Here is a 65,220-nt window from a genome sequence, read left to right on the forward strand (position 1 = left end):
TTATTCTCAAGGATCCTTAGAACAGGATACTACTGGCCAACCATGAAAAGGGATGCTGTAGAATATGCTAGGAAATGTGATCCTTGTCAAAGACACAGCAATATCCTTCATCAACCAGCTGAATTGCTACACCCCATACCATCCTCTTGGCCATTCATGAGATGGGGGATGGATATAGTTGGCAAGCTCCCTAAAGCACCTGGTGGAAAAGTATTTATGCTTGCCAGGACTGACTACTTCTCTAAGTGGATAGAAGCTGAAGCTTTTGTTCAAGTCAGAGAAAAAGAAGTTACATCCTTTATCAAAAGAAACATTATAACTAGATTTGGCATTCCCTCTGAAATTGTATGTGATAATGGTTCCCAATTCATTGGAAGCAGAACTACTAACTTTTGTGACAGTTGGGGAATCAAGATGATAACATCAACACCAGTTCATCCACAAGCCAATGGCCAAGCAGAATCATCCAACAAGATCATCATCAACAATCTAAAGAAGAAGCTAGGATCCAAGAAGGGAAAATGGGCAGAGGAGTTACCTTATGTGCTATGGGCTGATAGAACAACTCCCAAGAATGCCACTGGTCAAACACCTTTTTCTTTAGTATTTGGGGCAGAAGCAGTGATCCCAACAGAGATGGTGATCCCAACCGCTAGAACAAGTGCTCGTGATCCTGAAGAGAATGCTACAATCCTGGCTCAGGATTTGGATACTATTGAGGAAATCAGGGATCTGGCTAGGATAAGGATGGCAAGCTATCAACAAAGAATGGCTGGTGCTTACAACAAAAATGTTAGGATAAGGAAGTTTCAAGTCGGAGATATGGTGTTGAGAAAAGCATTCCAAAACACTATTAATCCTGCCGACGGGAAGTTAGCACCAAAGTGGGAAGGCCCTTACTTGATTGAAGCTGAAGCAGGAAAGGGGGCATACAGATTGCTAACCATGGAAGGAAACTTGTTACCAAGAGCCTGGAATGCTGTTCACTTAAAGAGATATTTTATGTGAACATGATCCTTCAAGCATGTGATCCTTACATTGAAGTATCCTAGAAGGATCCCAGTGATGTCAGTGATCCTTACTCTGGTAATGTCCTTATCTTAAAACCATTACATTTCCTTACTTTTTACCTAAGGATAAGGATCATGTATCCTTCATCCTCTTCTCACGAACCATTTGAGTTATGATAGTTCAGGTATCTACGGCATATCGTCAAGAATCTTCAAAAGCAATGCAGATCCTTGGGCTTGTCCCCAGTTATCCTTGGGATTATCCCCAGTTTCCGCCAGCAGCGCACGATGATCCTGATATAGTTCACGTCTTTGGGACCAGTACCCACTTCCGGGGCTGACAACCTCATCGTACTGGCTATACCCAGGATCCTCCGTATAATGGTAGACGTACCATACATCCGTTCCTAAGGTTTCTAACGTTTTCACGTTAGCTAAGGTTTTGACATTTTCATGTCACTAAGTTTGGATAGTCGCCAGTAAGGGCCATACTCCAGTTTACATACGATCCTTTGGGCTTGTCCCCAGTTATCCTTTGGGCTTGTCCCCAGTTATCCTTTGGGCTTGTCCCCAGTGATCCTCCGGGATCATCCTCAGTTATCCTTTGGGCATGTCCCCAGCTACTAATTTATCTTTTACAATGGCTTAGTCCCAAGATATGTTACATTTTTCAGGTTTTCGAAGATTAAACAATTAAGGATCCTTAATCCTTATTATCCATTAAAGTCTTACTTATGGTTATCCCGATTAAAGGTTAGGATCCTAACTTGGATCCTCAGGTATAATCCTTAACTATTTTTTAATTTCATTATTCATATGAATAACCTTTAGACCTTGACAACTGAACCTATGATCCTTAAAATAAACTACCTTGAAAATTTTCGATTATAGGATATTTGATCCAGGATCATATCCTAAATTTCTTGAACATGGTTTGCTCAACTCTCGTTACTACAACAAATATGTTTCTAAAACAAACTGGAAAATAAAAAGATAAATAAAGGATAATAACACAAGATAAGCGACAAAAGTTTGAGATTTTATTTATTAACGAAAGGATTAACCCTTCAAAAGTTGTCAAAATTGCCAACCCACGTTTCTACCAGCAAAACGTGGCCCGTCCACATGGGTTGGCAAAGGGTGTCCATTGTCTATGCGGTCTTAGCAGGTACAGGAAAGTAAAAGCGGCAGGATCACAAAGGCTTCATCCCCCAAACAGAGGATCCCTCCACCTTTTGTAATCCTACCTATTGTTCGAAGGATCCAGGATCCTTTACCCTAAAAACTATTGTTCAAAGATTACAGACCATAAATTGTTCACAAACCATCAACAACCACAAAAAACCACTACCAATCCTAAAAAATTGGGCTCCGGCCTAGTCTCGAAATATCCATCATCGCCCAATCCAGCAGCTCACACCTTTGCTGCTCCATCACCACCAGCTTCTCCACCCTGATCCTTCTCAGCATCACCACCTTCCAGCATGGGGATCTCCTCAGCCTCATCCTCATCCTCCAGCTCCGCCAATCTTGCCTTCCAACCCTCCACGTCCCATTAGCTCTTGTCAAAGGCAGGATCCTGAGCCTCCGCAGCCATTTGTAGTTGTATCTTGTACATAGCAGTTGCGGCAGAGACCTTGGCATCCTGGATGATCTCCTGCTTCTCGCCATCCATGTCAATTAGCCTTTGAGCAGCCTCATCCTTTGTAGCCCGGAGCTCCTTCTCAAGATCGGCTATCTTGAGATCCTTTAACACGCCCATTTGTTGGAGGTCGGCGATTTGGCTCTCCTGATCCTCGACGTGGCCAAGGTAGGTCTCAATCTCAGCAAGTTTCTGCAAAAGAGAAAAAAGGTAAGTTCAGGATCAGGTGATCCTCAAAAAAGCATGATATACAAGCAGGATATTCGAGAAGGATAACCAACAGGGGCAATGATCCTTACCTCATTGACATAGTCAAGGAACTGTTGGCGGATCAGGGGAAATCCTTGAAGATCCTCAGGAGCCTTCCTCTTCTTCCCCTTACTTCTAACAGGTGCTTTAGGAGCTGAAGCAGAGGGACTGGCAACAGAAGCCTTCTTTCGTGAAGACTTGACGTTGGCAAGTTCATCAATCCCGAACTTGGAGGCAGACTTGGCAGATTTGGCAGACTTCCCAACACCTACACAATCAAAACAAGATAAGTTCCCTTACTAATTAAACAATCTAGCATATAACTTACTTTTTACAAGGATACTTACTTGACATAGTGGCAGATGTGGAGGATACTTCCTGTGAATCTTGGACGGAGACTTGGAAACTTCTGACCTCAGGATTGAGCTTTTTAAAAGCTAAGACTCTTTCTCTTGCAGCAGGGGTTAACTTAAGATAAGCAATGGATATAGCTGCACAAAAAATAAAAAAGATGTTAGTGATCCTCATCGTATGAGACAAGTCTGATAGTGATCCTTCCAGGATCCTCTACCCTACCATGAGTGGCCCATTCCTTGGGCAGATCCTTCCCATCTGGGATGGTATCCCTTCTAACAAAGAAAAAGCGACGCTTCCAGTTTGTGTCATTCTTAGTAACCTTGAAGACAGGGTGATCCTCCCCAGCTTTCCGTTTTAGCAGATATCGGCAAGAACCGAACGTGGTAAGATCATAAAGTGCGGCCAACTCTGCCATCCCCAAATCAATTCCCTTCTGCTCGATGATCCTCTCGAAGGTATACAGGACCCTCCAGATCATCGGCATAGCTTGGATATAAGATATGCCGGTTAAAGAAAAGAAGGATTGGGTGAAGGCTGGAAAAGGATACGAATACCCTATGGTGAACGGAGTAGCAGGAAAGGCCACCCAAACGTCTGAAACAAAGTCGCTCAAAGCAGTAGGTGTGAAGGATTTGAAAACAGCATTCGCCGGAAAGCAATGACGAATCCTGTCTACATGAGCATCAGTAAAGCAACATCTCTCCGTAGGAGAGTCCTTGATGATCCCTTGGCTTTTTAGGGGACTGCTCTTCTTGGAATCCTTATGTGGAGAATTTCGAAGCAACATACTCGTGGTGGAACAGAAACAGAGTAAAAGCAGAAAAAACAGAGCAAGAGAAGGAAGAAAAGAAAGAGAGAAGAAGAGAGTACCTGGTCAATCTTCGGTAGCGATTATAAAGGGAAGATGTCTCGAATTTAAATGCAGAGTGATCCTAACCCTATCTCCTATTTATAATCATGATTTGCAGGGATTGTCACATCTATGACGTAAGGGTTGCAACGGCTAGTTCGATATTAACGGCTAGTTATCCGAGTCATTCGTTGCAGATCAGATCAAAGCAAAATATAACTCATTTATTTACAATAAACTCCTTATATTTTGGGGGCAATTGTTAGGGCTGGATTTTTATCATACGTGATCCTTATACGTGATCCTAACCAGTGATCCTTGTTTCTTTGGCAGACAGTGATCCTCAGCAGGACTTCAGGATCAGGATCATGGACCATTGAAAGGATCCTCATGCTAATAGTTACCTTCGTGTAATACAACATTATTTTGTAGGAACATCTAGCAGGATACGCTCTTAGCATCATAATCAAGGGACGCGTCTTCACAATTATAGCACGAGCTTAATCAAAGATAGACGTTGCAAAGGATATGGAAACTTAGCTTGATTTAAGGGCGGCAATTTAGGCTAGATTGTCTTTTATTTCTAAAGGGGTAATGAGCTGATTATTAGTCTTTTTACCTAAAATAGGTCACCTACACTTGTATAAATACCACTCTTCCTCATTTGGAAGAACACACGACAACACACGACACAACTCTCACACGCTTAGACACTCGAAACTATAGTGATCCTTGTACTCAGCTCATTATCATCCAAAGTTGTAACTATTTTTCTTATATTGGAGTTTGGTGATCGGTAGTTGCCATCACCCGAGGTTTTTTATGCCGGAGATCATACATTGATCAAGGGCTTTTTCCTCGTATAAATCATTGTGTCTTTGCATATTTCTCATAAAAGTGATCCTTTACTTTTTCTACAAACCAAGCATCATACCCCATTTACATAAAGTTTGGTTGCATTATCCTTGTGTGATTTTTGACCAAAACAGTAGGGATATGGAATCTTTTGGGTATCTCAGCATCACAAATTGGTGGTGCAAAACGTGATACCTTATGGCTTCCATCTGCAATCTCCGGGATAGGTTTGACTATCCCTGGAACACTTGATATCATATCCTTCAGTTTTTGCAGTTCTCTGGCCATAGCATGGTTGATACATGTATCCTGCATGAATCCATGGTTAGTGGTAAGAGAATTATTAAAAGTGTTACCTCCCATCGGGTTCAAGTTAGGAACATTGGATGTGAATCCATATTGCTGGGATTCTGGGATGATGGAGGGACCAGTGGAAGCAATGGTCTGCATTGGAATAAAATCTCCTTGATGGACATCTGGACTTCCTGTTTGCAAATTCTTCAAGGATCCTGGTATCTGAAGGGATCCCTGAATATGGGATGATCCTGGAACTAAGGAGGATCCTTGAACCTGGGATAATCCTGGAACGAAGGAGGATCCTCGAACCTGGGATAATCCTGGAACGAAGGAGGATCCTTGAACCTTGTATAATCCTGGAACGAAGGAGGATCCTTGAACCTGGGATGATCCTGGAACGAAGGAGGATCCTGAGTTCATGAAGGATCCCATATGCTGAGTATAGGATCCTGCCGGTTGGAAATATGATCCTGATGCCTGAGTCACTACTGCTGGGCCGAAATGCACTCCTCTTGATCCACCCATATGTTGAATGTCTGGGACCTCTGATGGCTGAGAAGTAATCATTGGAGTATCAAAATTCAAAGATTTGGGCATCAGTGGGGAATGATCCTCTGCCGTTTTCTTTTGCTTTTTGAGATCTCCGATTTCTCTGAGGATCCTGTCATTAGTTTCATCCTGCTGCTGCATACGATCCCTCATCTGCAAAATCAAAGTAAATATGTCACTAGTACTGGGAGCAGAAGAAGTTAGAGCAGAAGATGAAGGTTTAGAGAAGATAGGAGTTGGTCTCTTTTCAGCATTTTTCTGAGATCCAGCCGGTGGTGGAGGTAAAGGTGGAATGCCATTAGATGAATTGACTGTAGACATCGCTGTGGAGGTATTCTTCAACGATGAAGCCATGTAACACTCCGGAATGATCACCAACAGAAAAATTTTCTTATGAATGAAGCACCAATTGCCCCACAGTGGGCGCCAAACTGTTTTGGTCAAAAATCACTTAAAGATAATGCAACCAAACTTTATGTAAACGGGGAATGATGCTTGGTATGATGAACAAAGTGAAGGATCACTCAAATGTAAAATGCACAAGTGACACAAGGATTTATACGAGGAAAAAGCCCTTGATCAATGAATGATCTCCGGCATAAAAAACCTCGGGTGATGGAAACTACCGATCACCAAACTTCAATATAACAAATAATGGTTACAACTTCGGATGGTAACGAGCTAGGTACAAGGATCACTATAGTATCGTATGCTAAAGCGTGTGAGAAATGTGTTGTGTCTTCCGAATGTTCAAGAGTGCCCTTTATACAAGAGTGTGTGGTTCTATTTTAGGCAAATCACCTAACTACTAGCTCGTTACCCCTTTAGAAATAGAAGTAAATTTAGCCTAAATAATCGCCCTTGAATTGTGCTGAGTTTCCATATTTGTCATAACGTCCATCTTTGATTATGCATGTGCGAGATTAGCGTGATAGATTCCTTGTTTACGTTGCTAAGACCGGATCCAACTCATAATTCCTGCAAGATAATATTAAGTCCAAAGAGAACAGTCGTTAGTATGAGGATCCTTGGAATGATCCGTGATCCTGATCCTGGAGCTCCTCTGAGGATCACTATCTGCCAAAGAAACAAGGATCACTTGTTAGGATCACATGTTAGGATCACATGTAAGGATCATAGGTCATAAAAATCCAGCCCTAACACTTCCCATGTTGTATATCCACTAGACTATTCGTAACCATAAGTGTTCTACATATCCCGAGAACAGTAATACGTACAAGTTTACGTAGGTTTTACGTAAGTATCCTTCACAACCGAGGATGGGGTACGCGGGGGTTTACGTAGGTTTTACGTAAGTGCCTGACACAACCGAGGCAGTAGTGAGTATCAGTTCACGTAGGTTTTACGTGAGTGTCCTTCGCAACCTGAGGACAGTGAGCAATACAAGTATACGTAGGTTTTACGTATGTATCCTGCACGACCGAGGACGATGGTATGGTAGTCTAGTAATAGTGTCCGTATGAATCTATTCAACCTTATCCTTTCAATCCCATTCCCAAGCCCTGGGAATCCCATGCCTTAGTAAGAGTGTGAACTCACCTTGGTTTGCTCGGTATGCTAAATAAGTGCTCACAGTTAATTAATCACGTCCTAAATACGCACGTATACATAATCAGTTTATATCCAAGTTGTTCACGTATAGGTATAATCACAGAAGTACTAGCATGTATCCACTATCATAAAAGTCATGCACAACACTTAACAGCAGTTAAATATCTCAGTTAACATTTAACAGGATTAGACTGAGTTACTGGACAGGTTATACATTTGGCGAAACACATTTTGGCGAAACACTTATTGGCGAGACACATTCTGTTTCGCCAACTACCCTTGGCGAAACACCCCCTCTATTTCGTCAACCACCCTTGGCGAAATCAAAGTCCAGTTTCGTCAACCGGTGATTCGTCGGTGTAAATTTTTGTTTCGTGAAAATCATCACAGCAACAAGACAAATTCCTAAATAATTCTTTGGGCCGCCCATTACTACCAATTAGAATGCTTGGCCGACCATTCTACCCAATCCATCACTGTTGCCTTTTATCATGTTTTTCAAGTCAAAGGTTATACAACCACCTACACATATTTCGATTACATAAACAATATAAATCACCTATGTTCCTACTGACCATTTCTTAAATGTCCGCATGATTATGCTTGTTTGCACAAGGCCGCCATTAATATGCACTATACCACAATCCCAAGTAATTCAAAGTATAATGGCCGACATGTGGAGATCACCTCACGAGATCATTGGACCATTTAGTTTAGGGGGTTTGAAAATTTACAACATATACATAATATCAAACTTGTCTATGCACATGCTTGAAACAAACATAGCCGCCCTAAAAAAAACTATTGGACCGATTCTAACATGTTAGCCGACAACTCCATATTCAACCCTCATCCATTCGTTTATATTCACAAAGTCTTCATGATGATGACAATCTTTATTACATGAAATAATATGATTGGAGCTTATAAGGGTTGCAATGAAATGATTGGACCAAACAAGGATGTGATTACATGCCCACCAATTTAATAACATGAGTTTTCTAAAAGGAAAATCGATGCATCCTATATGATAATGACTGATGACAACAAGAATAAAGACAAACAATGAATAATAACACCAACCTAGATGGATATCGATTTAAGCCAGAAATCGAAGGAATTCAGTGATGACAATGATGCCTGCCGTTGCCCACTTAATGAAAGTTTAGGGTTTCGATGATTGGTTATGTGAACACGTATAATATTAAACTGATGTAACTTTGGGCCTAACTGGGCTTTAGCGGATTACTGGGCCGGCGAGATGGCTGTTTCGTCGAGCAACATATGGCGAAACAAGAGCCAATTTCGTCGAGTTCGGAAGGTGACGAAACAGATTCCTGTTTCGTCGAGTAAGGTCATGGTTGATTCGTCGGAGTCCTAGCACATGCCACACAGTTTAAGCTTTTCTAACAGATTCATTTCATAACATCAATCACATTCATGCAACAACCACAATACGTTTATTATATAGCACATAACATATCCAACAATCATAATACGTTTCATTATAACGCAACGTGTAGTGTTACAAATCAACAAGTCAACAGTCAACAGTCAAAGTCGACGTGCAATAAATGCGAAAATGAAAGTCGGAAACTCGAGTTGTCACACCTGAAGCCAAAGAAGTACTTCAGGATATACATGAAGGGGATTGTGGTAACCATACTGGGGGCAGGTCGTTATTCTCAAAAGTATTAAGGACAGGATATAATTGGCCAACAATGAGAAAAGATGCCGCAGAATATGCTCGAAGATGTGACGCGTTGCAGAGACATAGTAACATACTACATCAACCAGCTGAACCACTATATCCTGTAGCGTCCCCTTGGCCGTTCATGAAATGGGGGATGGATATAGTAGGGAAGTTACCAAAAGCTCCGGGAGGAAAAGTCTTTATGCTGGCAATGACGGATTATTTCTCTAAGTGGGTTGAAGCTGAAGCATTTGTTCAAGTTAGAGACCAAGAAGTAGTATCCTTCATAGAGAGGAATATCCTGACCAGGTTTAGAGTACCAGCTGAAATTATTTGTGACAATGGATCTCAGTTTATAAGCAAGAGGACTACTGACTTTTGCAAGAGTTGGGGAATCAAAATGATCAAGTCTACTCCGGTACATCCTCAAGCAAATGGACAAGCAGAATCCTCAAACAAGATAATTGTCAATAACTTAAAGAAGAGACTTGGAGCCAAAAAAGGAAGATGGGCAGAAGAATTGCCCTTTGTTTTGTGGGCCGATAGAACAACAATAAAGAGTGTAACTGGCCAAACCCCTTTCTCCTTAGTATTTGGAGCAGAAGCGGTGATCCCAACAGAAATGGTGATACCTACAGCAAGATCCAATCTTCAGGATCCTGGGCAGAATCCTGAAGCAATGTGTGAAGAATTAGATACTGTGGATGAAACAAGGGATGCAGCAAAGCTAAGGATGGCAGCATATCAACAGTGGATATCCAGGGCATATAACAAGAATCTAAGGACTAGAAGGTTCCAAGTCGGAGATTGGGTGTTAAGGAAAGCTTTTCAGAATACTACGAATCCTGCTGATGGAAAGTTGGCTCCAAAGTGGGAAGGACCCTATGAGATTGAATCAGAATCCGGAAAAGGAGCATACCAGCTTAAGAATATGGAGGGGGGATATACTACAAAGATCCTGGAATGTTATACATCTCAAAGCCTATTTCAAGTGAGTTTAGAATTTAATTTCTAACTCGGGATGGTATGAATTCTATCTCTTTTAGATATAATTCTATTGTATTTGAACCCAACACTGACTTAAGCATCGGAGAGGTGCTAGCCAGGCTAACACCCACTTTAGTTTAAAGTTGTTTTGCAGTACATGCCTCGGGATATAGCTCCAGGATACACACTCAGGATACTTCGGAAGATTAGAGGATTGGCTCCCTCTCTCACGTTTAAGGGATCCTGATCCCTTCAAAGGTTTAAAGGTATTCGCCTTTCTCACGAATTGGGTTTAAACACCCCGCCTGGAGCGCAAGTTATCCAGGGATAGTTCAAGGTGGCGGGACCAGTTCATGTAAAAGTGGCTGACAATTTCGTTACTGTTGGCTATACCCTGGATCCTCAAGGTATATGAGGATTGATCACCCTCTCTCACGAAAGGGTATTTTCATACTCTCTAAGGTTTAAAGGTTTTCACCTTTCCAAGTCTTGGAGTTTATACACTCCCGCCTGTGGCGCACGAAAACAAGAGTGTTTTCACACTCTTCCAAGGTTTAAAGGTTTTCACCTTTCTAAGTTTTGGGGTTTCCACACCCTCGCCTGTAGCGCACGAAACGTGGGTAAAATCCCCAGTAAAACTCAAAGACTTAAAGGTTTTCACCTTTTCAAGTCTTGAGGTTCTTATACTCCGGCTTAAATGCGTGGAAAATGGGTTTAGTCCCAATAAAATACAAAGTTTTTGGATAATCCCAAAGTATATTTTCAAAAAAAAAAACATAATCATTTACGAGTCTACATAAATTTTTGAAATAAGATTACTAAGTTTAAACAACTGGTTGAAGAATTGCTAAAGGATCATATCCCGGTACAACATACTAGTCTTGCACAGACAGGGGACATCCGTGATGGAACATGACGTATGCTGATACTATATCCTACTGGGGACATTTATGCTGGAGCGAGAAGGAAACCTATGCCAACATTATATCCCACTGGGGACATTGCGAATGATTCAAAGGTTTAAGAATGAAGATTATTGCCTAGGTGTTTCTGTATATGTGTACGGGATACAGGATCTGGATACTTACCTTATTAGGGAAGGAGATCATGGGCTCGATGGATTCCATGAAGCCAAGGTCACCATTAGAGAAACCTTCGGCAGCAGCAGCAGAGGGCTTAGAGCTGATGGCAACATATGGCTCCTTTTTCACCAAGGCAGGCTTAGAAAAGCTGCCAAGCTCCTCTGGATCAAAAGTAGCAGGGTCCTTGATGGAATCTGCGTAAAAGGGAGTCATTCTAATTTCATTACATGATAGTATTCTGAAGTAACCAAACCTATGCAGGAATATTTAAAACAGATATCCTTACCAGACATGTTGGAATGACTAAAAAATATACCCGTTGGAATCAGGATATCCAACAGTTATATTTTTGGGGACAATTGTTATGGGTGAAATTCTGAGCCCATATCCTGACTTTGTATCTTGATTTTTTATTAGTTGTATATGATCAGGATACCGGATCAGGATACCGGATCAGGATACCGTATCAGGATACCGGGCCAGGATATTGGTAATATCCTGAGGCAGTATCCTGACTATTACTAACGATTGGCTTGTAAAACGTTGGTTGCAAGGTACCAACGTTAAAAGACTTGATCTACCTGAAGATTCGCTCAAGGTGGTTGAAAAATGGACGTTGATGGTGGAAGAATGGGTCTTGTAACGGTCAGAAAGGCATATTCCGCGAGAATATCGGATGTTGGTCAATGTTATTGACATTGTAACGGTTATATGAGCTAAAGACCCGGTTTTGTAGTCAATAAGCACGTGGAAAACGAGTAGAAGCAGCCCCCAACGTTCAGAATGGAATATTCCAAAGTATCCCGGAATAATAGGATAGTTTGTTGGTTTCTTTTACTATAAATATGGATGGCCAGATCTCGTAGGACACTTCACTTCAACTCACTCCACTTCTAACTCTCGAATTCATACACAATTCACTTGTAATCGCACACTAACACTCATCACGTGCAATCATTGTAACACTTAGTAGAGATCTGAGCTTATCCTGCACTGTATCCTGGTTATTCAAGCAATAAGAAGAACAAGGCAGCTGCGATTGTCAGCTCCCGAGGTTTTATGCCGGCGATCTAGATTGATCAAGGGCTTTCCTCGTACATCTCGTGTCATTTACTTTACTTTTTTGCTCATTGTTTGATCGTAGATACAGCTCAATATCCTGAGCCGTATCCTGAAACTGTTTTAGCAAATAACTTAACTTGAATATTTTTCACACATATTTCTAGCACACTACCTCACTTAACTAATTTGATCACTTAATTACTTCGGTAATTTTTGACCAAAACAAATACTATAACCCGGCTATTTAGGACTGTATCCCTGCTGACTCAGACTACTTAGCCGAGGGTAACGTCACCGCCAAAAGCGGGGCCTACCATAATTTGCATTAATAACTTAATTCATTATCTTCCAATAATCCGACCCTTTAGGATTGTATCCTTGCTGACTCAAACTACTGGGTTGAGGGTAACATCGCCTTCAAAAGAGGGGCCTACTACAATAACTAAGATAATCTCTTAAACAAGTGCAAAAGTGCGAAAATAATCAAAGATTATACTAATACACGAGTCGGATCCAAGTGATTCATCTTGTCTATCTGTTTTTATTTTTATTTTATTTTTCAGCATTTAGTTAGATTTTATTTTCTTAGTTTAAAAACATTTTTTTCTCACTATTTGATTTGATTAGACGTTGAGGATAAACCGGTATTAAAAGCTCTTGTGTCCTTGGACGACCTCGGTATCTTACCAACACTATACTACGTCCACGATGGGTGCACTTGCCCATATGTGTGTTTAGTGTTAGTGAATATCGTGTTTTATAAATTTAAAACTTGGCTAAAGGTGTAAAAAAGGGCTTAATTATATATCTAAATTATATACACACTACACACGCTCGGTTCAATATAATACTTCATATCAACCATCCAATTCATACAACTATTATGAGGAACCCAGGTACGAGCCATCAACTTCATATACATCCTATGAAGACCAAAGGTATGAACCTCCTCCCTCATACTCATATTTTGATGAACCAAGGTATGAGCCTTCATACTCATACTTTGAAGATTCAAGATATGAGCCACCACCTTCATACTCTCATTATGAGGAACCATGGCGTGAACAACCCACCTCATATGAGTACTATGAAGAACAAAGTTTCGACCCTTATCCATCATATACTTACAATGAAGAACAATGGTGTGAACCATCTACTTCATATGAGTACTATGAGGAGCCAAGGATCGAACAACCGGATTCAAGCTTTGAGGATCCAAATTCTTTTTCTCTCACCGAAGTGACCAATAGGATATTAGAACACATTAAAACTATCGAACGTTACATGAAAGAATCTCGCGCAAGAGAAGAGGAGTCCCGCGCAAGAGAAGAGTTAAACAGTAATAATAACGTAGAGATAGTTGAAAATGTAAAAATGGAAGAACAAGAAAGTGAAAAACCGACACATGAGTTAAACGATGAAAAAGGTGAGTCCGATAATGTTAAAATTCATGAAGAATCTAATTTTGAAGAAATTAACCTCTTGTCACCTACTTTTGAAAATCATTGTTTAGTAACCCCTCATGCAAAGTTTTTAAAAGAGTTAAACACTAGTGCTAAAATCAAAGAATTAGTAAGTGTTAAGTTAACCCATGATCAAACTTCGCTAATAAAAGAAGGCCCTTTTGAAATTAGCATTACACCGGTTCCATGTTTCTTTCAAAATTCATTTATTAGTAATATCACCATTGATAAAGATCTTTGTGTTAACATAATGACTAACTACATTTTTGAAAAATTAAGTATTAGTGATTTTACTCCACTTCAAATACCCATTTTTCTATCCGATCGAAAAGTGATAAGATCAATCGGTGTAGTTGAAGATGTTTTGGTTCACACAAATCAATTGGTAATCCCAACCGACTTCGTCATCCTTGATGACGCCCCTCTAGTCTTAGGAAAACCTTTTGTACAAACTCATAAAGCATTGAAAAACCGGAAATTCAACAATCTACCTCTTCAATTAGGGGCATTCAAAAGGAGCATAGATCTTGAGCGTTCAATGAAATATCCTTTTGGCAATAATGACCCCCTAATTGAAGATGAAGCTGAATCACCCGATACAACTAAAGAAGATGACCACTTTGTCGAGGAAGAGATTGCCATAGAACAAACCTTTAAGGTTCTTAATCTAGATGAGCCACAAAATAAGGTGTCTTCTAAAGACCCGCCCATTGAGCTCAAAGAACTTCCTAAAGGTTTGGAATATGCTTTCCTAGGCAAAGATGGTAGTTTACCTGTAATTATTTCATCTAAATTAAGTAACATAGAAAAAGAGAAATTAGTTAATCTGCTTAAAAAACACAAAAACGCGATCGCCTGGAAGCTTGTAGATATTAAAGGAATAAGCCCTTCCATGTGCACGCACAAAATTTTAATGAATGATGACTACAAAACAGTAATTCAACCACAACGAAGAGTGAATCCCAATGTTCAAGAAGTGGTTAAAAATGAAGTCATCAAGCTGCTTGACGTCGGACTAATCTACCCTATCTCCGATAGTCCGTGGGTAAGTCCCGTCCAAGTAGTCCCAAAGAAAGGAGGTATGACGGTAATAACTAATGAGAAAAATGAATTAATACCAACGAGAACCGTCACAGGATGGAGAGTTTGTATAGATTATAGGCGATTAAATGAAGCGACAAGGAAAGACCACTTTCCTTTACCCTTCATTGATCAAATGTTAGAACGACTATCCGGTCATAAATTTTATTGTTTCTTAGATGGTTTTTCAGGTTACTTTCACATATCGATAGCACCAGAAGACCAAGAGAAAACAACTTTCACATGTCCCTACGGAACTTTCGCATATCGACGCATGCCATTCGGTCTATGTAATGCGCCCGCAACATTCCAACGTTGTATGGTGGCCATTTTCCATGATATGATAGAAAAGACAATGGAAGTCTTCATGGACGACTTTTCCATCTTTGGAGATTCATATGACCAATGCCTCGATAATCTTGAACGAATGCTATCCCGATGTGAGGAAACTAACCTCGCTCTTAACTAGGAAAAATGCCATTTCATGGTAACAGAGGGAATAGTACTCGGTCACAAAATCTCAAGCGAAGGAATGGAAGTTGATCGAGCAAAAATAGAAACTATTTCTCGATTACCTCCACCATCCTCCGTAAGAGCAATCAGAAGTTTCTTAGGACATGCCGGATTTTATAGAAGGTTTATCAAGGACTTTTCAAAAATTTCAAGACCTCTAACAAAATTACTTGAAAAAGATGCACCCTTCATCTTTGACAAGGAATGCAATCAAGCATTTCTAACCCTCAAAGAAATGCTAGTCAATGCACCCATCATAATAGCACCCGATTGGAAATTTCCTTTCGAAATCATGTGTGATGCAAGTGACTTTGTTGTTTGAGCAGTCTTGGGACAAAGAAAAGAAAAGCATTTTCACCCAATCTATTATGCTAGTAAAACGCTTAATGATGCACAAGAAAATTATACAACTACAGAAAAAGAATTACTAGCAGTGGTGTTTGCTTTTGATAAATTCCGTTCTTACCTTGTTCTTTCTAAAACTGTAGTCTATACAGACCATGCAGCCATCAGGTACCTCTTCAAGAAACAAGACGCAAAACCCCGTTTGATCAGATGGATTCTACTCCTCCAAGAATTCGACATCGAAATCAAGGACAAAAGAGGAGCAGAAAACACTGCTGCAGATCGTCTCTCACGCCTAGAAGACCCAGCTTTGGAAACGACCAGGGACAAGCAAATCAATGAGAAATTTCCAACAGAATCCTTGGAAATGATGGAGTGTAGACAAGAGCCATGGTATGCCGACTATGCTAATTACCTAGCTAGCGGTATAGTCACCAAAGGATGGCCACATCATCAAAGAAAGAAATTCTTTGCTGATGTAAAGCATTACTTTTCAGAAGACCCCTATCTTTTCAAAATGTGAGCCGACCAGCTCATCCGAAGGTGTGTCCATGGTAATGAAGCACGAAGAATTCTTCGTCATTGTCATGAAGGTCCATACGGAGGACATCATGGTGCCGCAAGTACCGCACGAAAGGTATTTGATTCAGGGTTTTATTGGCCAACCATTTACAAGGATGCACAAAACCTTGTAAAGACATGTGATGCTTGCCAAAGATCAGGTAATATTTCTTCCAAAAACGAAATGCCTCAAAATGGCATTCGTGTTTGTGAAATCTTTGATGTGTGGGGACTCGATTTCATGGGACCTTTCCCGCCGTCAAAAGGAAACAAATATATACTTGTGGCAGTCGATTACTTGTCTAAATGGGCGGAGGCCGAGGCTCTCCCAACAAATGATGGAAGAGTAGTGGTAAAATTTCAGAAAAAATTGTTTTCTCGCTTCGGGACACCAAAAGCTTTGATAAGTGATAGAGGTACCCATTTTTGCAATCATCAACTCGAAAAAATATTAACAAGGTATGGGGTCTATCACCGGGTCTCAACAGCATATCACCCTCAGACAAATGGGCAAGCCGAAGTGACTAATCGAGGTTTAAAACGAATACTTGAAAAAACCGTAGGACTAAATAAAAAGGAATGGGCCGACAAATTAGACGATGCTTTATGGGCCTTTCGAACCGCCTATAAAACCACTATAGGCACAACCCCATATAAGCTCATCTATGGAAAAAGTTGTCACTTGCCAGTAGAAATAGCTCACAAGACCTACTGGGCAATAAAAAATGTGAACTTAGATTTAGAAACTGCCGGTAAGAATCGATTTTGTCAAATAAATGAATTAGACGAACTAAGGAATTATGCATATTCTAACTCCGAAATTTATAAGGAAAGAATGAAAAATCTACATGATAAATATATTAAATTTAATGAATTTCGGGTAGGAGATCAGGTTCTATTGTTTAATTCACGACTTCGATTATTTCCTGGTAAGCTAAAATCTAGATGGTCAGGACCTTTTTCCGTTACCCATGTTTTTCCGCACGGTGCAGTAGAAATTAAAACTCGAAATGGGATACCATTTAAAGTCAATGGCCAACGGCTAAAACTCTACCGAGGATCCATTGAGGATGAGGAAGAGGAGATCTCACTTCAAACGGTTAACGAATAAACTCGTACCCGACATGTTACGAACAGGCAAGTGTACGTCAAAAACCGGTAAGTCTTCTAACCATTTTCGGAAAAAAAAGGGGCATGCACACGAGCACGAAAAAAAAATTTCAAAAAAACTTTGCTCGGCACGAGGCCGTGTCCGCTGGACACGGGGCCGTGTCGAGGCGACTGTCGGGATAAAACCCTCTTTTCACAACAGTTACCTCATTCCACACGCCCCGTTTCGCCGAAAACGCTCTGGTTCCAGGCGATTTTCCGCAGATTTCCGACGTCACTACCACGTTTAACAACATCAAGGTATGATTCTATCATCTTTAGTAGTTAGATTAGTTACTTGCATGTAGTTAAAACATCAAAAATTAGGGAAAAATCTAGGGTTCTTCGTGTTCATCCGGATCGAACTTCAAATTTTTGATACAATCTGTTAGTAGTAGTTTAGATTAGTGTAGTAGAAAGTAAATAAACATGTATTGTTGATAGATTCGTTCGATTTCCCACAAAAACCCCAAACCCTTGTTTTTGAACCGAAAAAGATAAAATTGGAAGGGTAAAAGGTTTGTTTTGGGAAAAACGACGCTTAGGGTTTCATTTTCGGGGGAAACCGCTGCTATTGGGCTAAAAATTTTCAGGTTTTCAAAACCGGGGCGAAAAATGAACTTTTTGGGTTACAGACGCCTGGACACGGGGCCGTGTCCGCTGAACACGGGGCCGTGTCCAGCCCACTGTTTGCAGTTTCGCTCCAAATATCCTTGTTTCGTACTAACTTTTGGTGTATTCTTTCAGATGTCAAAGTTCACAAGGTTCAACGCAAGCGAACTCGACGCTAGGGCGCGATATGAGACACTCCAAACAAGACCCGAGGAGTATCCTAGGCGAGCATGCACGGACCTGTTAACCATGGTGAACCAGCTAGACCGATTCAACAACATCGTGACAGGGCCACTAGCGGTTGCATTGAACACTCGGCTTCGGTCGGTGCACCAATGCACCATGGAGTTCTACAGTACTTTCAATTTCACCTCAAGGTGTGACCCGTTTGACAATGAAGGGGTTGCATTTCGGTGTGGAGGGACAAGGTACTCGATCTCCATGGCACAGTTTGGATCTATAATAGGGCTATACGGTGAAGAGGAATCGGGAAATGAGGAGAATACCGGGGGATTACGAGACTTGGATGCAAATGAACGTCAAGTCGCATGGGCTCAGATCGGTGAAGGAATCTACAACCCTAGTAGCACCAAGAGTACCAAACTGAGGGATCCGCTTTACCGCTACATCCACAGGCTCCTCACCTACTCGCTAAACCAGCGCCACGACAGTAGTGGCGTAGTAGGGTTGAAAGATTTGGTTGTCCTTCACTGCATCCACAACCAGAAGCCTCTCGATGTTCATATCTCTTGTTACGAAACATGCACCTCAATCGCCTTGCTCACGCTCCAACACCTATCTTCGTCGGGGGATGGGTGTACCGTCTTTTCAAGCATTTCACGAGAATTCCAAGGTCCTTTGAAAGGAGTCCATGGTCGGGACGAGTTGACTACCACATTTGCCGAGCCATGAACTTACTTTATGAGGCGGAAGACGGGACGGTGAGCTTTATAAGGACACAAGGCTATGCATGGAACCCACAAGAGGCCCTAGTTCTCCACGCACCACCTCCCCACTACCAATACCAACCCCATGGTGATCCGGGTCAATCCTCCTCACAAGGAGGCGGTTTTCCTAACTTTCAAAGCTTACATGATCTTTTGCAGGAAAACCTCATGTGTACCAGGAACACCTACAACCTCGCCAACAACACATACCACCGGGTTGGAGCCATTGAGTGCAACATCAACGATATACAAGATGATATCGGTAGCATTCGGGAGTACATGGCGGGGCATGGGGATGGAAGTGATGATAGCGGTGAAGACATGGACGTTTGAAGAGATAAGGGGCGGGTTGATGATGAGCCCACAGGTTTAAGTACCCTTTTCTACCGAACAATTTATGGCCTGCGTGCCACTTGTTGAACAATTTACTTTCCTTGACTACTTTTTATTTCCGTTTTATTTTTCTATTTTATGTTTGGAGACAATTAACTGTGGTAATGTAGGATGTTTTATGTTTGCTTGGTGTGGTATTAAGTGATGAAACAGGTACAATGCAGGGGTTAGAGTGCTAAACCTTAGCACTTACAGGCCCAAAATGGAGAAACCGGGAGACGAAACCTGTTTTTCAGGCTCACAGACTTTCCACACGGGGACGTGTCCAGCCGACACGCCCCCGTGTTCATCTCCCAGACCTGCTGTTTGGTTACTGACCTGCAATTATTTGCCAGACACGGGGCCGTGTCTAACCCACACGCCCCCGTGTTCATCTTCTGTAAGTTTTCAATACTGGCAGTTCGCCACGGGGTCGTGTCCAGTGGACACGGGGCCGTGTCCAGACTGCCAGTAACATAAATCTTTGCTTTTTTACACTGCACCACACATCCAATCAACCTTAAAATTTATTTTTGGGACACATTGAGGACAATGTGTAATTTAAGTGTGGGGGGGAAGCTAACACTTTGAAATTTTGCAAGTCCTAACAACAAGCCTTACACAAAACTCTACTGGAACCGCTAAACACCCAAATTTTTTTCAAAAATCCTTTCATTTTTACTTGTCTAAAGTTTAAGTTGGGAATCACAAGATTAATAAGGTTATATTTTTATAAAATTTACAACCGAAAGCGTCGTGATACAAGAACCAACATAAGAAAATTACGAAACGGCATAACAAGTCTAGTTAAAATTTAATTATATACACTTGATCACATTAAAAACCCATTCCCATAAAAGTGAGTTTTGAGCCTTTATTGAGCATACAAATTTACATCTTTAGACTAAATGCTCATTTTTCGTTTCTTGTGTGAATAGCCGCTTGGTTCTTACAACTCTAGAACTTGCCACGTCGATTCATTCCCGGTCCTTACCAACTTAAACCCAAGTAAGTAAATGATGGATGCATTAGGACTAACCATTTTTTTCTACACCATTATTTTTCAATTTTGTTTACCACCTACCCAAAATCCCCCTAGTTAACCCCTTTGAGCCTAAACCTTTCATTTCATTACCCTAAAAAACCCTTTTTACCCACCAAAAACCTTTTTATTTTTCACCCCTTATTTTAGTAACAAAGCTCGGTTTTTCGCAAGCTCGTTCTTTTATGTGACTAAAAAAAATTTATATATATATATATATATATATATATATATATATATGATGATGATGATGAAGTTAAACAAACAAAGCTATACAAACAAAAGCTTGTTTGGAGGAATACTTCAAAATAAAAAGTCACTAAAAAAATATTTTTGAAAACCGACGCTTTTTACGCTTTTCGCCCTTTTACTAACCACTAACCCAACCACCCACCTTTAACCCAAGCCTAACCCTTCACCCAAAAAAGTCCTCTTGATATTTACAAAGGTAAAAAGTTAAAAAGAAGGAGGATTGATTGCTTGGCAAGCCTATGGAAGGTGTGAGTTCCATGCCGCTCTCGAGTGATTCACTAAAAATACACCTACGGCCGAGTGTTGAGTGATTTATCCCGTGAGGTATGTGAACTTGTATATAAATAGAATTTTAAAAAAGGCATGTTATGCCCAAATAAGTAATTTATCCTATGAGACGTTCTCAATAAATCATAACGAATAGGATTGTAAATAAATAAAAATAAAACCTAAAAAGATCTTTGGATTCCCGACACTCTATGACAAACCAAAAACATTCTCTTCTACCTATTCCATTTGGGGAATGTAAGCCACATTTAAAAAGTTTTGCTTGAGGACAAGCAAAAGTTCAAGTGTGGGGGTATTTGATGTGTGTAAAATGCAACATATAAATCACATCAATTAAGGCATAAAACTAACCCTTTTTTAGTACTAATGTTGGAAAAATAGTGTTTTTGTCTTCCTTTTGTATTTTCAGGATGAAATGAGCTCAAATTCACAAAAGAAGCAAAAAAGACAACTAATTCTAGCATAAATACAAGGAAAGGGATAAAAGGAGACTGCCCGGACCCTCAACGGCATCCTCCAAAGCAAAGAAGAGAAAACAGAAGCCTGAACACGCCCCATGCTCAGCCAGCACGGGGCCGTGCCCAAGAAGCAGCATAAAAGACAAACTTGTAGAAGCTTCCATTGCCCACCACGGGGCCGTGTCCAGTGAGCACGGGGGCGTGGTGAAAGTACAGGAGGCGCATTAATTGTAATTGCGAATTACAATTAATGAGGAGAGAGACTGTCAGACGGGCACGGGGGCGTGTCCAGCGGACACGGGGCCGTGCCCAGCCTTCTGTTTAGCCTATAAATAGGGGTGCTTGGTTTCATTCCATCTCATCCCTTGGCACACCACCTCTCTCACACCTCATCCACCACCCACCACCACCATAACACCATCATCCACCACCATCATCCATTGTCCATCGTAGAGTGTGTGTGAGTCGTCTCGGGATCCAAGATTGATCGTAAGAGTTCTTGACAATCAAGGCCATGTTTGCCTAAGTCTCTTACATCACTTGGTGAAGACAAGTGTTTAGTATAATACTTTTTATTTTTAATCTTTTGCACTTTTTATTTGGTTTTGTATTAATGACTTTAATAACTAGTTGCTTATGTTGAAGGTGATCTTTCCTTATCGTTTGTCCGTGGTGTCTTGGCATTATTTTACTGTCTATATAAAATAAAAGATTTTCACCATTCATATCTCCACGGTCTATATGGAGGTATGTTGGCTACCTGGTCGGGGGTTAAGGGAACGGTTTGGTAAGGGTCTTGCCCTTGTTCAGCGTTTAGAGGTCCTGCAAGGGACCTGGGTCAAATTTAGTAGGATCTCCTTCAATGCCCATAGGTATTGGATGGCGGGGATCCAAACTCTTTGACCCCCTCATAAGTTAACTACTATTAATACTATAACCCGGCTATTTAGGACTGTATCCCTGCTGACTCAGACTACTTAGCCGAGGGTAACGTCACCGCCAAAAGCGGGGCCTACCATAATTTGCATTAATAACTTAATTCATTATCTTCCAATAATCCGACCCTTTAGGATTGTATCCTTGCTTACTCAAACTACTGGGTTGAGGGTAACGTCGCCTTCAAAAGAGGGGCCTACTACAATAACTAAGATAATCTCTTAAACAAGTGCAAAAGTGCGAAAATAATCAAAGATTATACTAATACACGAGTCGGATCCAAGTGATTCATCTTGTCTATCTGTTTTTATTTTTATTTTATTTTTCAGCATTTAGTTAGATTTTATTTTCTTAGTTTAAAAACATTTTTTTCTCACTTTTTGATTTGATTAGACGTTGAGGATAAACCGGTATTAAAAGCTCTTGTGTCCTTGGACGACCTCGGTATCTTACCAACACTATACTACGTCCACGATGGGTGCACTTGCCCATATGTGTGTTTAGTGTTAGTGAATATCGTGTTTTATAAATTTAAAACTTGGCTAAAGGTGTAAAAAAAGGGCTTAATTATATATCTAAATTATATACACACTACACACGCATCACAAATATAATATCTTTTCACTAAGCTATATAAATTCGAGTCACCTTACACTTCGACGCAGCCGCAACGCCCGATACCAAATTTTAACTTTAAAAAAACACTATTTTCTTACGTGCTTATTTTTAAGTATGTTTCGGTATAAATTCAAGTTGGTCTACTCGTCAACATAAGTTTTCCAAGTAATGAATTAGGTCAATTTTATATGCGTTTTCAGTTGATCTGCGTTTTGACGTAAATTTTGTTCGGAAACGGGTCAAGACAAATATTTGACGATATAAATTCGAGTTGCTTTAAGTTTCGATGACGCCGCAACGCACGAGGGATCAAATACTTATATATTAAATCACATCTTCTTAACTAATTTAAAGTTTTGATGTTTTTAACTTTTACTACAAAGTTTTGATGTTTTTATTTTTTACCACAACTTTTTGTAAGTTTTGATATTTTTATTTTTTACTATAACTTTTTGTGAGTTTTGATTCTGGTAAAAGTCCCTTAATGTTTTCTAAACTTAAACCTAAAATTTAATATATAATACTATATTATATTAACAAGTTAAACGATATCAATATTTAATATTATATTATTATTATTATTATTAATTTTGAGCATATTTTATTTTTTCTTATAACTTTTTTAAAGTACAATATTTTCTTAATATTTGACTATGGAGTTAAAGTGTCCTTAATTTTATCTATGTTGACTATGCAGTTAAAGCATTCTTTTATATATATATATATATATATATATATATATATATATATATATATATATATCTACATTTCAATATAAATTTTACTTAAAATCAAGTTGTGAATAGTAAAATACAAGTGATTAAAACACAAATATACATGTCCCCTAAGTTGTATCATGGTTTAGTTTTTTTATATATATAAATAGACGCAGTTCACTTCTTTTCTTTATTATACATTATAAAGAAGCAACTTCTTTCTACATCATGAGTTGTACTTTTGGCTTTAGGGGTTTTCCAAAGGAAGAATAGTTATGCATATTGTTGTTGTACCATTGGCTTAGGGTGTTTTCCAAAAAAAAAAAAAAAAAAAAAAAAAACTTTTGTGGTTCTGGTTGTACCCTCTTTCTCGCACCATTCTCTCCATCTCCATACCCTGTTTCTCTCAACATTCTGTCCCTCTCAGGTACACCACGGGGTAAAATCAAAATCAGTTTTTACTTCTCTCTAAAATATAGAAATTGGTACTCAGAGTTTTTATTCATTTGGCATATGCCTTTTTTCTAGTGATCAAATCCAAAGAAGAAGAGGCCTTAAATAGGCAATACAATAGACCAAACGAAGGAAACTAATAAAAGAGAATAATGGCTGGAGATATGCATGGATCTTTGATTGAGAAGGAAACAAGGAGAGATAATTATGCACAAAATAATGTATTCTCAATACTCCCCCTCAAGTTGGAGCATGTAGATTTCGAATGCCCAACTTGCTCAGTAGAGAGTTGAGGTGCTGAGCTCCAAGGGCCTTGGTTAACAAATCTGCAATTTGATTTTTGGAGCTAATATAAACCGGTTCAACTTCTCTGCTTTCAACTCTTTCACGGACAAAGTAACAATCCATCTCTACGTGCTTTGTTCTCTCATGGAAGACTGGATTGTTTGCTATATGCATAGCTGCCTGGTTATCGCAGAACAAAACAGTTGGTTCCCCTTATTTAGCATCTAATTCACTCAACATCCACCTTGCCCAAATCACCTCGCTGACAATAGTAGCTATGGCTCTGTACTCTGCTTCTGCAGATGATCTTGAAACTACTGATTGCTTCTTTGACTTCCATGATATGGGCGCTCCTCCGAGAGACAATAAGTAACCAGTTCGAGACTTTCTTGACAAAGGGCATCCTAACCAATCCGCATCACAATATGACAATAAGTTCATGCCACCTTCTTTTGGTAACAATATACCTTGCCCCGGAGTTGATTTCAAGTACCACAGAACTCTAGTTGCTGCATCCATGTGGTTCTGGCGAGGGTCTGTCACGAATTGGCTGAGGACATTCACTGCGTAGGTGATGTCCGGTCTGGTGGCTTGCAGGTAAAGGAGACGACCAACTAACCTCCTGTATTGACTGCTATCCACTTTATCTTCTCCTTCTCCCTTCCCAAGCTTAAGGTTTTGTTCCATGGGAAATGAACTAGGTTTACACCCTTCCAGGCCGCTATCCCTCAGGATATCTAGCGTGTATTTTCTTTGACTCAAGACCAAACCTTCCTTAATACGAGAGACTTCGATTCCAAGAAAATATTTCAACGGACCCATGTCTTTGATGCTGAACATCTCGTCGAGCTGATCTTTAGTGTGTTGTATTTTTACAGAGTCGTTTCCAACTATGACAACATCATCAACATATATAAGCGCAGCTACATAGGACCTTTCTGACTTATAAATGAATAGAGAATAATCTGCCTTTGACTGTCTGAACCCGAGCTCAACGAGAGATTTTGTGAATTTTTTATACCAATTACGTGACGCCTGTTTCAAACCATAGATCGATTTTCTTAATCTACAAACACGAGCCTCCCCCTGTTTAGCAAAACCCTCTGGAATCTTCATGTAGACTTCTTCCTCTAAATCCCCATGCAGGAAGGCATTATTCACGTCAAGTTGGTGAATCATCCAATTTCTTTTCACAGCCACGACCAACAAGGTACGAATAGTAACCAACTTTGCAATTGGTGCAAATGTATCATGATAATCAACCCCTTCGAGTTGAGTGAAACCCTTCGCCACCAATCTCGCCTTATATCTATCCACCTCTCTGTTTGGTTTGTACTTGATTTTGTAAACCCACTTTGAATCAATCGCCCTTTTGTTTTTGGGCAACGCCTCAAGAGTCCAAGTACCATTTTGTTCAAGGGCCTTAATTTCTTTCTTCATGGCTTCTCGCCATTCATGGTTCAGTGATGCTTGACGAAAAGTCTTGGGCTCATCGCATGAGTCGATAGCTGACAGAAAAGCTTTATGGGTGGGAGAAAAATTATCATAAGAGATGTAACAAGCTAGAGGATGTACCATGGATGAACTTTGATTAGCTATGGGTCGAGTATGGTCTATTGATGGGGGAAGCTTGACATTGTAATCATTGAAGCATGCTGGTTGGGTTCGAACTCTTGATGGTCGAACTTGGGCATTTTCTTCATCTCGAACCGAAGTGTTTTGTTCAGAAGGACCAGCACTGTTTTGCATTTCATGTTCTACAACTTGTGCATTGTTAAGATCTTGATCATTAATGTTTGAGGTGTTCAACGATGCCTCAACTAAAACTTCATGGCTGATGGTCTCGACATCATCCTCGTGACCGTGGGCATTCTCTCCATTCTGATTTTCTTCGTTCCCATTAACATGAGGGGTGACTAAGGGTTCGCCTTCATTAGTCTCATTGTAATACCAGGGCGGAAAATCAAAAAGTTTCTCATTTTCGCTTTTGTCGATACGATCCATGCTCTTGAAAGGAAAAACATTTTCAACAAATTTCACATCTCTTGACACCACCATTTTGCTATCGGTAATGTCATATATTTTGTACCCTTTTGTTCCCGGTGGATAACCTAGAAATACCCCGGGTTTCCCTTTCCATTCAAATTTGTCTCCATCTGTGTCGGTATTTCGAAAGTAAGCGAGGCATCCAAAAATCTTCATATGTTCATAATCAAGTTCTTCTTCATGTAAAATTTCAAATGGGGTTTGTTGTTAATGGTGTTTGATGGGAGACGATTGATTATGTAGGCCGCTGTCATGACACACTCGGCCCAAAACTTCTTTGGCAAATTTGCCTCAAATCTAAGTGCTCGTGCAGTCTCGAGCAAATGTCTATGCTTACGTTCTACAACACCATTCTGTTGTGGTGTGTGTGGGCAAGTGGTCTCAAGAATTATGCCCTCTTGAGCATAAAAGTTGTGCATTCGGTTTGAAATAAACTCCCCCCCCCCCCCGTTATCACAACGAATCCTTTTCATTGATTTTCCAAATTGCGTTTTGATCATTTGTGGAAAAATATCAGATGGTCACCCGCATCAAATTTGTGTCTTAGATGGAAAACCCAAACAGATCGACTGTAGTCATCCACGATCGTTATAATATAGTTTGCTCTTGAAAGCGAAGGAGTTCTATACCTTCCCCAAAGGTCACAATGGAACAATTCGAAACATTCTTTGGTTTTGATAGAACTTATGGGAAAAGGTAACCGGGTGTGCTTGGCTTTAGCACACGAATCACAATCAATAGTTTTAAAAGACACATTCTTGACAAAATCAAAACGATAAAGTTTACCGCTAGAAGCATGACCAAGTCTTTTATGCCATACCTCCACCGACGCCCACATAGCCTTCCTTTCTCGTTCGACCATCTTCATCTGGTATAAGCCATGTTGACATTTACCCGTTCCGATCAGTTTCTTCGAATTCAAGTCTTGCATTACGAAGAAGTCCGGAAAGAAGGTTACAGTGCAATGAAGGTCTCGAGTCAACCGACTAACCGACAATAGGTTGCAAGTAAAATCTGGAACGTATAGGACATCTCAGATTTCAGTCCCATTTGGTAAGGTGGACGACCCTTTCCCTTTAACAGGTATAGAGTCTCCATTTGGAATTCTTACGGGTAGTTCGCGTGTTGTTTTTAGGTTGCCATGAAACAGATTGAGAAGGTAGGTTATGTGTTTGGCACACCCTGAATCAACGATCCAGTTGCCATCATCGCCTAATCTAGCCCCCATGTTTGCTATCCACTGGATTATCTCGTCATTAGTGAACGAGCTGATGAACTGTTTGTACTTCTCACGGTTTAATCCCGGGATTGGACTCGATTGATTTAGGTTGTCGGCAGCGGAATTGGATTTAGTTCGGCTCTGGTCATCACCGGCCATGGCGGTGAGCAGGAGTCGATTGAATGAGAGGCGAAGAAGAAACCGAAGTGTATATTTTTTTAGGGTTCAACAACCCGCTCTAATACCATATAGAAATTGGTACTCAGAGTTTTTATTCATTTGGCATATGCCTTTTTTCTAATGATCAAATACAAAGAAGAAGGGGCCTTAAATAGACAATACAATAGACCAAACGAAGGAAACTAATAAAAGAGAATAATGGCTGGAGATATGCATGGATCTTTGATTGAGAAGGAAACAAGGAGAGATAATTATGCACAAAATAATGTTCTCAATATAAAAACCCTAGATAAATGACCTTCAAATGTGTCACGATTTGTACACTGTAGCCACCAGCACCAACCCTAAGTTGATTGCCTCTGAAGAACGTTACCTGCTTCATCCTTCTAGATTCATTTGATGGTTACACCAAAATCATCGACGAAATTAATACCGAGTGTCGTTTGATGGTTACACCAAAATCATCGACGAAATTGCAGGTTTCAGTAGGCATGATATCAGATCTCCAAAGCAATCGTTTCTCTTCACTACTGTAATTCAATCAATACTATTATAATCGGTATGTTTTCTTTCAGTTCTAATGTATTTCACGCACAATTACGTGATTGTTCATGTTCAAGAAATGTAAAATTTGAGTTTCATTTACGGTTTTTTCACCCGGATTCGGGTCGTGTTTTTTCATAGAAAGTCGACAAATGTTAACTTTATTTGCTTTTAAACGGTGTGCATGTGTTCTCTTAATTCCACTTTTACATCTGGAACCGATAACTGTGTTAAGACATTTGAATGTATGTGGTAAACATTTGTGCCGGCGATAAAGGAGATGAACACGAGACTGAGAATCGGAATTGCCCAAAACTTGGTTTTAAGGTCAAGGACGTGGTGAATATAACTGAAGTTTTTCTGGGTGTTTTGATGCATGTTCTCTTACTGATTTATGATTAGTGATTTTCTGGTTATACTTGCTTTTGAATTGTGACTACTCACTTATTTAAGATAATCAGTTCTGTACAAAAGTATAGATAAAACGTACCTATCTATATTAACATGTAAAAAGAAATCTAAGTTGAAACTTTTACTCCAATTTCACAATATTTTTTTGTTTAGTTGTCTATTTTTTGGTTATTACGTTAGGTTAAGGCGATTTGCTCTGCTGATTGGTTACTATTTGGCATTAATATGGGTTTGTTATAGGTATAATTTATGTCCAGTATGTTTGTCAACTGGTTTAGAAGCATACTCAAGTGTTTAAAAGTAAAAGAATAAACATGAAGACGACATAAGAAAGTGTTTGCGGGTCAACTTAAACTATCCTTTCCCATTTTGACACTCATAAAATTTAAGCATTTCGGCTCGAGTCCATTCTGATCCGTTACTCGCTGGCCATTTTTGCTAGCTGCACCTCAAAAGGAGTTTCTAATCCATACAATACTTTCAAATTACTTTGCATGAACATTATTCTTTGTTGAATTCAAGTAGTGCTGATTTTTTTTGTTGTCTTATGCAGTTATGCCCCTTGCCTTGCTAACATCAAAGACATGGCCTTTGGTTGTGGGCATCAAGTATTGTTATTTTTCCATATTTTACTTCAAACAAATTTCAAGTTTGTCGCATTTGGTAGTCAAGAACAAATCGCCACAATGCTTTCTATGACTTTGTTGGTAATCCAAGGCCGTTTACTTACCTTGATGCTGCAACTCTTCGATTCCGAATTCGACAAGAGCTATCGAACTTGAAGGAATCTTGTAGATTGCGCAGTCGTTAAAGAGCTATGGTGTGTTATATTATCATATAGGCATACTTATATAATGTTAAATACGATGAATAGTTCTTTAAAAAAGAAGTTTTTATTCTTCCAACCTTCGCATTCTGGAGCCTCGAAACAAAATAACCTTAAAGATTATTAACTCTTTTTAAGTTGACAAGCCTGCTGTTCAAAAATGATTAAAAAAATTTAAAACATTAGGGTTAATCAAGTTGCAGTAGGCCTTTAGTAATTACATTTCATGATGTATTTTGAATATAATCTTCCCATATAAATACAAAATATAATAACTTTGAACGTTACTTGTTTATATAGGTGGAAAGCTTTTTAAATTGTGTTGATTTAAAGTGGAGAGCGTGATGAATGAAGAAGCTGAAAAAAGAGTCTTTTAAAAGCTGCCGACAATGAAGAACAGGTAGGTTGAACCCAAAATAGGCCCTCGTCCATCTTTTGCACAACTTGTCTACATATCACTCTACGTGTTAGTCTGCTAGGTTATGATAAATTTTAAACAACACAACATTTGTATAGCTTCGTTTTGTGCAACTTTCATATATAAGTTAGGCGATGCAGCTATGGAACATCGGTGTAACAAATACTTGGTTTTATTTAGTACGGCTATGAATGGATCCCCGTCGTATTGCGGGGGGTGATAGATCCTAGTTTTAATAATATAGTTAAATGTTTTATAAATTTACCAATACACCGTTGTGACATGTTTACTTTTATATACGTTTTGATAAAAGTTGGTTTTTATATAAATTGACGCGGTTTACTCTTTTCGTTATTTTAATGATATAGTTAAATGCTTTATAGACCAAATCAATTACGGCCGGTGTCATCACAAACAATCGAACATCAGTACCGGTTTTGACATTATCTGAATCGGCATTGTTATTCGTTTTTAGGATTTTCTATCGCTAAAAAACATGTGTAAATATCATATTGGGTGTATATTTTTCGGTTGTTATATTAAGTGTTGATATCGTACATGTGTTGTTGTAACAAATCATAACGAGATTGTTATATTAAGTGTTGATATCGTACATGTATTATTGTAACAAACCAAAACGATACCAACTAAATGTCCGCCGCAACACCTGACGAATCCCACTAGTATATATTAAATTACATCACTAACTACAATAAAGTTAACTCTTTTTTTAGACATCAAAAGTTTTTTTCTTTTTAAGTTTAGATACATAAAACCTAGACATAATTATTTTACCAAATAGATAACTAATAATTTTATACTCAAATGGTTTTTTTTTTTCATTTATTAAATATGTTAAGCAGTTTGTGTGTTATATTTTCTATATTATTTTTACTTTTAGACTAATTATAGTTTTTGTCTATTAAATTTATTTATTAATTGTAATAAATTTGGATGTATCACGGTTTTACTCAAGTTTTATTTACGACGTGACTTTTTCGTGATTTGCGAATATACCGTCACAAATGTTTTTATCTACATTTCATCACGAGAGTTTTTATCTACATTTCCATGGTTTTACTCGAGTTAAATATACGATGTGACATACCGCCGCAACGCGCAGAATATTTTACTAGTTTTATATAAATAGACAACCGAATAAACACAATTTGTCTCTGACCTTACCCATTAAGAGCTTACATAAACCATTAGGGTGTAAGGAGTGGTTAAACACTTGAGAGTGACAAACTAAAAAATCAACCAATCAGAGTGAGCCACGTCAATCAGTGAAAAGTGTTTAAACTTTGCTGAAAAGTGTTGGCAATGGTTTAGATACTTGCTGAAGTGGTAAATTTAAAAAAAAAAGGTGTGATTGGTTGAGAGATTGCATGGACCTCACCCCACCACACACACACTCTTCACCACATCGACAACCCACCACCGATTTGGTAAAGTTTGAGCGGTAAACTAGTTTGGTGGTGGTGTTTACCGAATGGTAAACTCACTTTGCCGACTCCCACACCGGATACCCTTAAGAGATGCCATTTAAGTGAACTGACCTATTTAAAGATAGCCTCTTAATGGAAACATTAGAAGACTGACAAACAACCCTTAATTAGATTTGTTATATCAAATAAATAATTACCATCATATGTGTTCAAATATTATTAAGCTTCTAAGCTCACGACTCTATCCGGACTCCAAATATGAATTTGAGAATGGTACTTGCATATTTATTTTTTTTTTGGAAAATTGCATATATCCCCCTCTATGGCTTTGATATTGCATATTTACCCAACCCAAACAAACAATTACATATATCCCCTCTCTTAAATATATTTCAAATAATACCAAACTTGCCCTTTCAAATAAGAAAAACTTGCCCTTTCAAATAAGAAAAACCTGTCAAAAACACAATGCAAGGAGACACGCAATTAATGGGAGACGATTGTTCACTTCCGGCCAACGTCCAAATCGGTGTTCAGGTGGCAGTGGCTTCGCTCCAGTCGACGTTCCGTGCAACATGTTATCTTACATATTCTAATTTGGTATAATAACTTTCTTTTCTTGAAAACTATAATGAAATTTCCAATATTAAAGTCAATGATTACACGATCTGTTTCGTGCAAATTAATCATATTGTTTGACTGTGGTATAAATTTAGAAATGGATTGACCATTCGCCAGTAAATATATTTTCTCTGGATTTGCAATTGGGGCTAGTGCTTTGTTAATAGGATTTATAAGCCATGTCTGATCATTCGCTTATGAAAAAAGATCATAAGAGCCAAGTATAAGCAGCGATTGTTACTCCATTTAGACGATTTGTGACTCCATCTCAGACTAAAAGGTTACAAGTCGTTAGTAAACTTGATTCATGTGAACACCATTGGTACTCAGTTTGTATGAGATGTAAAAAGAATTAACAATATATGTGATTATCTTGAGAGATTTTGATTCAAGCAGAGGTAAAAGTTTGTTTTAATAAGACATTGAGGAATTTTCATTTAAATAGGTAAATTTGTAATTTACAAAGTTTTAATTAAAAAGGGGTAAAATAGTCATCATATATTTAATTTCTAATAATATAAATCAAAATAGATAAATTTGTAATTTTTTTTCAAGAAGGGAGGGGATATATGCAATTTTAATTTTGGGCCAGGTAAATATGCAATAAATGAGTTTTATAAGGGGATATATGCAATTGCCCCTATTCAAGAATTGAGGACGAAAGTATAGACCGAAAGGGCTTTTGGTTAAGCGCTATTTAGGTGTGTGAAATGATGTCCATCTTACAAAGGTCAAGATCTAAGTACTGATGTGCAGTGGCGAAGCTTGAGATTTCCGACCGAGAGGTTGAAAACATATATGCATAAAAAAATTATAAAACCGGGGGCTGAAAACGTATATACCTAAAAAGTTCTATACGAAAATTATATATCAGACAGTACTGAGCGAAAAGTTCGGGGAGTCGAACGCCCCCCCCCCCCCCCCGGCCACTTCTATCCTGCGCCATGCCGATGTGGAGCGTGGTGTAAAAATAGAAGTGTATTAGATTGATGATAAAAAAAATAGGGGCAATTGCATATATCCCCTTATAAAACTCATTTATTGCATATAAATTCTATTTGAGATCCTAGTAAACGAGTGCCGAGTGGGGCTCGTTTTCACCTAACATCCCCATTTTCTACAGTTCCACTCCCCGTGCTCTTTACCGCCATATTATTATTTTTGTTCTTTTTTTTGACTTGTAGCATTAATAATTGAGTATGAAGCCGACCATGATGAACTGTGGGAGTAGGCGAGTCACAATCATCCACCACCGTCCATTTCAATTTCTCGTGCATTATTTCATATTCCAACCACTACTCTTCTGCCATCTGTGTTCCACTGACCAATCATATTCTATAGTAACGTGCCGATCATCGAACACTTCTCCGAGAAAAATGATATGTGCTTCATAAGTATCCAAATGTGTATTGCTACATTAGATTTTCACGCATATTTTAAAAGACACAAATTTTCTCTTCAATGTTATGTACATTTTCAAACACCATTTTTAAGCAACATACACAGTCAAATTCAACACCATATGATCTTAATTCTTTACATTTCATCAACATTTTGTGCTAATGATGTTTTTTTCTTGTGTTAATCTCATGTCATAATTAACTACGTGTTGCTCTAAAATTGATTTCTAGGATGTATATTATCAGGACCGACCCTGAGAATTCAAGTGCCCAGTACGAATCGGAGAAAAAGAGCTCTAACGAATTATATAAAATAGTTTTTTTTTACACGACGATTAACGTTATAACATTAAACATAGCAAAGTCACAGTATTAGAATATAGAGTGTCCAATAAGTTTTGAGGTTTTAATGTTTTATATAGAGGCAGTGATGGAACCGGTTCCATTCCTACCCGCTTTATTGAAAAATCGGTTTCGTGTTCAAAAACCCGTAGGTTCTTACCCGGTTCCACATTTTATAAAAGGTTCCATTCCTACCCGCTTTATTGAAAAATCGGTTTCGGGTTCAAAAACCCGTAGGTTCTTACCCGGTTCCACATTTTATAAAAAAATAGGTTCGTAACCGGATGACAAATTGTCAGGAAAAGTTTTTTTCTTTTTATGTATTTATTTTCTAAACGCTGATTGAGCAGGTGTATAAATACGTCGTCGTTTTATAGATGCTTTCCCGGCGGCGATAGGTCGTCACGATAGGGTTGAAACCCTAAATGTCTTGAACCAATTTTCTAAACTTCAAATTTCACAAACCACAGTCGTCTCACTCCTACTCTCCCTCTCTCTATCTATCTCTTTCTCTCTCTCTCTCTCACACACACGTAGACCGTCTACCACCACTCCCTCTCACCACGCCGTCTACCACCGCTACCTCATACACCACCGCCATCTCCATTGTCTACCTTCTCCTCCGCCGTCACGCCATCTCCGCCTTCTACCATCACCGTCTACCACAAGGTCAACCACCAGGTACCACTATAGTTTATTTTTCCCCAAAAATTTTTGATATCGTATCTAAAATGTGATTTTCCCCCAAATTTGTGATATTGTTTATGTATAGGTAATGGAGGGGATTTGAAGGTTTTGAGACAAAGCTATCCTGAAGACTTCTCGTTTGAAGGTTTTGAGACTTATCCCGACCACAACTCGCTTTGAAGCCGTTTAAAGGTATAATTTGTTTTTTTAGTTAGTTTCTTTTTGTTTTTTAGTTATGTGTATATATTTTATTTTATTATTCCATATATAAATAAGCAACTTATATGTGCATTATGACTTGTACCTTGTGTTTGGGGAGTGTTTCAAAAAAAAAAAAACTAGGTTTTTCACATTTAACCCAAACATTTCATATTTTACATTTTAACCCCTTTTCATTTTTTATTTTTAACCCAAAGTTTTCCATCTTTTATAATTTAACACAACACTTTATTATTTACAACTTTCGTACCCCATACTTTTTATCTTTCGCAAGTTTTTCGTTTTACGTTTCGTTCTAAATTTTGCGAGTTAAAATGGCGTAGCGTGCATGTGAGGTTTAACGTTTTTGCTATATTTTTTCATATTTGACAAACCCGTCGCAATGCGTCCATTTTTCCCCTTTTAAAAAGTTCACCGCAACGGGTGGGTCGTAGATCGACTAAGTTATTATTTTCTACGTTTTACGTTTCTGGTTAATTTCTTCGCATTAAGACACTGTAACGGGTGTGCGTGGTTCAACGATTTTAGTCTGCTTTTCGTTCAGTGTAACTTTTACCATTTTATCTATTTTATTTTTATGATGTTGAGAGTCGATGTGGTTGTGGCATTGGTGCTACTTGGCACGGTTTTACGAACGTTTTTTACCTATTAATTTTTTTACTAATTTTTTGTTTTAATTTACCACTATACTTCCTTTACTTAAAAACTATTTTTTACGTGCATATTTTATGTACGGGTATGTGTAAATATGATTTCTTCTACATTACGACGTAAACTTTTTTTTATAGACGAGTCAGATCAAATATAATACGTTTTCGTTTAAAGAAACCATTTTTACGTGTATATTTCTATGTACGTTTTCGTATAAATTCAAGTCGTTCCACGTTTAGACGTAAAAATTTTTGGGAAATGATTCAGGTCAAATATAATATGTTTTCATGTTTATTTTATGTATGTTTCGTAAAGTTTGTTTCGAACCGAGTGGAGTCAAATTATGGTTTATTTTCCCCCCTTTTTTCAAAAGCTCTAATTAATCCCTTTCGATTACATGTGCATATTTTCCTTCATACCCGTTACGTTTTCTCTGTATAAGTTGGGTCACATATAATACGTTATGATTGTTCGATATGAATTCCATTTACTTTACGTTTGATCCAATCACAATGCTTATACAGGTTACACTGAGTTCAACTAGATACGTCGAAATGTGTGTTTTCATATGGTTAATGCATCATATAACGTTTAGACTAATCCATTCAATGTTTACGATGTACCCGCGACGCAACGCGGGCGGGTCTTAACCCTAGTTACTATAAATAAGCAACAAACATATGCAATACAATTTGTAAGTTGTGCTTTGGGGCTTTTTCAGAAAAAAAAAATTGATCTTTTACTTTTAATCCATAGTTTTACCATTGACAATTTTAACCCTACATAATTTGTTTTTTAACTTTAACCCAAAACTTTTCATTATTTGTAATTTAACTTCACAACTTTTGTCACTTATATTTTTCATCATTCGCAAATTTTCGTTTTACGTATAGTTCTAAATTTTTCGAGTTAATACAACGCAACGTACGACTATGGTTCAACATGTGTAGTTCAACGTTTTTACCTCTATTTTTTCATGTTTGACAGGTTCGTCGCAACACGCAGATCCTAGGTCGACTCAATGTTGGTGGTCGATGATGGTTGTGTGGCATTAGTACTATTTGACACCGTTTTACGCCACGCTGCAACGCGGGGTGTGCTTTGGGTTTTTCCAAAGAAAAAATGGTTATGCATATTGTTGTTGTAACCTTGGCTTTGGGGATTTTCCAAAAAAAAAATGATTTTTTTTTACATTTCACCCAAAACTATTTCATAAATTACTTTTAACCCAAAACTATTTGTTTTTTTTACTTTTACCCTAAAACTTTTTATCTTTTGCAATCTATCCTCACAACTTTGTTTATTTTCAACTTTGTTTATTTATAGTTTTCATTTTCCGCAAATTTTTCGTTTTATGCTTGGTTCTAAATTTTGTGACTTAACACATCGCAACGTGCGTCTTTGGTTTAACGTTTTTACGTTTGGTTCTAAATTTTGCGAGTTAAGACGACGCAACGTGCGTGTGTGGGTGAATGTTTTTCAATCGTCTATTTTTTTTCCCGTTTGACAGGTTTAACATAACGTACGGGTCGTAGATCAACTTAGTTATAACTAAAGAATCCCTGCCGTATTGCGGCGGGTCCCAATCCTAGTTTTTTAAAATTTGTATAAGCTTATATGTGTATTTGTGTATGTAATGGAGAAATTTGAAGGTTTTGAGTCTTGTCACGACAACATCTCATCTTTGAAGGTTTGTTTTTGAAGAAATTTGAAGGAATATCTTTTTGTTTAGTAAAACTGACTGGTCATCAGCAAGACTGACATTTTTTTATTTTTCTCCCAATGACCTATTAGCGACGGCATGTCGTCGCTAAACGTTGATTTATTCCGACGACGCTATCGCGGCGACCGTTTGAGCTACAGCGTCGCAGTTGTACTGACTAGACCCAACAACAAGTCGTCGGGAAAAGGGAAAAGTCGACGTGTCAGAGAAGATTTCTTGTAGTGAAGACTTACAAGCTCTAAATGACACATTAAGAAAGCCAGTGATCTCTAGATTAAGTGGTGGAAGACTTGCATTTCTCTTGGGAGATGCTGGTTCATCTCACTTGGTGCAGAGTGAGACACTGGTGGGCAATGATAGGAGACCCAGGGAAACCTGGGTTCGATCCTTGAGCCAAATAGGTTTTATAGGTAATTTTCACCGTCGTGCCTACGGGCGGGTGGGTTACCGGGTTTTCTTCGAAATTTGTGGTGGACTTGGGTTCCTTTCGGGGTATTTTTGGTTCAGCGGGAGCCCGAGAGTGCTTGGGATTGATTTTGTTGCCGTTCAAAAAAAAAGATAGCCAAGATATGAAATACTGCAACAAAACCTCATCTTACTATTTGAGTAGCAAATACCCCTTTAGTTACAACAAAACAAGTGGGACTAAAGGGATATAGAAAAGAAGATTTAAGGGACTTAAAAGTAGGACCATAGTGGGCACATTCAAAAACTAAGTGCCACAAATACCAAATACATTTGTACAATTTTTTCAAACCAACATAGAAATTACTGCAAACTTCAAGCTCTGGCTCCTAAGCATTGCTCCTAAAGGATCCAAGAGCTTTGACAGCACCTGCCCTCAATACGTACTGGTGGTAGAAGGCGGCTACCGCGGCTCCAATCATCGGTCCCACCCAGAATAACCACTGCACAAAGTTCACATAAATGATCAACTTGTGGGACAAACTTAGAACAACATGGTGCAAGACATGACAGTGATAGCTAGTAAAACTTACTTGGTCATCCCAGGCCTTTTCTTTTCCGTACATAACAGCGGCACCGAAACTACGAGCCGGGTTGATTCCAGTGCCAGTGATTGGGATGGTGGCCAAGTGAACCATGAATACGGCAAATCCGATAGGGAGAGGTGCCAATACCTTAAATCCAAACAATTATATATGTCAAAAAAACATAAAGAGTTTTTATATTTATTATTGTTTTCAAATTTTTATTTTTATTTTTGTGACAACTCTACAACCGCAAATATTATTTTATTCCTAAATTATTTATTTCAAATGATTTGCAACTGAATTTACGGCATCAAATTTTGCGACCAGACTAATAGCTGTAGCTAATTTGTGACCAATTAGATTTTGTTTGCAAATTTTAGTCGCAGATGCTCAGTTTTCTAGTAATAATTAGTAGTACTTACAGGGACATGGGAATCTCGTGCATTTCTCTTGGGATCAGTGGCCGAGAAGACGGTGTAAACGAGGACAAATGTGCCAATGATTTCAGCACCCAAACCAGTGCCTTTGCTGTAGCCATCTGCGAGCTCATTGGCACCACCGCCATAAGTATTGTAGTAAGTCTTTTGGAAAGCTTTAACCAGACCGCAACCACATACGGCACCCAAGCATTGAGCCACGATGTACATGAACGCCCTTGGGAGTGTCACCTTTCTAGCCAAAAACAGCCCAAATGTCACCGCAGGGTTAATGTGTCCTCCTGGTCAAAATCCATCCCAAAGTTATTATCAAATTAATCAACTAGTTAACTAAATGAAAACAACTAAACAAATTAATAACACCAAATCATGTTTCCGTCAGCGACTATGGTCACCAATGAAATTCCGTCGGTGATAGTCCGTCGGAAATATATATAATATGGCCTTGTGTAGTTGGATTACTGATGGATATTAGCAACGAATTACTGATGAACTTCTAAACGACGGAATTACCGACGAAAACAATACATAATTAGTAAAGTTATTTTCTATACCAAGGATATTTCGATGATTTTATGATAACGATACGCATTTGTTTAATAGTAAAAGTTAACAACGAATTACTGATGCATTTATCATAATGATGGAATTTTGATGATTTTCCGTCAACAATATTCTTTTTTTACAGACAAAAACCAGTGCAAATTACCGACGGACTTTTTAGTGACAAAATTACCGACACACTGCAAAAATAATAAATAACCTTATATTTCTCATTGACTGAATACCGTTTACTTTCCGTCATTAATACTCGTTTGTTTAGCAGATAAAAGTTATTAACCTGAAATGCCGGCAGTGCAATAGACGAGAACAAAGATCATGCCACCGAAGGCCCAGGCGATGCCGAGAATGCCAACACCGCCGCATTGGTCTGGGCTATGGGCGGGGTCGGTTTGGGACTTGTAGCCGATGACAGTCAAGACAGTGATATAAAGGAAGAGGAGGGTAGCAATGAACTCGGCAATGATGGCTCGGTAAAAAGACCACTTGGTGAGCTCTTCCGCGTCGAAGAGGGCAGCCGGTGGAGGGTCTTGGTAATCTTTTGCACCATACTCATGACCTCCAACCTCAACGTCTTTGCCCATTGTTAGACTATAATATTAGTTTAAGGGTTGTATATATAGTGTTTGAGAGAGATTAGAGTGGTGGATGATGAGAAGAGTTGAAGAGAGTAGGAGTATTTATATTGGTACGATACGAATGTGGAATGATTGGAACCTTAATTAAAGACTATAAAAAAGGTGTAAAATTTCCGATTTGTGGTCCAAATCTTGCAATTCAATTATTCAACGCAGCAATTAATTATAGTTCTATGCATTTGAATTGGATACTAGTGCTAATACCCGCGAATTTCGCGGTGTTGAGAAATGATATTTTTTTTTTAGAAAAAAATACGATTATACTGATCATAAAGAAACTGTACGCATGAACTTACTATTGAAATCTGAAGTTGAAGATTAAAATACAACGAAGCATCGTACTATACATCTAACAAAAGTGAGAAGATAAGTAAATGAAGGAAATACGATTTGATTTTCTGGTTAAAAATGTACAATTTAAAACCACTATAAATGGCACAACTTCATATGATATGTTAATACCCGCGAATTTCGCGGTGTTGAAAAATGACATGTTCATCTTTCTTATATAAATGACTTACGTTAGTTATCATAAACGGACTATTAGGATAAAATTATAATGGCAATCTGAATTTAAAATAGATAAAATAACAAACGCATTGTACCGGAAACGTAAATAAAGGGTGATCGAAAAGTTAATGTAAGGTAATTGTTTTTTCGGATTTTAAATAAAAAGTGAAAGTCTATTACTGTAGCACTTATGCTTGCTGGAGTTTCGTAACCAATAACTTGGAATTCGTTTTCGACCAGTTGAAAAAACAATCGTAACCTAAGGAAATATGTTCAGCTTCAAGTATATCATGCCATCCAACAACACCGTACCTATGTTAGATAAAATATGAAAGAAAATGTTAGTAATTCATATACAAATACAGTGAAAGTTAAATAATAAATAAGATAATAAATTGATTGACAAACCTTATTTGACCATCAATATTGTGTGTACGAAGATTCTTAACCCAAGTATTTCCTTTAACAACTTTGATGTTTACTTCAGAAAACTCATTTAAACCACTTATGTCAGTAATCAATTTGGGAAGGATCTACATTTTGTAAGCACATTAAAAATATGTTAATGTTATTAAATGAAAAAAACTAAAAATTAAACATAAAACAGCATAGTATAATACCAATTCATTAGATACTGTCATTGCAAAAAAGGATAGTTAGGATCGTCACTAACTTGTCGATAACCTTCAACATTGGTAATATGTTCAAATTCTTGCTCAGTCAAAGGAGTGTTCTTTAACAAAACTTGACGACGTGCTTATTGAATATGGTAATATTAAAATCTTTCACGTCGTTTATTTTAAAACACAAAATATCGCCAGGATTTAACCTGAGATCTTCAATAAATTTAAACCAACCATCAGCAAAACAATAATTTGGGACCAATCTTTCTAATACGGACTTCCCATTTATGATTCTCGGATACGTTAAGTATAACCTTGTTATCCGGTAAAGGATAATCATAATGTTCTGAAAGAAAAGTATCTGGTATAACCTGTAAAGAAATTAATTATTATAAAATTTATGAGTATTATGTTTTACATAAATCGAGACAAAAAAAATATAAATCTATAATAAAAGTACGTACCATTGGACTTTGTAAAGGATTTTGAATAATTTTACAAAACGGTTTCCCCCACTCTTTATTTGGATCATGACAGAAAAGCTTGAACTTAAAAGTACGATCACCAAGATAGTTGAAAATAATAAAGAAATATCCATGGCCAAAGTAATTTAAAACCTCAGGCCATCCATCCGTGAAGTAGAATACATCTTCTATTAATTTGATGCGAACACACCATAAATGCTTTTCATCAAATTTAAGACTAACAGTTGAGGATTGTAACTTATTCGTCCATATAAATCTACTCATACATATAGGTATAGCCTGAAAACCAAAAAAATAAATGGAAAATTTCTTTAGAATAAAATATCAAACAATACTAATAAATAGTTTATAAAAACAATAATGAAAGTTATGTACCTGTTGAAGGGATAGTGGATCAAGTACAGTTATGATGAAATACGGACCATGACGATACATGTTCACCCAAACACGACAGTTCAGAAAGAATACTAACAATCGAATAGTAATGGCAACACATAGAATGAAAGAAAAAAATATCAGCATGTATTTATATGAGAAAATTGGAAAGTATAATTAAAGATACTATAGAATCAAAAGTTCTTATAACTATTTATGTAAATAATTATTAAACTCAATATTGTACAAAAGTATAGAAATTAATGTAATTATTGTAAATGTGTAATAAAAATTTAATAGATTTACAAAATATTGCTAGTAATAAAAATTTAACAGATTAAAAGGTTTTACGAAATATTAGTAGTAATTAGTGAATAGATATTTTTGTATAATATTCAAATACATAATGGGTAAAATAAACAACATTAGTTTAATATTATGACATAATTAACGGATATATACCAAATAATAAAATCGATACCTAAATATTAAAAATAAAATACAAACTATAATCATCACATATCATATCAAACCTGCTGCAACACTCCATCATCTTCAATCAAAATTCACTTGGCTCAAGAAACGTAAATCGACGGTGAAGAAGAAATTGGTAAAGTAAGTTTACCGACATATTTTCCGATCATTTTAACGACAATCTCCTCTTTGATTTACACACTTATTATCAACTGACTTGAACGGCAATTTTCGGTTTGAGTGACTTCACCGAAGTATTTCCGGCGATTGTTGATAAGTTACACGTGAAATCAGGTTTTTCATTGTTATGAAATTAAATGTTGTGTATCTTATGTGTATCTAAAAGAAATTAGATCCTATTGCATGTGTTTGAAAATATATAATTTCTGTTAATTAGATGATTTGGTTGATATATTTTGTGCATCTTATTGTGAAAATTAAAAATTCTTGATTAACATTGTATTTTGGATGATTGATTAGGTTATAACATTAAAAATCTTGATTAACAATGTTATTTATTGTGTATCTTATGTTTATCTAAAACGGATTACATTGTATTGTTTGTCTTTGAAAGTATAAAATTTAGGTTAAACTTATTTGGTTGATATAGTTTGTGAATGTTATTGTGAAAAAACTTATGGTTTTTTTGTTTAACATTCTTATTTGAATGATTGAAAAGTTTATCAGGTTTTCATTATATATGAGAATATAACTATACAGTAAGATTAAAGACTAAAAAAAGAGTTATCTTGTTATAAATTGATGGACTAAATACATTGATAAGATAACAGTTCCTTTCTTATTGTTTATATGTATATTGTATATTGTATTATTGTATATTGTAATCAAATATATACATCATTGGTTACAGGTACATAAAGATGAGTTCCTCATGCATAACTGTGTTAGATGATGATTACTCGATGAAACTGGTATGTTACAATTGTTACAAAAAAAAAGTAAATCTAATTTGTGTTAGATAATATCTTTAACATAAATTTAACAACAGGTGCTGCCAATTGGCTTTGTTAAGAGTGTATACGGTGATTATTGGCAAAGAACTAAACTAATGATACATCATGAAAGTGAAAGAAGTTGGACAGTTTATTTGAGAAGTATAAGGGGGGAATCGGTTATAACTGATGGTTGGAAAAATGTCGTAAGGGATCTTCAGTTGAAAAAACAGACATTCTTGCGCTTAAGGATAATCAAAGATAAAGATATTTACATGGATTGTTTCGTCAACAACATATGTGGTGAATCTTTCGTAACAGTAAACCGTTACGGCATTTTAAAGATAATAGTAAGTATACAACTATATATGAATCTATTTTTTATTATAGTTGTAAAATAAATGATATACATATATATTTGAGAGTAAAATGCTACTAAACTTTTCAGGTGATTCCCGAAGCTTATGTTACAAAATGTTACTCTTACACGCCAGTCAACGATTATTATAACATATGTGCAGTAGGTCAGATTTGGAAAGTTGAGACGGACAAAATAAATGATAATTATGTTTTTACGAAAGGTTGTCCGAATTTATTTGATGATCTTGGGATAGAAGATGATGATATAATGTTGTTGATGAAGACGGACAGCAAAACATTTGAGATAAAGATTTATCGTCGAGGAGTTGAGGTTGTTTTGACGAAAAAAGAAGAAAGTAAAGATGAGTCTCTGATGGAGATACCTAAAGACACATACTACAAAAACGTCCAGTTTGTAAGTATTATCAACTTAAACTATAACAGTTTAGTAATAAATACGTCTCTTTTGCTAATATCTTATTGTATAACAGACCTTCTGTGATGATGATGATGACTCCATAGATGAGATGATTTCTGAGGTAATAAGCTTATATTTATGTAGATTAAAACACATTACAATCAGATTTTGTAATTTTATTAACTATGATACACAGATTCATGAAAGTAGTAAAAAACAGGAAGTGATTAAGAACATTGCTGGAAAAGAAAAGTCAAAGGTAGAAACAAAGATTTCGATGACAGAAGAGACAAACAAAGCAACAAAATATGATGTAATTATTTAAAACATAAAAATAAAGTATTAGTTTCATTAATATATATAGACATATTTAATTAGGCGTCAATGGTTATTGTTATCTAAAGATAGCGGTTATCTTAATAGGTTACGAAGAAAGGAAAACATGTAGAGGCATATTGTCATGCGGAGGTCAGAAAGGAGCTGATATGCAGGACAGAATTTGAAATGCAAAAGATCTCAACAGATGGAGAGATAACTCGGAAACGGATGGTACGTTTATCATAAAAAAACAATATGTAGTGATCAACATTTATTATAAATTTAGATTTTATTCTAAATATAATGTATGTGTTCAAAATTAAGGTAAAGGAAAAAAGAAAGAGGGATGATCATGGATTGAAGATATTGGAGGTTGAAGGAAAAGTTGTTGCAAAAACAACTACTGTTGAGAAAATTGGAAAATATGATTTCACAATGAAAGGAGAAAACCGCATGGTATGTATTTTTTACATAAAAATCATAGACTGAAATATTATAACATGAATATGGCTGATTGAGTTCTTAAATACGGATTTGCATGCAGAGAATGCCTGCTAATGTTGTAAGAGCAGCCGGATTCAGAAATAAATCTCATGAGTTAAACGTGAGGAACATGAAGGGAAAAACCATGAAAATGAATGTTAGGCGCCAAAAGAATGGAAATGCTGTAAGGTATGCAATCGAAGGTTGGCTGATGTTCATGAAGGAGAATGGACTTTGTTTGGGTGAGAGACTGCATTTCACACTTGTGTTTGTTTATATGTGGTTCAGATTGTTTATATAAATTTTATGTGATATATATTACAAATGAAATGTAAAAAAAAAATATAAAGTAAAATGGAAATATAAATTTCGGAATAAAGCAATAAATAATATGACAGTTGGATATTAATATTAAAATAATGAAACTATAAATTTGAGAATATCTCTTTGTATACAACATTTGTAGTCTTATTAGTAACGTTCCCCTCAACATCTAATATCAACATCCTTAAACCATCCATGCTTTTGACTCTTGAAACTGCAACATATAGTTGTCCGTGAGTGAAAACAGGCTGCTTTAGAAACAAACCAACCTTAGATAACGACTGTCCCTGACTTTTATTTATCATCATTGCAAAACACACAGCTATCGGGAATTGCCTTCTTTGAAGCTTGAAAGGTATTCGTTTGTCAGAGGGGGAAAGATTGATCCTTGGTATAAAAGTTCTAGTACCAATATTATTACCGGAAATCACTTTTGCTTCAATAATCCGATCACCAAGTTTTACGACTTGTAATCTTGTACCATTGCACAGACCGTTTTTCTGATCAAGGTTACGTAAAAGCATGATAGGAACACCAACTTTTAAAACCAACTTATGATTCGGCATTCCTGAAACTTTAAGACCATTTAGAACATCGGGGGGGTAAACATTGTGTCGAATATGGTCAGTTACATTCTCAGATTGGCAGATGGAATCTGAACTTAGATACTCTTTATGATCACCAGGAAACATTGCTAATAAGGTATCATTTATCTCGTGAACAACGTCGTTATTAGGAGCAAGTATGGCTCTTTCCTGAAAATAATTTGGATCATTGAACGATTCAAGTATCGAAGGATACACAAAGTTGATCAGATTACCAATAGGGTTAGTGGACTCAGTAATCAACAGTTCTTGAGGTATATCAATAACAGCTTCTCCGTCGTTGCGACCACCAAGTTTTCCCTCGCCAATATCCAAAAGGCATTTAGCAAACTCTTTTGTCTTGTCAATATCACCATGATTCATGCCAACAGTGAGCCTCATGTTTTTTGTTAGCGTTAGTAACTTGCATTTATTCCATATATATGACGAACTCAGGGAAGCATTCACGATATCTTGTCTAGAGCCATTAGGAACAACAGGAAGAATCTGTCTAAAGTCACCACCAAATACAATTACCTTTCCTCCAAATGGTAAAGCTTCGCTATTTGAACAATCAGGCATCAATATATCTTTTAAGGTTCTATCCAATGCTTCAAAGGCATGTTTATGAATCATTGGAGCCTCATCCCATATAATGGTTGTGTTTTTTTTAAAGGACACGCAAGTTCAGATCCAGGCTTCATGCGGCAAAGAGAATCCTCATTTAGATTCAGAGGGATGGAAAAGCGAGAATGGGCTGTTCGACCTCCAGAAAGTAGCAAAGAAGCTATACCGCTTGAAGCAACATTTAAAACAATTTCAGACTTACTTCGAATTGCTGCCGACAATGTCTTCCAAAGAAAGGTCTTACCGGTGCCACCATATCCGTAAAGAAAAAAGACACCACCTTTGTTTGTTCTAACAGATTCCATAATCTGATCAAAAACATTACGTTGCTCATCTGTTAAAAGTAGTAACATATTATTCAACTCATCTTCCATGGTATTTTGGTAATAAGATAACTCCTCGTTGATCAATCGATTGTTAGACGAAGAAATAGACTCATCATCAGGATAAGGCATATTTGAATAGTTCCTGAGAGATGAATTATTACGAAGTAAGAACTTCTCAATCTCTTATGCCAAATTCTTTATTTCTTCGTCAGAGTAATTTAAATCTGCAAAAAAAAAATAGAAGATGTATTTAATAATATAATAATTCGTACTTTCGAGTATTAAAATATATTTTGGTAAATATGATATAAATGAACTTGAAGGGTAAATAATAAACATTTTTTTGTACAAATGAAGTTTTTTTTATTTCATTCAGATAAAAAAATTATAAACAAAAAATAATTAAATTAATAAATATATTAATTGAATATTAGATAACATGCAAAAATTAAAAAAAAGACATACCATCAACATTTAAATGTTTTTCTTGTCTATATAAAATGTCATCCGATAAATACGTCCATGTTTTCTCCCATACAAAATCAGGTCTAGACAAACTACCAGACATCAGCATTGTTCCAAATAACGTCCGTAGATAAGTAGCGCTTCCATACAAATTAGCTTCTTTGTTAGCTTCAATGTACTCGTTATCATCATCCAAAAGCCCTAGCGCATAGCATGCGTCCCTGAAAGTTGGATACAAAGTACCATTTACAGTACGAATATCTTCAAAAGATTTTGGTCCCTTTACTTTGTTCAATAATATTCTGAGGTAGTATGCTTCACCAGCTGAAGGAAACACCGAATGAATCCTACCGATTAAAGGATGTCGTTTCCTTATATCCCAACTGCGAACAAACTTTGATGGAAACTCAACATAAGTAAGATTACGTGCCTTAGGTAATCTTTCGTTACACTTCATCCAAGATAAGAACATAGTAGAAGCAACAGATGGTTTGTTAAGAACCTCGTCAATGTCATCGTCTGCGCCATATACTACGTTTTGCTGACCAGGTAAATGGAACGGCAATCGAATAACTGCGGGATATCGATAATGAATATCATAGGAAAAGATCCTCCAAGCAGATTCGCATGCAGAAATATACCGGCAATCGTAATACTTTTCTATCTCATCGACTACAGGTTCCTGCTCATCCTGATTTCCACTTTCAACAACTCTAAGAGTAGTTCTATCTGGGCCTTTGTTAATGTACTTGAACAAATATTTGATAGAACCAACTTGATTGCACCATTCAACGTTAATATGCGCCTGGTATCTTTTTAACAGCACTTTACTATATGGAACAACATATCTATTGTCTACGTTCACACGTGATTTACAACAGATAGGCCAGAATCCCTTCTACGATAAACTGGAAATCCTTTTTTATCCAAACATGTTTCGTTAACAAATTTCTTAGGAAACTTCTTGGAACACTTACGATCGATCATGCAAGGACAATTCATATTGAGAGGACCACACGGACCATGAATCATGTAGTCTGCCACAAGTTTATATAACTCTGGATCCTCGGCTATGTCTGGAATTTCGGCAGAAATGATTGGATCTAGTTGGTCAACCGATAGTATCTTGCTGTCAGAATGCATGAATACACATATGTGTGCATGAGGAAGTCCGTGTTTTTGAAACTCAACAGTATAGACAACTACAGAGTACAACAACAAAAATATGATAAATTAGAAAAAAAATAAAACTAACTTATATTATCAACATTAAATACAGATTAATAATAATAATACTAATAAAAAATAAAGTAACGTTATTTAAAAACAATAGCCTTTAAATGTTATCGTATAAATAAACATACCAGAATTAACTCTACCGAGCAACTTGTCTTCTTTCAAGTCTTTTGTTATGGAATCTAGTTTTATCTTGAAAATTCGACACAAAATGTCCGGTCTATCTCCAGGCCTTATCGTCGTATCTTTTAAAAACCTTTGCACTTCCGGCCATTTTGGATTACATGTAATAGTGATGAAAAAATCTGGATACCCAAACCATTTGCACAAAGACATTGCATCTAAGTAATTTTGCATCATATATCGAGAACCGCCAGTGAAGGAAGATGGAATAAAGATACGTGTTCCAATTTTTGACATATCTTTTTTTCCAGCATTATTTGCATTCTGAATATTCTGAACAGTTTCTGACCTCAAATGAGTTTGTTGTCGCCGTATGTAAAACAACCTTTCACTCTCGATCATAGTGTAAGCATCAACAACAAATTGTTGGAAAAGTCTTTTTGCATTATGAATCACATAAAACTTATCGACACGATCTTGTAATCTATAAGCAAAGAACTCACGCATAGTACACATTGGACGTTTGCTGTTCGTGTCTGGATTGAGACCTCTATGAAGAATGTCAACCCTGTACATATCTTCTCCATATGGAGATAGAAGAGGGTGTTGTAGAGAAAGATAAGAAGGATGTAATTCACTTATGCGCTCAATCCGACCAGATCTTCTTTTCACTACTATATCACGATTCTCAACAGCTTGAGTCAGATCTCCAATAACTAATGCAGCAACTTCAGAAGCTTCAGGAAGGTTATATGTCCTACCATCTTTGGATCTTTTACCAATAAGACAAAGCTTCAAGTCAATGTAAGGGTTTTCATTTAAACAGTTTCTAGCTTGTCGATAAATTTTAACCAAAGCGTTGTTAGTGTCTAACATAAGTGTAAGTTCCTCAATGATCTGAACATCAAAAGCTGACTCAGTTATTGTAAAAGAAGTGTTTGAGCCCCTATAAAATTAACAAAATGTATGGATTAATAGCCATTATATATGTATTACTAACATTAATATCATATAAAATAAATCCACAAATATAGGTAATTATAAAGACTATGAAATTAATACATACCCAACAGCATTTTGTCGATTAAATATTTCATTATCTGTGTCGTATATATACAACTGGTTGAATTTTGGCTCATTTCCATCATCAGGTAATAGACTCCCAATAGTATGATAATTTTGACCACTTAATCGAAAGACATAAGGTGCATTTCCACGGTTGATAGTTTTGTCAATCCTTCCTCCCATAGATGTAAATGAGAACATAGAATTATAACGCCGAATGTTTTTTAAAAAGAATTTGCTCTTCGCACTGACGCCAACATATAGATCTTTCAAAATTTCAGGAGGCTGCTTAAAATCAGGTAACAAAACTTTACCGTATGAACAGCAAAGGAAATAGTTAAGTTTATTTCGCTTATGTTCTCCCCTATCCGCCTCTGCTTTCCATAGCTTTGCGTTACACGTTCGACACACGATTATCTGGTCACCATGATCCAAGTAGTCTGTACATTTTTTTATTTCAGTTAAAAGATTAATGTTATTAAACATAATAAATCTATGTTGTTAAAAAACAATATGAAAATAAATATGTGAAGCAGTAGTAAATAAAAGAGGATTAGCTTTACCTTTTGAAACACCTTTTAAATGTTGATCAATGATAACAGCAACCTCGTTATCATTATCTGTTGTCAAATCAATAATAGGTATAGGTGTTAAGTTTCGTCGTTTTCTTACTAATTTACGCTTTCCTGATGACATTCTTATCAATGGTGAAGGTTCGTCTGATGCTAGAACAGTATTTGGTGGAATTCTAGATGATGAAGAAGGTATCATGTCTGATGCTGAGTTGCTTGTAATGTTTCTTGGAATACCACTGGAAGATGCAATGTTTCCTATAAAAATTATTATAACAAAAGATATAAAATCATATAATAAAAAACAAACTGAAAAAATATATAATTTCTTTAAGTATATATAAAAAAGTTTGATAATAATATTGTTAAATAAAAGAAAATTAATGTACATAAATGACATGAATTAGTAAAATTAGAGAGAAATAAAGTTGTTATGCTTTTTAAAACACTTGATGATAGAAGAAAAAAATCTTATTTCATAATTTGATAAACACAACATTACTCGCGTCTTACCTGAATTGAATTTAGATGAACCGGAAGAGACATTGATACTTGATAGGACGCTAAAAGATGATCTATTCAACGTAAAAGTAGTGTTCGGACTAATATTCTCTTTATTTTTAGTATAAGAAGTTAATGTCGATTGAGTCTGTGTTGAATTTTTATTCAATCTTTTGCTATTCAAATATATACGTCTAGCCTTCCTTTTTTTTGCAGCCTCATCCTTGTCTACATTACGTATAGAAACTAAAATGACATATACATTAGTTAAATTTATATAAATTGAAATTTTGTAATAAAGTAAGTAATATAGATTTGAAAATACCATTGGAAATATCATGTGAAGGATATGTTGAAAAAGGAAGATTCGTATTATGAATTTCCGAAGATGATAAACCACAAGAAAAATTGATGTTTATACCACGGCTATAAAATGATCTGTTATACATGGGAGATGTGGATGAACTTAAATTTTCTTTATTATTCTGAGTTGAATAATTTAGTGTGGATTGACTCTGCGATGAGGTTGTATTGAATCTTTTACTGTTGGAATATATTCTTCTAGCTTTTGTTCTTTGAACAGCTTCAGCTTTGTCAGTGTTGCTGCATATATCAACTGAGATGATATATGAATTAGTAAAACAATGAAATGAAATGAAAAGATAATTGAATAAATAATATCTCAAAAAAAATACTTTAAGAACATACCATTAGATATATCAGACAAAGGATTTCCTGAATTCACATTTATGTTACGTAAATCGGGACTTGATGCGGATGAACCTTTACGAATGTGAGACATTTTCTAAAATGCAAACTATAATTCAAACAATCAGTTGTTTTAGACGACATCAACAAAAACCAACTTCTCAAAAGTCACCAAATAACTTAATGTTATGACAACTTCAAAACTATTTCTCAACTTTAGGAATTAAGAGGTTCCTCTTCTCTGCACTATTGAAATGCTGAACCTCTCCAGACTTTTGGAGCTTCGTTGCAGATGTGTGAGAATCTTCTTCAACATCATAGACTTGAACCAAGTTTCGCTTCACTTCATCCTTAGCTAACATGGAATCAGGAGTATCAGTGACATCCAATGAAACAGGTGAAACGGTGCTCGCCATGTTAGACACAGGAGTAGTGTTTTCGATTCTTTTGGCACCAGAGTTCTAACAAAAGACAAATTTAACAGGTTACAAACGCATCTCATAGTTGAACATATATATAATAAAACAAAGACGAAGAAAACAAAAATTCACACAAATACCTTGAAACCATCAGATGTCTGAGATTCAAATTCTGAAGCATCAATATTGAGAGACATATTCTGAGAAGACTGCATATTTTTTAAAATAAAAAAAACAAACAAAATATAAACTTCAGGAAAGTAAAATATTTAAAACGTAAATCAATAAGGTAAGAAAATTTATACAACATACACTTATCTGTGAAGAGGATTGCTTCTCTTGAAGTACAGATATAACGTTAGGATCCACAGTCAGCTTCAGTATACCATACTTATGGATGTTATACTTCAAGACGTAGCCAGTAACATCTATTTTAAAAGCAGCAGTCTGGCCAACCAATGCGTCTACTTCAGCAGGAATCTTCATGGAATCAGAACGCTGAAAAATAGTAAAATATTGATCATTTATGAAGAAATATGAACTTTTTTGTAAATATAAAACATAACCAATATGAATACAAAAATAAAACTTACAAATTCAGGGTTAGCAGTAAGAATATCATCAACAGACTTTCCTATCAACTTCCGTGCTTCACGATCAAACAAAGTAAGTGTAACAGAAGCTGATGGGTCTTGAACTCTAAGTTGAATCTTAAACCTATTGAAAGCATAAGTCCATATTTTAAAACCAAAAAAAATATTATTGATGAAAATTTGAGGGTTCAAAAGGTGTATTGACTTACTTGAGAGAAGAAGTTATAGTTTTAAAAGCACAACGATCAGATACACAGGTAAGAACCTCCTTTGTAACAGCTGAACCTGATTCCTGGGTGTCCTCACTCAGATTAACAACTTTGTTGATCTTCTTGTTACATCTATTACAACCCTCATAGAACCATCCTTCATCTTTGTAAACACCCAGTATATTACCCAGAACAATGACCTTGCAAACCTGCATATTTATATGACAACATAAAAATATATAAAGTAAAATTGTAGTGTAAAGTTTTCAATTAACAAAAAATGATACCGTCTTAAGCGAAAAGACATCACAAATATTGAAAAAATCTTTGCTTTGCAAGATTTCCTCTTCAACAGATTTTGCCATGGAACCAAGGCTCGTGGATTCACTGACTTCAATAGAATTTTCAAACAAACTGTTGAATACAAAAAAAATAATGTATATTTTAATAAGTTATACATTCATCATAATATTGATAATAATTCAATCGATAAGATAAATAAGAAATAATGTGTGCAATCTTTTTTCATACCTGTTTCTGAACTCATCGACTTCAGGACAATCATGATTGCAAAAAAGACGACTAACCGTGTATGAATTGTTAACATACGCAACCCCTAGAAATAAACAGTGGAAAGTTAGAAATAAAAAATATATAATATAAGTAAGATTTTAATAAAAAAAAGTTACTAAAGAAAGAAAACAAACCATTCCACCACTTGACCTTGCCAAACTGCAATATAATGATTGCATGAATATTTTTTCCTTTGATACTCTCAAAAAACGACAAAACTTTATCACAGTATTGATCCCACAGAGTAAGAAATACCATCCGACCCCTAAGTAATTAATCAAATTCATAACAAATTGGTATAAATAAAGTTGCATAAGTTTCATTATATAAGTATGGTAAAAATATACAAACATATGTTTCCTATCAATTGTAACAATAATATGTATACTGGATTCTAAGATAATGGTTAAATGCTTACTCCAGATCAGATATCTCTATAGTAACCTTAACAGACTGCTTTCCAGTTGATTTGTTAGTTACAGTCTCTTTAGGAAATGATCGAATCAAATAACCAATAACATCTACAACAATACAAAATCGATCAATAAGATGAGGATACAAAATGAAAATAAAAATATTAATGAAAAAAACAATAACATCTTTTGAAAAAATATTATAATATACATACCAACTGTAGAGTTTGAAATAGCATTACTGTTCAAGATGTCCGCAAAACTCAAGAAATCAAAACCATACGGTGATCCACCAATATCTTCACATGGAATAACTTCGGTTGTCCCCTGGAAACATAGCCTATTTTGATTGTCAACATACCTGTACGTAGAGTTATTAAAACCTATAGTTGGATTCCTGATAATCAAACATTTCTTTTCAACTAATGACGGGCGAAATTGTGGTAAAACTCTATTCAAGCATGTTGCCTCCATCTTTGTCCCCTGTATAACGTATGAAAACTATACTTAATAAAGTATAAAATTTAAAAAAATTCATATATATATTGAAAAATTGATCAAAAAAATAAATATACCTCTTCGTCCATTAGAATCATGTCAAATGAGTATAATTGACTGGGATTCCTCCTTTCAGGGTGTTCCCAAACCCTGATCACCCTAACCTTGACAGAAAACTGCTCTTGAAAGGCATCAACAGCTCTCAACATAGTAATGTTATGGTTCTCCATTATATCTATCAGACGGCATAAAACGTATTTCAATATACGAATCAAGATAACTAAAGAAGAATGAAACAAAGTAAAACAAACAAAATGCAGAAACATTTTGGAAGGAAAGATAGAGTTTAAAAAAATTCTTTTAAATCAAAGAAGTTTATCATATGGTTCTATAAGAATTGTAAGATGAAAAATTAGAACGTAACCAAATAAATGCAGTAATATGAATGACACAATGCGGAAATGAATGAAGTTTTGAAATAATATTTATAGTACCAAAATGAAAAGGTATATAAGGAAACAATCAATGATTATAATAAAAATGATAAATATTGAACAATCAAGAATCAACAATCAGCATCAGCAAACAGCAATCAAGAACCAATCAATAACATCTTCTAAATCAATACCAAAAATATTAAAAATATGAATATGGATAGTATCAATTTGAATATTCTTTAAAAAAATAGATTAATGAATTATTATTGATAAAATCAATTTGAAAATTCTTCCCAAAAATAAATGAAGATTTTACATATATCATTAATAAATCAACACAATTTACGGTTGTTATATAATTTAAATAATATAGTAATCACCCTTCCTAATAATTACATATTATTTCTAAAAATAAATAAACCTATTTTACTTATTTTAGTCAAGCTTATATAGATGACAACGAACAGTATGAAGAAGACATATATATGAATCACTTTTCTGATTTACATTTTTTTTAATTAATGTATAATCTAAATCAAAATATTTAGGTTTATAACAAAGAGTCATAAACAGACATGGTAAAATATCTTAATATGTTCATTTATATTTACTAACTATGATGTTAACAGCAGTTATTAACAAATGTTTTCTATATGTAATATGGATTAATATTGTAAAATTTATTTCTTTATGGTTTATTTGGATCAATCTTTTTTAACATTGTTTTTCTATTCTAATCATACACAGTAAAATTTTAATATAACTTGATATTAGGATAACGGGCAATTCAATAATGGGAACACAAACTAATTGTTCAGACCATAGGTAAGATAATATAAATTGTAATAACTTAAAGTTGAAAACCATATATTTTCTGATAAAATTGAATAGACATAAGTAAGTTAATATATATATCATATAAAAACCACAAAAAACAAAACCATAATGTCAAAGAACTACTAACTATGGTTCACAGGAGAAACAACCCTTTCTACACTCAAAACTTGTTCAGTTTCATCAAAACAAAAATAAACCGTGTCACCCACCTTAATGCCAGCAATGTTCATGAATCTCGACCAACTCCTTAAAGCATAACAATAACCTTCGAGTCTCTCTTCACGTATCGTACCATTAGGAAACTCCTTCTGACGATTAAGATGCAAAAGTCTGATTGTGATACTTTTAACACCCAAATCAAGTTTAGCCTTTCTCGAAACATCATCAGGAAGCCGCTGTATTGTATTTCAAAAATTAAATTAATAAGAACATCAATCTTATAATATTTATGTATTATGTCAAAAAAAACAAATATAATATTTAATATTTAGTAGTAACTAAAAAGATATTACAACTTACAAAATAGTCAGCTGCCATTCGAACAAAACGAATAATATGTCCATTGGCTTGTTCAGCAACAGCAGTGGGAGGCACATCTTGAACAGAATCAATAGGTGCAATATCAACCTGAAACTTACATATAAAATTTCTTAGATTTATTCATTAAAATAATATAGTATTAAATTTAAATATAAAGAATAAACAAAAATAATACTTACATCATCGACATGTACATGATCAAAGTTCATTTCAATACCATTTTTATCAAATACTCTTAAATGGAAAGAATGACCAAACCATTTTGTAAATAAAAAATAAGAACCGGCCTCCAATTGATATTGAGTAACAATTACATCAATACCCGCTGTAAAACAGACTTTACCATTAAAACTTTGAACCTTAACATGAAACTCTTTATTGCCTAAATAGATAGTTGAAATTAAATCAGCAAACGTATAATCGTGAGACTTTGGAAGGATAGAATCAGGTATCACCTGTATGAATGAAAACAAAAATTTTTTAAAAAAAACATAAGACTTGTAAACAATTATGAAAAAGTGTAAATAAAATAAGAAAAATATACATATATTAAAAAATAATCTTACAGTCAAATGAGAAGCTGTAGATACCATGGATGATCAGAAACAAATAGAACTCACACCATTTACAAAATATGTTAACTTGAATGTTGTAGAATGCAAAGGAGTGAAGATTACAAAAGTGCCAGATTTAATTCCTAAATGTGTAATGACATCAGACCAACCATTGAAAAGGAAAAAGATTCCTTTTGCTTCACTTATGTAAACAGTAAATTTACGGCCGTCGTCTGTTTCTATCAGAACATTAGTAGGAGCCATATAGACACCCCATAATTTAGTCGTCGCGTCAGAGGGAAGAGCCTTATAAATAAAACAATTGAAAATAAATTATAATTAAAAAATATAACAAATAAAGGAAATTAATGAAAAGGAAAAATATATATATATGATATATGTTAGAAATTATGAACTACCATAATAAATTCATCGGCTCTATTCAAATGCCTACAGAAAGATGGCTCGCTGCTACTGATTAGAAAAATTATATTACATTAAGATAAACATAAACATAAACATATCTAACACAACAATATAGACATACATATTATAAAATTCTAAACACAAACAGAAAATTTAAAATAAACCTAAACAATTTTAAAAAACAACAACCATGTAAAAAAGACTAATAAAATGAATTTATACAGATGATATGTAGAATAACCTAAATAAAAAATTTACATGAATAATTACTAATACACATGTTAGACATAAAAAATACTTATCAAATCATAACAATCAAAAAATTATACATAATTTCCAATTTCAAAAAATTGTATACATATCTACAGATCTAACACAATAATTAAAAATTGTAGTACAAAACATATTGTAGAAGATAAAAATATTACCTTGATGAAGTTCCTGACATATTCAAAACCTACACACAACATTTACAAAAAAAAAAATCATCTGATTACATATTCAAAAATTTTAAATTTAAAAAAAATATAATCAAAAATATATTAATAAAATCAAAAAACTTCTGAAGCAGTAACCTGTTTGTTCGAAGAATCGGTATAACACCTAATGAAGAATCGAAAAATAGAAAGGAAAAAACAAAACACTATGATCAGTGAATAGATAAAAAAAATTACAGATTAAAAGATTACGTATTACAGGAAGAACATACATACCTTGTATGTTCGAAGAATCGATATAACACCTTATGAACAATCAAACTACAAAAAGGAAAAATAAAACCCTAAAATCAGATATAAGAACAAATAAAATTACAGATTCAAACATTAATTAAGTCTTAGATAAATAACATACATACCGTCGATGTTTCAAGAATCGTTGTTAGATCTGATGAATAATCGAACGTCGAACGATAGATAGAAACGTAAGAAAACCCTAAATCAGAAAAGAGTATAAGAGAAGAAAGATGAATGGGAATGTTGGTCGGTTTATTGTGTTAAATATGGAACGAATATTAAGGACCCGAATGGCTTGGTGGATCCCGTGTCGGGTCATCTCAAGGGATATGAGGAGATGTCCATTTTGGCGGGAAAATGAGCTATGGAGGCCCTAGGAGGTGGACATGTGTCCCCTAATTAAGGCTTTTATTAGGTTGTATAGATATACCTTTTCAAATAACTAGATAGACAACCGGATAAACGGTAGTTTGTGTATAAAAATTCATCAAAGTTATATTATTATTTTATTAGTTGATAATGTATTTATTTATATTTTTTTGTATCATCAACTTAATCTTTGTATACTAACAAGTTGACGTTATCCCGCGCGTTGCGGCGAGATGTTGAAAAAGGCAAGATAAAAAAGGTTTCAAACTTATATACGGTTTTGCGTAACATACAATGTAACAAATGATTATATGTATACAAAACCGATTCATTTGAATTATTAACAAATAATCGGGATCAAATAAAGAGATGCTATGGAACTAATCGATCGAGCTACCTAAAGACGAAGGGTGGGTTTATATAGGTTTAGTGTGTATAAAATTGTGGATGATAATGAAAGCCACCACATTGTCGCAGATCGAGTCCGACATTCTTGCACTTCACATCCATTGTGTGGACATTCTTAAGATCATACCAAACATGACTGAACTTCTTCGTGCAACCATTTACTGATACTTGATGATGGATGATGGCTAAAATTTAAAAAATAAAAAAATAAACAATAACAAAATTAAAAAGTAAACAAAGTTACAGATTTATGGAAAACTAAATCAAATTCAATGCAAGGGAGAAAATAAAATATAAGCATTTACATTTGTTGAAGTAAGTTGATCTATAATTGGATAAGAAATGCAATAAGAAGCATTTAAAAAAATAAAAAATAAAAAAAAATAAGAGTGTAATTTCAGTGGTTTCTTAAATTGCGCCACTGAATCGGAATTGCTCTTTCATTGAGGGTGAAAAAAAAGAAAAGAAAAAGAATAACATGAATTATGTTTGAATCTTCAACTACTTGAGCGATTACGATTCAAGTTTAGCGAGGACCGTAAACTTTAATCTAATTATTACGATTCAAGAAGGGAAATAATTATTAAACATGTAATGGTTGGTTTAATCCAACATATCCCACAACATACCACACCACCTATTACTTTATAATTCTTTTTCATAGTATTTGGTATTTGACCTCATCCGTAATCTTTATTTTAGTTTTGAAAACGGTTTCCATCTTCCTACACAACAAATTCCAATTGTTGTTATCTTTCTCATATCCTTTTCTTAAAACCACCCGCTATTCAACTTCGACATTACAGGTAGTATCTCTTTTGACATTAAATTTAATGACTTACATGGTAGTTAATTATGAAGTTTTGTTGCGGCATCATTCAATTAGTAAAACGATCATCTACTGTCTCTTCTTCATGCATTCCGGCCGGTGGAGACAGTTGCAGATTGGTGCCGAAACTGTTGACGAAAACATTGGTGTTATGCGTCAAATTGTATTGCGGCTGAAAGATATTATCATTTGTAAATTGAGAGACTGGATTTCCACTCCTCTTCCTCTTGTTTGCGGTAACCGAACATTCAGTCTCATCGATCATCTTATCTTGTTCTTATCCTTCCTTGGCACCTTTTTTAGTATTTCAACTTATCCTTCCTTGGCACCCTTTTTTAGTATTTCAAATAAATTGTTGAGTGATTGAAAATGATCAGTTTGAAAAAGTTTCAGACCGGTGAGCACATGTCGGTGGTTATTGCGGTGGTGGTGAGGGTTATATAGGGTGTGAAACGCTGGCAGACGGCAGAGAAATGGTGGCAGGAGCAGACGTGTCGGTTTGATAATCATAAATTGTGATCCAGTCACGACCGTCGTTGAATGGTTGTGGCGGTTCGGTGTGTCTTCCAGTACGTCACTCTATATTTTACTTTTAGAAATTAAATGAGAAGATATGTCGATTGGGCCTGGGGTTTTGAAATTTTGTTTAATAGGAGGGTGTGTTTACAATATTAAGATGTGAAAGGAAACGTTGGTTTGTGTATAAATATATATAATATAATTGCCACGTTATGTATATGTTGTTTGAATCGGTGCTTTCTGAAATGTTTGAAAGTAAATGTATGCATGTTAATTGGAACGGTGCATGAAGGGATGTGTTGGTTTCAAACTAAATTTATATATGTTAATTGAAACGGTGTCTTTTGATAAAGGGATGCGATAGTGCATTAAAGGATGAGATTGGTGTCTTTTGATGAAGGGATACGATGGTGCATTAAAGGATGGGATTTGTGCCTTTTGATGAAGGGATGCGTTGGGTTTAAACTAAATGTATACATGTTGTTTGAAACGGTGTCTTTTGATGAAGGGATGCGATGGTGTATTAAAGGCACCCTAAGTTACTTTTTGTAGGATATAGTAATAAACAAAAATCCTTTTTGGATGGTAATTTATCACCCTTATTTTTTTTATTTATCTCTTTTATTAAATAATAATAATATTAAACATCAATTTAACTAAATCTATTTATCTCTTTTGTTTAATTGATTTCTTTTTTAACTCTAAAGTTCCAATCTTTGGCAATTTAAGTCTAAAGTTTCCATCTTTGATATTTTAACCTCTTTGACTAATTTGATTTTTCACTTCTAATTCAAAAGTTTTCATCTTTTGCAATTTAACCCCTTTAATTTTTTTTACTTTCAATCCAAAGCTTTTCATCTTTTGCAATTTAATCTCAACATTTTTTTTTACTTTCAACTTTAGTCTCTTATATACTTTTCATCTTTCATAAGTTCTCCGTTTAACATGTCGTTCTAAATTTCCGACTTAACACGCCGCAACGTGCGTGTGAGGTTCAACGTTTTTCATCTATTTTTTCCCTGTTTGACATGTCTGTCGCAGCGCGTCTATTTTTCCCCGTTTGATAGGTCTGTCGAAACGTGCAAGTCGGAGATCGACTTAGATATTTTTTTCTTGGTTTTACACACAGGCTCATGGTCATGTGAGAAACATTTGCCTTTCATCTAACATGATATATAACTATTGAATCCCCCGCCGCATTGCGGCGGGTGGTAAATCTAGTATCCATATATACAAATTGATGGTAAACTAATAAAGAATATTGGTTAAACTTTTATAATAGTTCATGAAAAATAAATATTGTCGAAGTTCACTGCTAGAAAAATAAAAAATGGTCGCAAGATAGTGAGCGATCTGTGACCGAAATTGTAAAGGTCTCAAAACTATTAATATAAAAAGAAGAGTAAACTGTCATTTTGGTCCCTGTGGTTTGGGCATTTTTGCCATTTTAGTCCAAATCTCAAATTTTTTACATCTGGGTCCTTGTGGTTTGCATTTTGTTGCCATTTTAGTCCAAAATCCGAAAACCCCCTTTTTTGACTGTTGAAGGCTGCCTATTTTGTCCTTTAGTGCAGGGGCATTTTTGTCCATCTCAATTTATTATGACATACTAATAATTAAATTAATTATATCTAATTCCCTAATAAATTGGTCAGCAGATTATCTTCAATTTATCCAGATCAATCCTTGCTGTTCAGGGGAGAAACATTCAAAATCGAAGCAAATGCCAAGATCTGTGTGACTGAATAAAAATCCTTGCTGTTTCAGATGAAGAAGTGAACAGGAAGGAGAAACATTCAAAAACACGAGAAACATATTCTAATTCCACACAATCGAACATATATTCCAATCAATTCTAATCAAATTATATACAAATCCAATCAAAATCACTTCAATTATCCAGATCAATCCACAAACACAACAAGCAATCACTCCAGCAATCATACCTTGGCACAAGCAGAATCGATTGAATTGGAGAGGCGAAGAAAAGCAGGTTCAGATCCAATCAATCCGTCATCGTTCTTCTTCTTCTTCAGCACGAGACACCACCCCCACTGCCTGTCACCATCGTTTTTCTCCGCCAAATTAAAACCAGATCTGAACCATCCAACGCTTCGGCTAGGGTTTAAAGGGTCACACCTGTAAATCGATTGTGCAGCGGCAGGTCCACCATTAACTCCTGCAAATCGAACGCATTGGGCTTCATTTGAAATTATGGTGGCGGAGGCTAAGCAGACAGGTGGGAAGCGGCGGCGGAAACGGCGGAGGAGGAGGCGGTGGTGGTGGTGCGATTCGGGATCAGAGGAGGTGGAGAGGGTGGTAGGAGGTGGTGGAGAGCGGCGGTTGGATGATGACGGAGTCATCTTCTACGACCACCCACCACCGAATCAGCAACATTAGCCACAGCTTCCGATTTTTTATTTTGGACCACTATAACTTTCTGGATGTTTGTGGGATGTAATCTTGTTTCTGATGTTGTAGATTTGGAAATACGAAGGGATGCAAAGGGTTGCTAATGCTGCATTGGAACATGGAATTGAGATAATAAAATCAATTCAGCAGGAGGAGAAAGAAGAAAAGGAGGGTGGGGTGGTGGTGGGTAGTTGGGCAGGCAAAATAACCAAAATGCCCCTTTAGAAAAGGACAAAAAACCAGGCTGCAACAGTGAAAAATTGGGGTTTTTGAATTTTGGACTAAAATGGCAACAAAAGTGAAACCACAGGGACCCAGATGTAAAAAGTTTGAGATTTGAACTAAAGTGGCAAAACTGGCCAAACCACAAGGACCAAAATGGCAGGTTACTCTAAAAAAAACACTAATAATTAAAGGTTCATATAATTAGAATTACTTTTGTATTATGTTATTAGGGTAACCGGGGCACACGCGGGGAATGGTTTCGGTGACCCATAACCCCGATCGGGAACACCGCCGCCATCAACGCGGGGACCCGATTCGGGGAATGGTTTCGGTGTGTATTCACCGCTTGAAATGCACGATTTTTGAGGAACGGTCATGAGTGCAACGGTCGAATTTAAAAAAAAAATCACTTTTTAAAACATATATAAATAACCACACCATTCACTCAATTTTTATACTCTCAAACCACAACAATTTCACACATTTTTTATACTCTCCAACCACACCCACTTCACTTATTTTTTATACTCTCAAACCACACCCACTTCAAACCGAGCAATGGAGAACCAACCCCGCGAAGCCAAGAAAAAAACTAAGGGACGGGGCTCGCAACCGTCTCGTGGTGGTTCGAGCGGTGCAAGTGCACAACCACAACCCCCTTTCGGATACACTTCACAACCCCCGTTTTTTTTCCAACAACCTTCACACCCCCCCTTTTACAACACCCAACCTTCAAGCCAACTTCGGCTATTTTCAAAATTTGTTATCAATGGACGCTCCTCCTCAATCCCCCGCCTTCGACCCATATGCTTTTCGTGCCCCACAAGTTCCATCACGAGGAAATGTCGAACGTCCTCTACCTATTTATGACGACGAGGACGATGAGGTAGTGCCCGAAACTCAAAATTTGGGCGACGAGGACGAGAACGAGGATGATGAATATAATCTGGATGAAGACGCGAACGAGGAAGATGACGCTCGGGATAAAAAGGGAAAAACGGTGAGCGAAAAATGGACAAAGGTCTAAGAAGAGGCGTTGACGAAGGCGTGGGTACATTGCTCTACCAACAAAAAGAAGGGCAATCAACAAAACCGCGATAGTTTTTGGCGTAACATTTTAGATCATTTTAACGCCACCGTCGGCGGAAGTAACCGGACCGTGCATCAAGTACGGTCTAAATGGAACCCGATGTTGACGAAAATAAACTTTTTCAACGGCCTATACCAACAAGCGGTAAAAATTATATTTTTTTAACATTGTATATTTTTTAATTTTATTTACTAAGTTCATATTTTTTTAACACTTATTATTTTATAATATGTAGGATCGCACACGAGGAAGCGGATGTAAGGATCTCGACGTGATGAAAGTCGCTTTAAAAGAATTTAAAGAGAGATTTCCGAACGGTTTTCAACATGTCGAGGCGTGGGAGGTCGTTCGAAAACACGACAAATGGGCCCAAGTCCCATTGTTGGGTGAAGAAGGTGAAGGTTCGGCCCATAAAAGAAAGCCCGTTGACGTGGACCCTTCGATACCGGATATGAACGAAGACCCCTCGCCACAAAGACCACAACGGCGAGACAAGCGTCAAGCGACATCGTCCGAGGGAAGCTCGGCCAAGTTGGCGGCACAATTCAAAGAGTACACCGCCATGAAAGAAGCGAAGCAAGCGATGGAATTGGAGGCGATCGAATTGAGGAAGAAAAGAGAGTCGGAGGCTCGCGAGGTCATATCGGAACAACGCGAGACGATGAAAAACTACAATTACGATCGAGATATGAAAACATTCCTCAAGCCGCACGACGATGCTCCGCCAAATATGTTGCCGTTCATCCTCGCCCGAAAGCGCGAAATCGCTAACAAGTACGGGTGGCCATGCGATTTCTAAAATTTTTATTTTCTAGTTTTAATGTAATTTTTATTTTCTAGTTTGAATGTAATTTTAATTTTCTAGTTTGAATTTAATTTTTATTTTTATTTTCTACTTTGAAATGTCTTTTGTTAAATTTTATTTAATTTTTATTAATATTTTTTTATAAACATGCATATTTTCAACAAATAAAAAAACAAAAAAAAATTAAAAAACCAAGTCACCTAAGAGGGGAGTGCCGCCATCAATTTAGGGTGTTAGGGGAGTTTAAGAGGGGACTTGACGTGGCACACGAGGATTGGTGGGGCGTAAGAGAGGGGACTCCCCTCTTAGGGGAGTGCCCCTTACACCCTTACTTTTATTCTAGAAAACATAAAAAAAATACAGAAAAAATATCTTTAACTCACACCACATTCCTAGGTGTAACACCATTTCTACAGTTCCACTCCCCGTGCTCTTACCGCCATATTATTATTATTGCTGTTTTTATTGACTTTTTAGCATTAATAATTGAGTATGAAGCCGACCATGATGAACTGTGGGAGTAGGCGAGTCACAATCATGCACCACCGTCCATTTCAATTTCTCGTGCATTATTTCATATTCTAACCACTACTCTTCTGCCATCTGTGTTCCACTGACCAATCATATTCTAACCCAATTATACGTTGTCATGTCATTTCCCCTATATAACTCCTCTCTTGTCCAAAAACGTACGGGGTGCACCCCTCTTAGGGGAGTTGTTTTTTTATTCAAAAAAAAAAACAAAAAAAAACAAAAAATTGATTGGTTGTTACAAGTCATGGGGCCCACCATCAATTATCTTCTTGTTCGGTGACTAATCCCCCCAACCACCTCACCGATTTGCTGTCCCGCATGAATGGCGGTGCCTTATCGCTCGGCAAATGGTGTCACCGAAGGGGTCCCCGAAGAGTGCCCCGATCACCCTAATAATTGAGTATGAAGCCGACCATGATGAACTGTGTAGTGTAGTAGGCGTGTCACAACTCACAATCAACCACCACCGTCCATTTCAACATCTCGTGCATTATTTCATGTTCCAACCACTATTCTTCTGCCATCTGTATTTCACTAAACAATCATATATCCTACAGTTGTTGGTCTGGATTATTTTGCGTTTTTTCTTGCTAAACTAGCCCATCATCA

At 36.4% G+C, this 65,220-nt stretch overlaps 3 protein-coding genes and 1 long non-coding RNA gene across 4 annotated transcripts; 1 reads left to right on the forward strand and 3 right to left on the reverse strand.

The window, feature by feature from the left end:
- Positions 1-27,847: 27,847 nt before the first annotated feature.
- On the forward strand, positions 27,848-30,160 carry LOC110867283. Its single transcript, XR_002551480.2, has 3 exons — positions 27,848-28,299; positions 29,248-29,514; positions 29,821-30,160. It is a non-coding gene; the product is annotated as an uncharacterized LOC110867283 (long non-coding RNA).
- A 7,444-nt stretch (positions 30,161-37,604) lies between these two features.
- Positions 37,605-39,811, reverse strand: LOC110868358 (aquaporin PIP2-4). The gene is made up of 4 exons (XM_022117489.2): positions 39,300-39,811; positions 38,444-38,739; positions 38,028-38,168; positions 37,605-37,937 (listed from the first exon to the last, which is right to left on the reverse strand). The coding sequence occupies exons 1-4, from the start codon at positions 39,601-39,603 to the stop codon at positions 37,824-37,826; spliced, it is 855 nt and encodes a 284-aa protein (XP_021973181.1). The 5' UTR covers positions 39,604-39,811; the 3' UTR covers positions 37,605-37,823.
- A 5,270-nt stretch (positions 39,812-45,081) lies between these two features.
- On the reverse strand, positions 45,082-46,200 carry LOC110866825 (ATP-dependent DNA helicase PIF1-like). Its single transcript, XM_022115973.1, has one exon. The coding sequence runs from the start codon at positions 46,198-46,200 to the stop codon at positions 45,082-45,084; it is 1,119 nt and encodes a 372-aa protein (XP_021971665.1).
- Positions 46,201-46,700: 500 nt separating this feature from the next.
- On the reverse strand, positions 46,701-51,281 carry LOC110866824. The gene is made up of 9 exons (XM_022115972.1): positions 51,188-51,281; positions 50,805-51,095; positions 50,492-50,725; positions 49,970-50,236; positions 49,408-49,846; positions 48,347-49,287; positions 47,960-48,184; positions 46,983-47,837; positions 46,701-46,741 (listed from the first exon to the last, which is right to left on the reverse strand). The coding sequence occupies exons 1-9, from the start codon at positions 51,279-51,281 to the stop codon at positions 46,701-46,703; spliced, it is 3,387 nt and encodes a 1,128-aa protein (XP_021971664.1).
- Between the last annotated feature and the right edge of the window lie 13,939 nt (positions 51,282-65,220).

This window comes from Helianthus annuus, chromosome 7 (genome assembly GCF_002127325.2).
Source record: "Helianthus annuus cultivar XRQ/B chromosome 7, HanXRQr2.0-SUNRISE, whole genome shotgun sequence".
Taxonomy (NCBI): domain Eukaryota; kingdom Viridiplantae; phylum Streptophyta; class Magnoliopsida; order Asterales; family Asteraceae; genus Helianthus; species Helianthus annuus.

What these genes read in the sequence shown, in the direction of transcription:
- LOC110866824 (XM_022115972.1), bottom strand. Translation starts at nt 51,281, where the DNA reads ATGTCTCACATTCGTAAAGGTTCATCCGCATCAAGTCCCGATTTACGT. An exon ending in TTTGTCTGATATATCTAATG is followed by an intron (nt 51,096 to 51,187) that starts GTATGTTCTTAA and finishes ATATCATCTCAG; the next exon opens with TTGATATATGCAGCAACACT. An exon ending in TTGTCCTTGCATGATCGATC is followed by an intron (nt 47,838 to 47,959) that starts GTAAGTGTTCCA and finishes GTGTGAACGTAG; the next exon opens with ACAATAGATATGTTGTTCCA.
- LOC110866825 (XM_022115973.1), bottom strand. Translation starts at nt 46,200, where the DNA reads ATGATTCATAAACATGCCTTTGAAGCATTGGATAGAACCTTAAAAGAT.
- LOC110868358 (XM_022117489.2), bottom strand. Translation starts at nt 39,603, where the DNA reads ATGGGCAAAGACGTTGAGGTTGGAGGTCATGAGTATGGTGCAAAAGAT. An exon ending in TTGCACTGCCGGCATTTCAG is followed by an intron (nt 38,740 to 39,299) that starts GTTAATAACTTT and finishes GATTTTGACCAG; the next exon opens with GAGGACACATTAACCCTGCG. An exon ending in AAAAGGCCTGGGATGACCAA is followed by an intron (nt 37,938 to 38,027) that starts GTAAGTTTTACT and finishes AACTTTGTGCAG; the next exon opens with TGGTTATTCTGGGTGGGACC.